The sequence below is a fragment of the Erpetoichthys calabaricus genome, chromosome 9, assembly GCF_900747795.2.
Source record: "Erpetoichthys calabaricus chromosome 9, fErpCal1.3, whole genome shotgun sequence".
Classification (NCBI taxonomy): Eukaryota; Metazoa; Chordata; class Cladistia; order Polypteriformes; family Polypteridae; genus Erpetoichthys; species Erpetoichthys calabaricus.
This window is the reverse complement of record NC_041402.2, coordinates 71,648,407-71,720,495: the sequence shown is the minus strand read 5'-3', so window position 1 is coordinate 71,720,495 and position 72,089 is coordinate 71,648,407. Positions and strand designations below refer to the sequence as shown.

Below are 72,089 nucleotides of genomic sequence, written 5' to 3'. Positions count from 1 at the left end.
GATGGCCAATTTGGAATGTTTTCCTTGAAGACACACTTTAAGTACTGTATTACATTATACAACTAGATAGATGGGTATAAAGCTCACAATGGTTGACCTCTGCATACATGATGGAATTAGTTCTGTCAATCCAGCCATTCATTATCAATGCAGTCTGGTGTCATAAAGAACGCTTGTATCTGAACAGATTTAGACTCAAGGTAAGAACCAGCTCTGAATAAGTCGGTCATCTATCGCAGAGGAATGAAATGTACGTTATTTGACAAATATGTTATGAAGGGTGAATAGCTTGGCAAGGACAGACTCACTGTGCCATAAAAAAGAGGACAGGAGAAAGCAAGAGGGAGAGACAGAGACCCACACTGGCAGGGCAATTTGCCATTTCATGTTATTAAATTTATAATTAATTTTGAAGAAATCAATAGAAATTTTAAAGTTATATCATTTTTAGCATTGACCTTTGGGAGATAACTCTCATTAAGCCTATTAAAATTCCAATTTTGCAATATAATAAGACAGATGGTACTTTATACAGGCACTTATGTGCATGTACTCTATTTAGACATGTTGTGTGTGTCTTCTGTCACAGAGTGATTGACCCCAAAGACATAACTATAAACCAACAAGGGCCTTTCCATTTTCCAACAAAATAATAAAAACTAACTGGCCTGAGTAGAGGTGTGACTCGTGTCAGTATAGGGAGATGTTAACGTAATCTGGATTAAAAGGGATTTTTTCGGGGTTGAACGTGATGAAAGTTTCTCACATCAATGGAGGGACCCTAACAGCTTATTGGGAGACAAGTGGGATTTTCCTCCCCAGTAGGTGGCAGTGATCTTATTATATAAGAGAGAACCTAAGAAGTGTGGACTAATGATTAAGGAGCCAGCCAATAAATTAAAAAGGTTTTGGTTCATTCTCTGGTGTGCATTCTGCCTGGGCTCTAATCATCTAAAATATGTAGTCAATTATACAAGAGCTCTGTGCTTGTAAAGCACCACCAAATGGTGTTCACTACAACAGGAAGCTATAAAAAGAAAGAGTACTTCTGTTCATTTGGATTCCTCAAGAAAGTATGGTGTTGAGTCAGTAGGAGCCACCAGAGGGTACTGTGGCTTCAAAAGTGGCATTTATATGATCTGGGATGGAAACCCCTGCTGGAGATTATAGCACCATATTTCCTGTTGGGGATTAAATGGTCACATCCAGCCTGAGGTAAATTAACTTTGAAGGTGGAAAGGAGAAGAATGCCCCTTAGGCAAGATGGTTAGCTTTACGAAAGAGCAAACTGGAGGGTGCATGTAGGTGAGATGTGGTGGAGTTTATGTGTGTAAAATTAGGCTGATTGCACATGTGTGCAAAGCACTGTGGTACAGCAATCAGTCGTGCTACCTCAGTTCCAATCCCAACATTGTCCCATGTGTGCAGAGTTTTTCTCAGAGGGCTGACTTTGCATCCTTTACATCCCAAGCACAGGCTTGTTTAGCTTAAGAACTCTCAGTGGTCCTTGAATAAGTAATTGTGAGTGTGTGCAGCAGTGTGCCCGATGATAGACTGGCGTTTAATCCAGAATTGGATCCTTGCTTGCAGGTTGCATGGTACTGGACATGGTTTAATAACTGAAGGATATGGATGCATGTCCAGGTGTCTCCTTCCCCACTTAACATTCTCCTTGCTTTTGTTCTCATATAAAGTAAAAAATTAGTGGATAGATGATTTTCCAGAAATGAGTTTAGAAATGTGGATCTACATTTACCCTTTGACCTTATGTTGGAATTAGCTGAAAGAGAAAAAATTAAATAAATATATGACCTACTTTTACCTATGCTTCCATATTAGATTTTTAAAGCCTCAATGTTTTTAACTTCTAGTGTTTTCTATGGTTAAATAAAACATGTTTGCAATCGCTTGAATATCCTTCCTGCACATAAACGCGGCCTTCCTGTTCAGAGCTCAGTGAAGCTGGCAGAGGCTTCAGGTCCCTGCAACCTTTCATTGAAACAAGTGGATTCAGAAAACTTGAGCCCACCCTACAACTTTTAAAGCTCTTGGACCACACACTTTATAACTCTGTTTAGTTTTCCTTTAGTTTTTCTCATCCTTCCCAAAATATTTTAGCTGATGGGAAATCTGGACAAGCACAATTGATTTAAAGTATCACCCATGCTGCTAGATCCCTTGAAGTTGACATTTTTTATCTGATCAGAGGCAAACTTTTATGCTATAACAAAGGCAGAGTTTTAATGAATTGGTCACGGAGTGCATAAAAAGAGCTGTTTTGTGCTCAAATTCCTGCAATGTTTGAGCCTCTATCTTCAGCCACTGAAGTGAACAGTAGACCTCAATGGAGTCCTCATTTACCATTCAAATAACGTGGCTGACCTCTTGAGAGGGTGGGAGGAAGGCAGAAGCTGAAAGGAAATGAATTCATACCATTTGAATTTACGTAGATACCCAGTCCATATGTATTCATTTTGATCAATCCCAAAGGTATAAGAGAAGAATACTCACAAACATGAGCGGTGTATTTTGGTCTGGCTCATCTTGACAGGTCTCCAATGTCCCGTACGTGTTCTCTAGTGCTTATTTTCGGTGCCTCTGATTTAGCAAGGCTTCTGATTCTTCCTAATCATTTTCTCCCAATTTTGGCCACTCATTCACCAGGTTGCAAACTGCTGTTCTGCAATTATCCAACTGTTCCTCTGATCGCAAGCTTCATTCCAAAGACCTATGCAAACAAACAACACTGATGACCTGTCTGTCCCCATATGTGTTGGATTGGGCCCTGGTACTTTCCATGTGAGTTTATGTGACGTGTGTTTGTGGGTAGGCCGGGTCCAAGTAAAGATCAAGTCCACTAAAGGCTTCCCTAAAAAATAATTAACAAAAATATGAATCCACCACTCCTATAACTGCAGGGCAGGCTCTGCAGCTGATACTTCCATTCCTGGAGACCTAACAGCAAGTAGAGGGCTAACATTCATTTCCAATATGAGATACAAAGTTTTGACCCATAATGACTCAACATGGACCGTACTATGTAATGTGGATCATCTGGACCTCTAACATCCATGATTTTCAGCCTTAATAAATGTACATGTTGTCGCAGTTGAGGCCCCTATCGACCTCTTGAACCCTCAGGTACCACTCCAAACACTGGGTAAAAATCCAATTATTATTTATTTTATAATAATGTGCACAAAGCACCCCCCACTCCACACTACTCATCCAATCAATAATCAATACACTATATAACCAATCCTTCTCTCCCAGACACGTTGCCACCCTTCCACCCAGCTCAGCTCGATGTCTGGGATTACCCATAGTCCTTTTATAGTCCTTGACCTGGAAGTGTTTCGCCCTCTCTGTCCACGTGACTAGGAACACTTCCAGGTCATATAAAAATTCCACTTCAAATTCTTCTTCACGTCGTTCCTTCCAGTCATGTGTTTATGACGCACTTCCGGGTTATAGGGAACGTAGCACCCTGTGAGCCTCCCTGCAGCGACTCCTGGCTGCCCCGACGTTATCCAGCAGGGCTGTGTATTAAAACTCCATAGTCCATGATGCCCTGCTGGAACTCGGGGCATCCCTGTGTTGCCGGTAGGGCTCCATCCGGCGGCTTGGAGGTGTTGGCCGGAATATATGGCCGGCAATCCCTCACAATGTATACAAATCAATTATTAAGCCTTTCAAAGGCAGTAAGTGATCATAATTTAATAGGCACTGTAGTTACTTTTAATACAATGCTGTGCATGTTTAATTCTGGGCATAGTTCTTCCTATTCACTGTTGAAGTATCTGTGGAGTAGAGAGGGGACAGAGAGATGCTGGACTTCCTGCACATGGATCTCTTCCTGCTTTGGCACATTAATAAGCTGTGTGCACATTTTGGAGTCGTTGCACGAGACATAAGTTAACTGTTCATGTAACATGATTGAAATATTTCTATGAAATTGTGTTATACAGTACTACCACCCCCGGTTTTGGTTAACTGGATATACTGTACAATTTAAAGAGATTGTCATTTTCATTTCATTCATTTTTTATTTCTTGATATTTGCCAGTAATAAAGCTGTAGTGATTGAGTTATTCCCCTTCCCCTCTCGTGTTGTGAAAAGGGGGGCTGAACGCGCACTAAGGAGATACAGTCGCTCCCCCGAAACCCTCTCTTAAATGGTGATTCAATGGGAAACAAATACATTTTTTTACCTCCTCTATGCTCAATCAACTGGCTTGCTGCTGCTGCTGCTTGTGCCGTACTGTGTGATCTGCATGTCACGTTGCGTGTTGATCATTTAAAAGCCTGTACAGCAGCTGTCCTTTTGTCTCACTTCCTTGTCATATGGGACGTTAAAGGATCTCCGAGAAAATCACGTCTCAACCCAAGATTTTTTATTATAATAGAGAGATGTATGCTGATGGCAGTAGCTGAGTATATTTGTATTCAAATTGCTCAGCTAACTAGATCATTCATCCTGGTCCTCAAAGTCAATGTCATATTACACTTATAGTCGTGAGGTGTGTCACACTTGACAAATGCCATTGCTGATCTCATTGCCAGGCCATGTCAGTTTAAATGACTGAAAATCACTGAACATTTTGAATCTAGCAATCGATCAGCCAGCACACTCATGCCTGCCCCTTTATCAGACATCCAATAAGATGCTGCCTGACAGAGCCCATTCTGTACAAAGGGTTAACATTTTAACAGGTATGGCAAGTTCAGACACAATCTTGTGCTTTTTTTTCCATTTTGTCATGGTACATAAAACAAGTGACATGAGACAGAGCAGACAAGCTCCTTTATTTGCAAGGTCCAAAACCCCCATGATCCTTATTCCTTGTTGCTGCATTATATGTATTTTACCTCCAAATGAGCATTCATTGGTTGTCAGCACTCATGCACACAGACCGTTACGACCAAAGACAAAGTAGATTGTTGACTAGCTGGAGTGAGTCACTGTGGACATATCACATTACATGACTGCCTTCACAGGAGCACGCCGCCAATTGTCTCCGACTCACTAAGATTATGTAAATGAAGGCTATAACTGAAAATCACTGCAAAAGTTGCATAAAGTGACATGGCTTTATACCACACTTGCACAACATAAAGCTGTGTTGTTTTCACATAAGCATGTAAGCCATCAAATACTAACCTTGAATCGGTTAGTGTACTGAGGATGTCTTCATTCATTAGTGTCTCCATTTGATGTGTGCTGGCTCAGGTTTAAGTATGGCCACCTGCAACCAGATTCAAGAGTAATATATCGTAAAATGATGTATTAAAAAGCTGTGGGAACGGAGAAAACCTTAGATAAGTATGTGTATTGTTAGCTCTTTGTAAGATAGGAGATTCATAATCATAGACACCAGGCTATCATCCTTTTGGGGTATTAAGAGTGTTTAGAAACCTTCAAAATATTCCCTAAGTGCACTTTAATATGGTGCAGTACTCATTGTCATGGTAATCTTGTTAATTATAGTAACATTTATTTGTTTTGTAGTTGTTGATCCCAAATGTGTTTTCTTCCCCAGCTTGGTCACATAGTGGACATTTTCTTAAAATCTTGAGGAGAGAGAGATAATTAATGTATTGTGGGTGAAGGACCCCATTAAGACGCATTTACTACCACATGAAATGAACCAAATGAAGTGCTTGTCTAGCTATCTGGTTATTAGGCAGAGCAAGTCATATCTCCTTGTGCTAAATGGAGCAGATAAATACCTTGGGGCCCGCAACTGACTAAGGGACTTTGTCTTGGGGGAAAAAAGTCCATCCATCCATCCATTTTCCAACCCGCTGAATCCGAACACAGGGTCACGGGGGTCTGCTGGAGCCAATCCCAGCCAACACAGGGCACAAGGCAGGGACCAATCCCGGGCAGGGTGCCAACCCACCGCAGGGGAAAAAAGTCGATAGATTAATTTCTTCAAATGCAATTCTGTAACTTCTTAGGAAAAACGAAACTATCGCTACTTTATGGATGAACCATATGTTATCTGCAGGGATGTAGTGGCCATTGGGAAAAACGCGAAAACACCAACCGCTCTCTCTCTCTGTCTGCGGTGTGCTCTCGAGCCTCAAGCTGGTATAACAGGGCAAGGGCAAAGGCAAAGAGAGGAGAGAGAGAGAGAGAGAGAGAGAGAGGAGACGTGACTGGTCCACGCTATATCCTTAGTGCACGTGTCCAATTACAAATCACGCGATAGTATTGACCCTCAGATTCCCTATACTGCGCATATGAGAAAAATCCGCGAGGGGAGAGTTGAGACGGAGAACATTTTTTAAATTAAATAAACAAATAAGCGATTTGTGTGACAGGGTCATCGTGTAGAAATGACCAGCACAATGACATTCGTTGTTGTTTGTCTCGTGGGAAGGACTGACATAAACACAGTAGCATTTTTTTTAGCGTATAGCGTATTAGCGTACTTTATCCCATGTGGTATCCGTCAATAAGGGCGCGCACATAAAGGCGACCTTCAAAAGGGCGACCTCAATTGGGCGTGGCGAATAAAACCGCACATAAATAAAAGCGATCTTCAAAAGGGCGACCTCAATTGAGCGCCGAATAAAGGCGCGCGTAAATAAAGGCGAGCTTCAAAAGGACGACCTCAACTGAGCGCCGAATAACTGCGCGCATAAATAAAGGAGTGCTTCAAAAGGGTGACGTTAGTTGGGCGCAGCGAATAAAGGCAAACGCAACAAAATTACAGAAAATTTATTAGATAAAGGCAATGATTGAACGTATAAAAAGGTGAAAGCAAGAATATTAAAACATCCAATTAATTAATGCATGAACTTCTAACGAACTATTTCTAAAGCTCTCTATATTTCCTTGTTTTCAAAATTACAGAAAATTAGATTAAGGCAATGACTGAATGTATAAAAAGGTGAAAGCAAGTTACACTTGAAGCTGTAGATTATGTGCAATGCCACGTAGATATTCGAGATGCGGTCTATTAGCATAATCAAGGACAATTAATTTAATTCGCTCCGAAGGTCATCCTTTTGAAGCGCTCCTTTATTTGCGCGCGCCTTTATTCGGCGCTCAATTTAGGTCGCCCCTGTGAAGATCGCTTTTATTTATGTGCGCTTTTGTTCTCCGCGCCCAATTGAGGTCGCCCTTTTGAAGGCCGCCTTTTTGTGCACGCCCTTATTGAATAGAACCCTTTAAAACACGTTTAGTGGAGTTTCGCTCTTTTTGATATTCTGTTTATTTAAGTTTCCACCTTGATAAAATGTTAAATGGGCGCCCGTCAATGTTTCAGTTCGGTTGCTATATCTGTGTTATTCCAAAAGATGTCAAAACAATTTTAGTAGCAAAATGCACTGCATTTGTCATTCCAATAGATGGCGGATCACAAACATTAACAAATTCTTTACCAAATGGTGTATAACAGACATATGCATTGCATTGCCTATGCTGATTATTTATGTTGCAATACTTCTTGCACAACTAGTTTATTAATAAACGCACACTGTACTTTGCCGTTCATTGTTGTTGGTCCTGGGATCTGCTGTGCTCATCACCAATTATCAGTGATTTGGATATAATTAAGAGTTCAAACCCACTGAGTTAAAAAGAAAATGACAAAAAAAGATACAGCAAATTACAGCTGTTTCTTAATTGTTCATACATATAACTATGACATCATTGCACTTTTCTTTATTCAAAACAAGAGAAGTAATACAGGTTATAAAAGATAACAATTAGATCACTTAAAGGAAAAAATGATTCAATGATAGTGAAAAAAGGTAAAGAATGATGCACATGTCTATATCTCATAATATATAGCATTATATATAAGCAATATGGTGTGCATTAAATACCACACAGTGATTTACATTTTATGCTGGCTATGAATGACTACCTGAAGTTAAGGCATGGAGAGGTGGGCCGCTTGTATTAACAGGAAGGTCATAGGAGGCCTAGCAGCACTCAGGTTAGTTAATTCATCCCTAGGTGGTGCTAGGTGAACATGGCCATGTTTTTGGAATGCCATTGGACTTCCCTCCAGCTCCACAATGCTAATGCTTACAAAACTAAATGCAGGAAAGCAATCCCTGAACCCAAAGCACAATGGGGCATTTTCCTCCAACAAAACTAGAGGAGTGTCTTCCCCTTATTCATTGGTCAAGAGTCCTTTCAACAATCCAAAATTTCATTCCCATGAGAACATGCTTCCTCTGCTTGTACTTCTCTGATTTTTATTTAATAACAGTTTATCAAAAATGCATGCATTTTGCCCATTGTGAGCATACAACTGAGTGACTAGATGTGTGGATCAGGCAACATAGGTAACTTGAGATTTTTGGATGGCCATAATTATATTACTTAAATTGTTTGCTGTGCTCCAGCATTAGTTTCCATTGATGCCATTCTAGCATAAAGTTTGTTGTCTCCTATCTCCGTAAAACATGAGATTATTTTTTTTTCTTCGCCATCACTACAAAGTACAGTAACATTAAAAAATATGTATTTGGGTGGAGTATTCCTTTAATGGTGGGCGTGGCACTGCCTACATCTCCCAGCAGATGGCAATTTTGTGTAAAAATTAAAATACCATATATACTTGCATATAAGTCAGGTCTTGAAACCCAAAAAATTGATCATAAAATCAGACCCCGACTTATATGCCTGTTCAAAAATGTGACACTTAGATTTTTTTTTTTTTTTACATCTTCTTGCTTCCTCCAGTCTCGCCCCAGTTTCTCAGACACATCAGATTTTGTTACAGCAGAGCAGTTACCAATTTCTTTCGCCACTTCAATGACTTTTAATTTAAAACCAGCTTCATATTTTCTTGTCATCGACCGCTCCATCGTAGATAAGGGATGCTCTTACGATAAAGGTGTATGAGGGTGTGAGATACAAAAAACACAAATCTGTGCAAATGTCACTTAGGAATAGTTTGGGTATTACTGTGTGGTCACATAGGCACAATACATGGAAAAAAAGGCAGTGTGCTCCGTGGTTACTCTCTGAGGTGGGCATTAGCATATCGTGAACTCTTTTACCAATAGCGTGAGTTTTCCACATTCGACTTATATGACCAACATTTTAAAATACCGGAAATTATACGGTAAAATCAAGCCCGGACTTATCCGTGGGAGAACTTAAATGCGAGTATATATGGTAAGTAATAAACTTTCTTTAAAATTTTCATTTATGTTTATAGCAAACTAAAAACAGTCATCATGATCATACTTTCAAATATTCCATGATATGCTAATTACAATTTCTTATCCAAAAAAAATATTTATTTTTGGTGTATGTGAAATTTTCTTTGTGGCTGGCACCTCTAGACTGTGCCTGGATAGTTTGGGCAGTGCTATGTACTGTATCAGTTTAAATGTATGTATAGTCATCCCTCACCTATTGTGGGGGTTACGTTGCAGAGCCCCCGGCGATAGGTGAAAATCCGCAAAGTAGCGACTTTATATTTATTTTATTATTTATATATATTTTAAGGCTTTATAAACCCTTCCCACACTCTTATAAACCTTACCACCTTATTAAGTCCACTTACAACTTATTTTGCACCCTGGTTAAAGGACACTGCTGCCGTAGATCTTATATTCTTTTCCTCCTTTTTAAATAAAAAGAATCGTGGACTCATTGATGCCACTGAAGCAGTAGCAGGAGCAGATTGTTTTGGAGCCATAACGAATGGCTTGACTATGCACAAAGATAAACACAAAAGAGCACAAAAGTTAATTCTTTACACAGTGAAACACGTTGCTGCTGAATGAGCGAGACGAGACTTCCTGGTTAACGCAGCGGAATCGAATTCGGCGCACCATCGCTGAGCCAATCAACACACAGGAACTTAACTGCGTGCTCTGATTGGGTAGCTTCTCAGCCATCCGCCAATAGCATCCCTTGTATGTAATCAACTGGGCAAACCAACTGAGGAAGCATGTAGCAGAAGTAAAAAGACCCATTGTCCGCAGAAACCAGCGAAGCAGCAAAAAATGTACGTTATATATTTAGATATGCTTACATATAAAATCTGCGATAGAGTGAAGCCGCGAAAGTCGAAGCACGATATAGCGAGGGATTACTGTATATTATTGTTGTTTTTGTTGTGTTTGATTCATTATTGTTCATAGTTTCATGTATTTTCTGTGATTTGTGTAAATATGTACTGTCTTTTTAAAAGTGCCTCCATTCTGTGTGCTGTGTGGTGTCACCAATCCAGAACCCCTCTCTGGCTATTTAGACCAGAGTTAAGTTAGCTCAAATCAGGATATTATTGTGTATGAAGGTGGGGTTTTTTTTGGTATTGTTTTTCTTGGGATTTTTATTGAATTATTGTTAATAAAAATTCTTATTCTGGCATCCCCTTTTGCCTTTTTTTGCTGTTTTGTCACTGGACACTTAATTAATTTGGAAAGATCCTCAGTTTGTCTGTCTCTCTGTACACAAGACAGTGGTTTAGGGTCACCCTCCCTTTGTGGGGATTTTGATATATTTTGTGTCTTTTCAAATTATTTGGCCAGCTCCCCATGTTTGGGACCTTCTCGGCTGAAAGCCAGCAGGTAGTAATCCTGAACAAGCTGGACTGCGTGAACATCTTCTGAGCTAGCCAGTGAAGTTTCTGGCACATGAGAAGCCTGAACATTTCAGCTCCACCTTTGGGCTTTTAGGTGGGAGCCCTTTTAATCAAACCATAAAATGGATTGATTTTTTTAATGATGAAATTTAAAAGATGTGTGAAGTTGCACATCTCGATATTTTGGAGCAGTCATCACCTTTGTCATGAATCGCCTTGATTACTAATATTGAGTGCAACACAATTTAGCACTTTGTCCACTGAACTGAAATTGAAAATATGTGATGATTAATTAGAATTTCTACTTTTCACATTTAGCATTTAATGTTCATGTTAATACTTTTCTTTGCTATATGATAGCACAATACTTTATGAAATGCAGTGCCTGTTCTTCATCCTCTCCTACAAGGTTTACTAGAGGCTGTCTCCTTCTTCAGCTGCCCTCCAGCACCGCTGTTTTTTCTGTGACACCTCAATTGCCTGCACAGGCACAGGCCAGCTCCACCTCACAGTGCTCAACTGGGGTCAAAGGCAACACCATCAATTTAAAGAAACTGGGTTATTGGTCCCCTCAGTAACCAGGTTAATGCACATAAATTTCTCTGCAGGTATCTCAGTTATTTAGCCATGTAAACCCTTAACAGGGTTACAGTTAGAGGATTTTATAGTATCTATTGCAGTCTGTTAGCCTGTGCACATGTTGTCATCACACATGCCTTCAGCAGCCACAGGTTCAAGCATCCACAACATAAAGATTCTAAGGCAAATGGTTGGGTGTTCGCATTATTCCTTCTCCTGGTTGAAATCATTTTTCTCAATATTTCAGAAATCTTTAAATTTATTCTGATGAACTGAATGTACAATGCTAAGCTCAGCAGTACAACCTCATGAGCAATGTTGGGGTAACAAGCTAAAAGTGTGCTATATTGTCTGATTACTTTTTAATGTAACAAGTAACCTAATGCAATACTTATTTTATACCAGCGTTATTATTATCTAAGAAACAGTAGATATAAGGCAAGAAGCACTCGTACAATATGTCTATCCTTTACAGGGCTCAATCGCAGAGCTAAGCAGAAAAGAGTGGGTTGCATACTATAAATAAAGAGTCACTTTAGTTTTCATCCAGCTGTCTACTACAGACATGATTAAACTGTGTGATCAGGAGACATGGTGCCCAGTGTTCATGCCGTGAATCATCAGTGGCTCAGGTGGAGGATGTAAAAAAGGCATGGATGTTATTTACTTCAAATTACATGAAGGACTAAACATATTTATAAAACAGAAGAAATTGGTTATAGGCTTCATGCTTTTTTCAGAATCACGGTGACAGGTAACTGCTGTGACAGACGACCGGGGACCTTGTCCCACTGGGACGCCCGGAGAAGGGAAGGACCGGGAGAGGGGCAATATCTTCCCTGGTGCGCAAGAGGGCAGCCCCCCTAGATTACCTCAGGGCCATGGATTGGCAGCTTGGAAGCTCAACCCTGTTGGGGTCCGTGGCCACCGCCAGAGGGCGCCAGGACGATCCCGGAGGCCTAGATGACAGCACTAAGTGCTGCTGGAAGAGGAACCGAATGCACCTGGAGTGCTTCCGAGGGCCTATGCAGCACTTCTGCCACACCAGGAAGTGCTGCAGGAAGTTCATCAGGGCGCACCTGGTGCACATCTGGGTGCAACATAAAAGGGGCCGCCTCACTCCATTCGGGAAGCCGAAGTCGGGAGGCAGAGGACAGAGCTTCCGAGTGGAGGAGTTAGGGCGGCAGTAAAGAGAAGAGAAAAAAAAGGAAGGACTGAGCATTGTGACTTTGAGCATTGTGACTTTGAGCATTGTGTGGTGCTGTAAAAGGAAAGAAGAAGATAAACGTGTGTGTGTTTTGGGCTTCTGGTTGTCTCAGTGTCTGGGCTTCTTTCCTACTATGTTTAATTATTTTTTGCCTAGTTTAATGATGTCAAAGTGTTTTGCAAAAGAAGAACTCCAGAAGCGTACTTGTGCATGTAAATGTAGGCTAAACCAGGTTTCTACCTTTTCCCAGGTTTGTGTGTGCATGTAAACTCATTTAGATTCTCTCTCTAACATCTCTGTGGCCCTGCCACAATTTTCATTCCAAAAACACTAATGGTCACACGACATGTACAGTAGAAAGTGTTGACACAGTAAAGCTTTACTACTAGACAAAGTAACAAATGGACAAGGTAAAACAGAAAATGGTCAAACCTTTGTTGAGCTTGTTTTGCACAGCAACTCCACAAAATATGCTTAACCCTTTAACTCCAGCGAACATGAAGTCAACATGAAATTAAATTATCCTACATGTCAACATAGCACAACATAATATCCATCATTCCACTTCTAACGCATCCTCAATTCAGGAGCCTATACTGGCAGCAGTGGGCACAATGCAAAAAACAACCCATATGATAGCATGTTTTTGCAGGCCACTCTTTCGTTTAGTCATACTGAGCTGATTAAGCGTCTTTGTTAGCTCAACATACATATCTTTAAATATATTTTCCATGTGAAGTTTTCAGGACATTTTCAGATTAACTATCATATTTCAAATTCCACACAGACAGAAACCAAACCCTGGTCCCATGAACTTTTAGGCATCAGCACTAACCAATGCGTCACAATGCTACCTTCAAAGTAATACTATGGAGAAATTTGTGGATGCCTTTGGTTAGAATGGGCTAGCTTCCATGTTAATTCACAATACACCTTGACCCTGCAGCCACAACTGGCCAACATTTTTGACCAAAGTGGATAGGTTGGAAAGAATTGGTATCATTAGAGAATTGTTTACAGGAGAAAAAATGTAACAGAAAAAGAGTCCAAAATTCCACACAACATTGTAGAGCTCCATCTGTATTCATGGAACGGAGATACCAGAAGGCGACATCATCATACATCATATAGAAATTAAATACTGCATACACAAGACAGAGATCACTAGAAAAGCAGCCACAATTGTTGTCTAACTGCCAACATTTATGATACACAGAAGCAAGTCGAGAGCTTAGGAGGAGAATGGATTGCTACAAAAGCAACTCATCCTACATACTGACTAAATTCATTAATCATTGTTGAGAACCTCTCACTGGAGAACAAAGAATTTGCCTACATCCTAGAAAGGTGAATAAGGCAATTAAAATGCCACACAACCTCCTTTACATTGAGGAGTGATGGTGATGCTCCAGCTGACAAGAGCCAATTTGTCCACATCATGAACAGCAAATCAGGCTACTAAACAATTAAAATATATAGAGAATCTGCCTACATTTAACACATTAACACATTGCATCAGTGTGTAATGAAATTCACAAAAGAAAAAAAAAAAGATCAGGGGAGCTAAGTGTTTTCTCTGAGTTAATAATGTGTGCTTTTTGAGACCAAAGCAAGATTCAAAAATGCTTTTATTTAAAAAAAAGTTCAAGTTCTTTTACTGTCATTGCACTTACAGTACAATGAGACTGCAGTAGCATGAGCAGTGCAAAGACAGTAGATAAAAGAAAGTACATATGTAAAATAAAATGATTATAAATCAGGAGTACAACACAATTTAACAGCAAACAATGGCAGATATTACAAAATACAATGAAGTACAAACAGGGCAAAACACACAGTAGCCAAAGAAAAGTGCAAACAATATAATGAAAAGTGACTTTAAATAAGAAGATGTGCAATGCCATTTAAATTGCAAACAATAGCAGATATTGTAAAATATAAAAGGGTAAAGGGGGAATGCATGTGGTTTAATGTGGTCACGTGTTACAGTCCTTCTGTGTCTGGTTCAACCTGATGACTGCATTTAGGTAGAAACTGTTTTTCAGTCTGGAGTTGCATGCTTTTTGATTGATTTGATCTTGTACCTTCTAAATGATATCAGAAGGTCACACAGATGGTGACTTTGGTAGCCTTGAGAATATTTGTTGCTTTGTGTTAACAGGAAGAGTTGTCTTACAGATGAGTAAGCTGAGTTGCCAATGCCCTCCATAATGTTTGGGACAAAGACACCTGATTTACCTGTCTGCTCCATAGTTTAAAATTACACATCAAACCATTCAGACGTGATTAAAGTGCACATTGCAGACATTGCAGGATTTTTTTTTTTTTTTTGCATATCAGCCCCCCAAAAAAACAATTTCAAGGCATCATAATATTTTGTAGTACTATATCATAGTACTTTGTTGCAATTCCCTTCCATGTAATTACTAATTGAAGTCTGAGATTCATAGACATCACCGGTTGCGTAGTATCTTCTCTACTGATGCTCAGACAAGCCTGTAATGCAGCCATCTTTAGCTCCTGCTTGTTTTGGACGCTTGTCACCTTAAGGTTTCTCTTCAGCTTATGGAATCGGGTGATTGGCATGGCCATTCAAGAATTTTACATTTTTTAGCTTTGAAAAGCTCCTGTGTTGTCTTAGCAGTTTTGAAGGCATTTACTGGAACTTGAGCACATAATGTATTTCTATACAACTGTAATTTTAAATTGTGGAGCAGAGGGGAAACCAAGAAAGACTATGTCTTTGTTCCAAACATTATGGAGGGCACCGACGGATGGGTTTTTCTGCAGGGCTGTCTGCTACAGGACAATTTCCATACCAGCTTATCAGATTGTGAGTGAGAATGCCCTAAAGAGAGCAATGATAAAGACACCACCAACCGTAATTCCAGTTTTTAAGTCTTTAAAAGTGAACAAGTAATAGAGTTGTGCTTTTTTGGTCAGCACTCTGGTATTGGTGGACCATGTAAGGTCTTCAGTGATGTGGGAACCTAGGAGTCTGAAGCTGGTCAATCTTCCTACTTTGGCACAATTTATGTGGATTGGGAGGGAGTCATTCCTTCATCTCCTGAAATAAATAATGAGCTCCTTGGTCTAGCCTGTATTCCGCGTTTCTTCAAGCGGGATGGCCTGCATCCAAATAGATTCGGCGCCCAGGTCCTCTCCGAAAACATCGCTAAGGTAATTCGTTTATCTTGACTATCTATTTCTACTCTTAACCCCTTCCGTAATGCTATTACTGTGCTAGGACATGATAATTGCTTAACAAAGTCTTCCGTAAAAGTGCACAACATTAATACTCTAGTAACCAATCTCAATGCACGTAGAAAATCTAGGCAATACGGCATAAACACCAGTAATTTAATTACAATTACTACTTTAGATGAACAATGTATTAAAACTATAAAATCAGACTATAGATTAAATAAAAATACATACAGAGCGGCGCTAACAAAAATAACTTAGTTCCTGTTCCAAATATCAATAACGCACATAGTATTCATCTCTGCCCCTCCAAAACATTAAACATGGCACTATTAAATGTTAGAGCTTTAACCAACAAGACGTTTTTTATCAACGATCTTATTAGTGATAGAAAAATTGATTTCATTGCACTAAGTGAAACGTGGCTTGGCTCTGATGGCGCGGCTGTTTTAATCGAATCTGCGCCTCCGGATTACAGTTTTACTCGTGCAGATTGCCAAGGAAAGAGATGCGGCGGACTAGCAAACATTTACTCAAGCCGGTTAAAGTGTAAAGATGTCACTTTTGGTAAATTCAAGTCCTTTGAGTATCTCGCCGTTGTTATTCATGGAGATTCTCACGTTCTAGTATTATCCGTGTATAGACCTCCTAAATTTAATGCGTCTTTCTTTGAGGAATTCTCTGACTTAATATCAATTTCAATTACGAACTATGACACTCTTAATAGTCGGCGACTTTAACTTTCATATAGATAATCAGTGTGACCAAAAAGTAAAAGAATTCATGAACCTCCTGGACACTTTTGATTTGAGACAGATCGTTAATCAGCCTACACATAAAGCAGGTCATACGTTAGACTTAGTAATTACTAAAGGACTAAAAGTTGATGTAAGGCAGGTCATTGATATTGGTCTATCAGACCATTTTCTTCTACAATTTAATATAGAAATATTTATAGAAAACCTTCATGAGAAGCATATTGTTAAAAAACGCTTCTTTGACTCGTCAGCAGCTTTAAAACTTACAAACATTCTAAGCAATCAGTCCGTTTATAGTGCCAACTATAATAGCGAGGATAATGTAAATAGTAAGGTGGAAAGATTTAATACTAAGGTGAGAGCTGCTGTTGACACAGTTGCACCTGAAAAGACAGTTAAAAAATCTTCTAGCATTGTTATACCATGGAAGACCCAAAGAGTGTCTGATTTAAAGAGAACATGCTGTAGAGCTGAGCGTAAATGGAGGAAAACTAAACTAACTATTAAAGGTTAAAATAACAGAATACAATAACACAGTCCGTCTTGAGAGGCGCTGCTATTTCTCTAAGATTATAAATAACAATGCTAGTAATCCCAGCGTCTTATTCTCTATGATTGATCGTCTGCTAAACCCAGGTAACTCAAAGGAATTCCTCCAAAGTACTTCCAGTAAAACCTGTGAGGCTATTGCTGTATTTTTCAATCAAAAAATTAATGATATTAGAAATAACATAGTATATGTCCCCAACACTGAGGATTCTCTTAAACCCCAGTACTCTGTTACAAACAAATTAAATTCTTTCACCAGGATAGATTTACCTGATTTACATAAAATAATTTCTGAACTGAAACCTTCCACCTGTGTCCTTGACCCAATACCAACAAGTTTTTTCAAAGAAGTATCAGGCGTGCTAATTGATAATATTCTTGACATAGTAAATTCATCATTAGATAAGGGGGTCTTCCCAGACTGTCTTAAGACTGCTGTAGTTAAACCCCTACTTAAGAAAAATAATGTTGACCCCACTGCTCTTGAAAATTTTAGACCCATCTCCAACCTGCCTTTCTTAAGTAAAATTCTAGAAAAGGCAGTCATTATGCAGTTAAATGAGCACCTCAATAAACATGCTATTCTTGATAAATTTCAGTCAGGTTTTAGAACAAATCACAGCACAGAAACTGCACTCGTTAAAGTAGTAAATGACTTGCGGGTAAATGCAGACAGAGGCCATTTATCTGTTGTCATCCTCCTAGATCTGAGTGCTGCATTTGACACCATTGATCATAATATTCTTAGAAATTGCCTTAGTCAATGGGTGGGCCTCTCTGGCAGTGTCTTAAATTGGTTTGAATCCTACCTGGTAGGGAGAAAATTCTTTGTTAGTTGTGGTAATTACAACTCAAAGACACATGATATCCTATATGGTGTTCCACAAGGCTCTATCCTGGGTCCGCTGCTCTTCTCAATCTACATGCTTCCGTTAGGTTAGATTATCTCAGGGCACAACGTGAGCTACCACAGCTATGCAGATGACACGCAGCTGTATTTATCAATAGCACCTGATGACCCCGACTCTGATTCACTAACACAATGTCTTACTTGTATTTCTGAATGGATGAATAGTAATTTTCTAAAGCTAAATAAAGAGAAAACTGAAATTTTAGTGATTGGCAATAATGGATATAATGAGGCTATTAGAAATAAACTGGATGCATTAGGATTAAAAGTCAAGACGGAGGTAAAAAGCTTAGGGGTAACTGTTGACTATAATCTGAATTTTAAATTGCATATTCATCAGACCACTAGGACAGCATTTTTTCACTTAAGAAACATAGCAAAAGTTAGACCTCTTATATCATTGAAAGAAGAAGATAGAAGATAGAATCCTAACTAGGAAAAGAAAATCCAAGCACATTTCTTCAGTTTTGATGTCACTACACTGGTCATCTGTGTCATTCAGGATTGACTTTAAAATTCTGCTTATGGTTTATAAAGCCTTAAATAATCTTGCCCCATCTTATATATCGGAATGTCTGACATCTTATATTCCAAATCATAACTTTAGATCCTCAACTGAGTGTCTCCTTAGAATTCCAAGAGCAAAACTTAAAAGAAGTGGTGAGGCGGCCTTCTGCTGTTATGCACCTAAAATCTGGAATAGCCTGCCAATAGGAATTCACCAGGCTAATACAGTGGAGCACTTCAAAAAACTGCTGAAAACACATTATTTTAACATGGCCTTCTCATAACTTCACTTTAATTTAATCCTGATACTCTGTATATTCAATTCATTATAATAACTATTCATGGTGGCTCTAAAATCCGTACTAACCCCTACTCTCTCTTCTGTTTCTTTTTCCGGTTTCTTTGTGGTGCCACCACCATCTACTTAAAGCACCGTGATGTTCCAACATTGATGGATTAAAAGCCAGAAGTCTGCATGACCATCATCATCAAATCCTTCCACGAGAACCCTAAATACAAAGAGGACTATTTCATTTATGTTAGATAGAATGCCCAGAGGGGACTGGGCGGTCTCGTGGCCTGGAACCCCTACAGAATTTATTTTTTTCTCCAGCCGTCTGGAGTTTTTTTTTTGTTTTTTTTCTGTCCTCCCTGGCCATCGGACCTTACTCTTATTCTATGTTAATTAATGTTGTCTTATTTTAAATTCTTACTTTGTCTTTTATTTTTCTTTTCTTCATTATGTAAAGCACTTTGAGCTACTTTTTTGTATGAAAATTTGCTATATAAATAAATGTTGTTGTTGTTTTTATTCAGGGTAACATTGTTCTCTATATGCCACACTGAGAGGCTGTGGACTTCCTCTCTGTAAATCACCAACTGAGTCATCTGCAAACTTTACTATGGTGTTTGAGGCATGGGCTGTGTTATGACCAGAAAATAATGATTTTTCAAAGGCAGGGACATGATCTTAATAATGGATGGCATTTTAATAAAGAGGAAAAATTTATTATACCAGGAACAGGTTTTGATTCCCAACCATATGTATTTTTCATACTTTCAATGTATAGATGTAATGTTTTTGACTGTCCTACCCATCCCGTCCAACTTATGTAGCTGGGTAGCTGGGAGAGAGTTAATAGAGTTAATGCTCGGGACTGTCCATTTGGAACTGCTGGCTAAAAATATTTGAAGACCATCAGTGGAACAATTTGTTCAGGGGTCAGCAACAACCAATGAGCATGCCTCTTTAATCAAACCAGCACCCTTGTGAGAGTTGGAAAACTACTAGGAACAAGAATCAAACTAGCCCTCAGAATGCTGGCATCCACAAATGACTGATAGCTCATGGCCTACCTGGAGAAATAATTAAACTTTCCACAACATATGGCTGAGACTATCTGAAGATCTGACATCTTCCTGATCCCTGACATTTGGAGGAGACCCATGAGTGGAACTTAGTTAAATATGAAGAACTGATCTGTGAGTATACCGTGTAGACTTGGAAGTCAAACTACATGCCCAAAGAGGTGTGCTTCAAGATTTTCAGTCATAACTTCTCAAAAAACAAATTGAGCATCACTGGCACAAGGAGATGAAAAGCTATCATGAACTCTACCAAGACAGCAAAGACAGCCTCAAGATGACTCAGGATGAGAAGCTCAAGTCCATGGGGATCTGCAGCAGATGCTTTTTGAACAATTCTTGGTTGATTAATCATAGCTGGGTCATCTGGATGAAGGTCTTATTGAATGACCTAAACCTGAAGAGCCTAGATCCCATTACTGATGATATGCTTTATTTGTATCATGATATGTGTTAGTGAAAGTACACACAGAAAAATAAGGAATGGAAAAGTGCAAGCAGAAGGCTAAAGATTGTATATTTTGGCCAGAGATCAAGATTTTACACAAAATTCCTCCATGCATATTATAGTCTTTAATCAAACAGGGAGAGCAGAAGGCAATAATCACACTGAAACTACAGGACATGCTATACTCACAAGACCCAGACTACCAGTTTGCATTAATGGCTCAAAATATACCATTCTACATCTTACTGACCACATGAAAATACATGGTCACTACTCACAAAATATGAACCAATAAAAAGAAAACAATGAAAAGCAATAAACTCATTTTAAACAAGGAGTAGGTAAAAAAGTGTCCCTTATACCAAGTTACAAGATCCCAGAAATCCACCAATTGATCATTTTAAACATCATCAGCACCACTGTTGATGAACTGAAGATCATGACCCTGTGTTCTTGCCCTGGAAGAATAGATACAAACAATGTCAAGTCAATCAGGATGATGAAAGGGAAAGAAAGACCAATCAAACAAAACAAGTACCACAATCAAATAGCTCTTTACAAGAATGGAGAAATAATTTATCATTACCAGAACAACAGAGTAGAAGAGCCAACCACTGCAATTCAATCAGCTAAAACTGAAAGGTCTCTTTGCATGTTGGTCACACATGCAAGATGAGACTCTCTCTGTACATGTAACAATAGGTTTGAAATTGAACTTGAACTCACTTGCACAACTGACGGGCTGAAATACTTCCACAAACATTTCCTTGTTACTAGCAATGAAGAAGAATAATGCAGATGAACTTGCCAACAGACTGTTCATCACATTTGCCAACAGATGTCAGAGAGCTAATGTCCAATCTGCTTGAGCAAACGGCAGTGTCCTCAGTTCAGTTTATTCTTATTAAGTATACTTCCACATAACAGCTGGCCGAATTGTACAATAATAAATACAGCATGGCTTAAAAATAGAGAAGCAAACCCATTTTTAATATTACACCTGTAGTGAAGATGCTACAGATTCTTACATTGTCTTCTCATAGAGAACCATAGGTGGTGATGTAGTGGATACCACAGCTGGATCACAACTTCAGAGATGCATGTTTAATGCCTGGACTGGCCAGTCACTGATGTTCTCATGCTTGTCACATTCAAGTGGCTCATGTAGGGATACTCGGACATCCTTCTGTGTACACATATTTGCAAGTTACTTTAATTGAGGACTGTAAATGAACCTAGTGTAGATGTTGCATACATAACATAAAATACATTACCAAAGCTGCTAAATCCAGTTCAGCACCATGGGGTGCCAGAGCCTGTCCTAGAAGGAACAACCAACTTAGATAGCATTCCAGTCCATTACAGGGCCCGCTCAGGCATACACCCATGTTCATGCTCAAAGAGGGTCAATTTAGAGTCACTAATCAACTTTAATTGGACATGCCCTGTGACGTATCTACATCCCATCCAGCTCCTGCCTTGCAATCAGCACAGCTGGCACAGGCTTCACCGTTCAGTGGCACTAGAATTTAATGAGTGTATGCAGAAAATGGATAGATGTTTAGTCTCCCTTTATGTTATTGGAAATAATTGTGACACCTCAGTTGGTTTATTCAGACCTGGGGTCAGTTTTTTCTCTTGAGCAATATGGAGGCAATGTGCTGAAAACATCCTGAGGATGCTTAAGGAAATACAGCTGACCACTTTCTCCACTATTAGCACCATTTGTTAGTTAGATTATGTTAAGTTAATAGAAGTATTTTCTTAGTTATGTTACAATGTTTGGCTATATAGTAGTGCATAGTAAATGAAAGATTCCACAGTATTATACCCCCAACAAGCTAAATTGTAAATGGAATATGCTAATTAAATCTTGTCATTCCGACTAGAGACTAGTTCAGTTTATGATCTGCCTTGCAGTTGGTAAGGCATGGAGGGCCTCAAATCGTATGGAATGTATTAAATGTACTGAGCATGGTAAATATACTGACATACTAAAATGATGCCTATGTAAGTGTGCCATAGAAAAGTAATAACTTTTAAGTATAGAAAGTAATTTACGTTTAACAGAAGAAAGCTAAGGTTGTAATGAAACAGAGAAGGAACATTTTTTGCATTTTTGCCTTTCATTCTCTGTGTGTAATAACTTTTTCTGAATTTTTGTGATTTGTTCCTTTTTTATTTCTCACTAAACCTTTTTAAAACAAACTTTATTGGACTGAGAAATTTCTTTTGTTATGTGTTTGACTCATGCTGTATCCAATCTAATCAGCTCAATAGGTGCTCGGCTTTGGGAACCAGGAAAAGATGCCACTCCATCCACATTTAATTGAAATGAACAAGCTCAAAATAAATTTTAAAAGGTACAACACCTTCTTCCTCTTCTCTTCTTCTTTCGGTTGCTCCCATTGCCTTACATTTATAAAATTTTAAATCCAACAACAAAGCACCTTAATGATATATCCACAGTTTTATAAATTCATTTTTTTATGATTCATGGAAACTCATTTCAGTAAGTGAGTTTGTGTTAAAAATAGCAGAAGTGGTAATAATTTTATTACTACAACCGAGCAGTTTTTAAAATGTTGGTATTTAGTTTAATGGTCACATTTTTCAAACTTAACCAGATGTATTGAAGGTAGGAGGTACAGTGGCAGTTTACCAAATTAGAAATGCAATTACTTAGGAAAAATAATCTAACTTGTGCACACCCAGTTGTAAAGATCTAGATTTAAACTTAATTGCTTCTTATAATAAAAGTAACTCAATACCACACCATACCTTTGAGATTATTCTGTATCTTGGGAAATGCCAAGAACATCTGAACTATTTTATCTGACACAGATCATCTTTCCTAGATGTGTCAGGATTACAAAGTAGATTTAAAGGTTTCTTACATAGTGGAGCAGAGGTGATCATTTTTTTGAAATGCAGATTTACAGGGCCTTTACCCAAACTGAACCACGGTGTCAAATCCATCAGGGTAATACTGCAGAACAGCCAGATAATGCAGAGTATAAAGAAACAAAATACTGTGCAATGCTGAAAACCCCAAACTCCCACACAAATGCCAAGATTAGAGGCATATTACTGTCTTCACCTACACACATCTCTCATGAAAGCTTATTTAATTAAATTAGGAGCAGCTACTGCCATTATGCCATCCTTGCACTCTGATTGCCTGGTGCTTTAAAGCTTAAAGTTGTCGTTAAGAACACTTGCCCTTCTCCATTTTTCACCTCAAGTATCTCCGAAATAAGCATCACTACCATACACCATCAGTGTTATACAATACAAAAATAAAGTTTATTAAATCTATTAACTAATTTGAAATTGTATTTTTTATATTTCTGTTATTTTCTACCTCTGCCACCTGAGGCTTGAATAAGGCCACCATCCCTTGTGAAAAGTAACTAAAAGAGGTTGTTTGTCAGGAAGGGCATCCAGCCTTAATATTTTCTTCTCCAAAACACAGCATGGGTGGGCACGCCCGCCTACCTATGTCAGAGTTTGGGAGCCCAGTCAAACCACAGATGGAGGAATCTGATTTATGATGGTACTACATGTGATGCACCATGACAAAGTTGGTTTAGTGGCAGGGGAGGTGAAGGCTGGACTGCATTGTAAAAGGATTGTGACTGTTTTTTCCGTTATGGAAGTGCTGAACAGAAGGTGAGTAGATGTGTGCCACATACAGGATACAAGGTGGAAAGGTAAAGATGTGAGAATGTTAACTGAGAATGGTGAAGGACATAACTTTTCTAGCTGGGAAAAAGCGATGGCAACAGTGGAGTTGGTGCACTTGCATCTGAAAAATGGGCAAAGTGTGGCAGCAAAATAAAAAGGATGAAGTAGAATATTGTAGTTATAATGATTGTAATCAGCTAAAGAACAGGATCTCAGTAAACGTGCCACAAGTTAGCAAAAACAATGAAGAGAAAGATGAATCTTGGGACAGGTTGGTGGAGGTGATGTACCTGGGGTGTCTCAGGGAAAGGTGATTTTAAATGGTTGGCAACTTGAATGGGCATGTTAGAGATAATGTTGGTGGTTAGGAGGGAGTCCACGGGGTGCTTTAGCTTCAATCCCAGGAATGTTGAGGATGAGAAGATTCTGAGGTTTGGTCATGTACCTGAAATAGCTATGTGCAACAGCTTTGTATGATATGCTGTGTTCCATTTACCTCAGAAATCGAATGTCAGAGCTGGGAATGACGTCACACCTGAGTTGACTGCACTCCATTAAAACATTTAGAAAATCAATATGGACACATCCACATTTGTGGTGCTTGCTAAATCAGAATAAATACCAGTTAATAACAATGCATTACATGGTATTTTGCATATCCAAAGACCACAGCAACATGTCCACTGACAGAAGTTAAACAGTATTGTGTGTACAACTGATTTAATCAGACACAAATAGATGGATGTGTTACTAAACAGTATTAATACTATAGCTTTCACTAAAGTTTACAGTCCACATTGCCATTTTGGACTGACGTCATGATCTGAAGTCGGACAAACTCAGATTTGACAGATCAGCCCCAAGTTTCCAAGTTGGAAATCCAATTTAAGGGGGGCATTCCAGTTGAAAATTCCGACAAGGAACTTGGACGTTTCCACTTCCCACTTCAAATGGAATGCAGCAATTGTCGATTTATTAGTGAGGAAAGTTGATTGGGACATGGTGAAAAATGTGTCAAGGTAATCCATGGATAAGACATAACATTGTTTTTTTAGGAAATCTCTTAATTAGAGGCATGAGAAAATGTTAGAGGAAGTGTGCACCAAAAGTTGAAGAAGGAGAGTGCGAGAAGTAAAATGCTGATAAATTGGTAACAAGAGCAAATGATATTTCAAATGTATCAGGTGTATTGAATAGAAAGTTGAAGGTAATAATGAGACCACACATAGGATTCTGAGAGTTAACTTTGGTTCTTACTCCAGTTGATGAAAAAAAATTGGGAGGGAGGTGAAACATAGCTAACCACAAGCTTGAAATTACAAGAAAAGGCTAAATAAACTGAAAATGTTCATCTTGGGGAGACTTCTTATAAAAAATGATCATATTCCTCAAGCTATAAAAAATATTTATCAACAGCACAAAAATGCTTACCTAAAAGGAAACTGTGAGACAATTCTGAATAAATCAGTTGACTGTGACAAAATGACAACCTGAGATAGAGACAGGAAAAAAACATCTCACCTCAAAGTATTAAACCCCCTCTGGGTGCAGACTGTAATGCACAAGTGGACACAAGTAACTTAAGATAATGTCAAACTTGCCTGATGGTGGCATTTGATGTTGCTCAAAGACTTTCAGGTAATTTTCTTAGTATCTTGCTCATTTTCGTATGGTGGCCACAGCACAATTATCCACCAAACTGAGAGGTGACTGGTCAGTACTGGAACCACCATACAAACTGAAAAGACCTGTCTCCTATAACACACCAGAGATGCAAGGTATGACTTTAGAAGGCATCTTAAGTACTACAGTTAGTATACAGTATAACAATTAGGTGAAACTGCTTGTTAAATATATTTTATTATGGTTATACTTTCAGAATTGCTTTTAAATACATCCAAAGTTTTTTTTTGCTCCTAATGAAAATAAAAAAAGCCGACAAAAATAAAAAAATAGACATTTGTTTTCTTACATTTCATGAAGATTTAAAAACTGCCAAAATAAAAATAAAAAATACCCAGAAACTATACTAAAATATGTAATGCCCAGAATACTCCTGTGAAATTTTCAGTTTTATCACTTTAACAAAGAAAAAACAAACAGCACAAAAAAAAAGAAATCAACCGGGAATAAATAGCTGCTCTGACTTATCTTAAAGCAGTCATCCACTTGCAAAATAAAAGAACAAATGCGAACATCAATTTCTATGAGTAAAAATAAAAAGTGTTTATGGTAGTGAGCTGTAGTAAACAATGTTATTACTTACATCAAAAAGACAGGAGCACATGTCGACTCTTGTGAAATTATCTGAGTTAGCTTTATTTTGTCTTTCATGACATATAATGCTAAAACTACAGGTAAAATTCCATTACAACGAAAATCTTTACAACGATGTATTTGTACGGTCCTGACAGCTTCCCCATATGACACTAGTCTATAGAAATCTCATTACTACGAAGTACGTTCAGTGAATACTTTCATTACAACGAAGTGCACAAAAGACCTTGAAATGCCTGAATGAATCATCCACAGAGCAGTTAGTTCTGTGGCCGCAGCTCAGTTGTGCACAACGATCCCCAAACAGAAACACTGTAATTTTTTTTTCTTTCTTTGAACTTTCTTTGTACTGTTTTTTTTTTTTTTTGCTATTTTTGTTTTCAGTGGTTTTCAGTGATACCTTTTGCTTATTGCTCGTCAACATTTGAAAAACATCCATTGGAATTTAACTCATTGTCACTCTCCTATAGAAACGGCAGACACGAAAAAATGATAACAGTTCATATTAGAAAAAAAACTAATTTTTTGCAGCTCTCGATTGCAGCAAAAAAAAAAAAGGACGTTGCCAGTGAATTCGTAATTTCGACACTGTCAACTTTCTTGAAAGACAGAGCAAAAAAAGAAGAAAAATCTCGGGTTGCAAACATATGTGTACTGCTGCATTTGAAGACATCGAAAAAGTCGTCTTTATGTGGTTCAGTGATGCTCGTTCAAGAAACATTCCTATTAATGCGGCACTCATTCAAGAAAATGTGAGGTTTGTAAACTCTCTTGGGACCTCCCACAACTAGACAGCAAGCCGAAGAGCATGCCGAAGTGCAATCTCCGTGAACAGAAAAGATCTCGATGGGTGATGCAAGGTTAGGAGCACGTAATTGTAAATGCAGATAACAGGATTACTTGATCACTGACCTGCACGACCCTGCCTGACTGCTGTGTCTGTGTATAGCAGAGTGGCAGATCCCGCTACAATAAATAACTGTGCCATTCATGTTTCAAGCTGAATAAAGCTGGTTTTGCTAAAGTACTGAGACTCAGCCTCGTGTTTTGGGGTGCAAGACAGGGACTTATAGCGCGACCCCGATCTTTTATGATTTGCTTCTGTGGTGCTTCACTGCAGCGCTGTGAGCCTCCTATTGACCTGTCCTAGCAACGGACAAACAATCTTCCACAGACGCTGCAATCGCGCTTCGGGATGCACTTCAGCGTGTCGTTCCTATTGGGTGGGGAGTGGGGTCTCAAAAGAGTTCAGAAACCTCACAATATGAAGAAAAAATAAAAGGATGATTCGGCTTCTGATTGATAACTGTGCTGCCCACAACATGCTTCCACATTTAGATAATGTTCGCGTTGAATTCCTCCCACCCAATTGCACGGCAGCGCTTCAGCCAGTGGGTTTGGGCATCATTCGCACCCTTAAAGTGCATCATCACAATGAAATGCTGATAAGAATTCTCATCAGCATAACTTGTAGGCAGGAGGAGATTAAAATTAATGTGAAAGAAGCTATTGAAATGATTGCAAATGCCTGGACGCAAGTTAAAGAAAGCACTATAGCAATAAATGCAGAATCTCATTACAACAAAATTTTCGTTACAACGAAATATTTTTTAGGTCCCTGGGAGTTCGTTGTAACGGTATTTTACCTGTACTTGAAATAAGGGCCAAGGTTTCAGTTTCTCAACTGGCACTGTCAAGACACTGTTATTATGGGTTCTTGAATTTGCATGTATGATTTATATAAATGTAATCAATTATTATAATTATTATTATTAAAGAAGCAGCATTATAGAACATCAAGATCTTCAAAAGAGAACAACATTGAAGGTGCTATGTAAAAAAAAACTACAGGCAAAAACCAGTTAAAGTAAATGGTTCACCAGTTTTCTTAATATAATTACGAAGATGGCTAACACATAGGCATTTAGAAAAATGTTTCGGTTTTTGGTAATGACTCTAATATCTCAGCAGAGCTCACAAATTGCAGATGACTCAAATAATTTAATGAGCTCTTTAAAACAACTATATAATTAAAAAGGAGCATTGTGGTCTTTGCGTATTCCATGATGCCTTAATTATGCTTAATTTTACACATTAGGACTATTGGCAAATCTTAACAGTAGACAGGGCACCTTTTTTACAATTTTGCTTTTACTATTAAAGGAACAGTAGGACTATTTATAAACATTTCTGAATGTGAATGTAGGCTGCAGTGATTTCCACCACACACCGGCAGAGTAGCAATAAGGGAACATGTTTTTCTACAAATCAGTTAGAGGATGTTTTATGTCAGACACACTTTTCTTCTTTACCCCATTACTAATCATCCTATTCTAATCAGAAATATATCGAGATCTAACACATTACTTTATAAAGTTTCTGATCCAAATGTTGCTGGAACATGTCTGTAATCTGTAAATCACCCCAAGGGTTAAGGCCCTGAAACTAAAGTTCACAGATTTACTTAGTAGTGAGCCATGTTTTTTTATCAGGCTGTGATTGTCAACAAATAAACTAGGAAACTGGAACTTGACTAATTCAGCTGCAGCAATGACACATTAACAAATGTTACAAAGCATACTACCCAGTGGTTAATTTTGTCATAATTAAACCTTCAACAATATTAGTACTTGACCACTCTACTGAGCATGCAGAATGCCAGTCCTAATAGTAATGTTTCCCATAGTGTGTAGTGCAAGAATTACTAAACAGAGGTATATTTGGTGGAACAAGCACTAGAAGAGTCCTTCTTATAGGCAAACAAACTGTATGTTCATAACACCACAAACTACAGTCCCCACCACAGTTCACCTAAGCAAAGTTTTTCATATTGGTCAACTGAAATCATTTAAATGTGGTATCAGAATGAATAGTCAATAGAGCAGCAAGAAATTATTTAAGTATATTAGCTGGATTTAAAATATACAGCACTAATGTACCAGATGAGGTGTAACACACAGATCCCTTTTTTGTATTTTGCCTTCAATTCACGGTCATTTCTGGTTCTGGTGTGTGCCCATGGCTTTAGCCTCACCAGTTAGCCACTTCTTTAAATAATAATCTCATCCATCAAGCATAAACAGTGGCTCATGTAGGGATCACTGTCACTGATTGATAATTATTGTGTATCACATTTCTTTTTCGCATCAGTCCTAGCAATTAAATGTAATCTTCATTTAGTTTTAGCATACGAAGAACAGTCATACATTATGGATTCTGTTAACATCAGTCAAATGAATGTATGCAACAGTAATTCCCCTTGAACTCATTTAAATAAGTTTGTCCACACTGACTCAATAATAAATATCAATAACTAGAAGTACAAAATACCACCTGTTCTGTCCTACTTTATGCTAATATGTATAACTGTTATTATCAAATAAATACTCACTAAACAACGAATGAGTTATTCGTTCTCAAGCCCCTTATGGAAATGATGTTCAGTTTTTAGCACCTTTCAACAGTGCAACAGGAAAAAAAATGAACACTCAGCTATTGCATATTAAACAGACCCACATAAACATTAGTGCACCCACACTGCTTAGAATCCCCATGTGAATCACTCTATTATGTATGCCTTTAAACATCCAGTAAACTACAGATAATAGCTTTGGGATGAATCTTCTGTACAGCAAATGTATTTCTTAAAACCAATAATTACCTAGGCTCTATCATTGTAACCCCCAAACACATTTTGTTCTTTCCATTTGTTTTTTTTTTTTACACATTTAATTAACAGTTCTATTTATAATGTATCATGCTAACAGCACTCACGAGATAAATTAATCTCAAGAAAATAATCTAAGAAAAGTAGTCCTGTCAAAGAGACCAGAGCTTGTTTTCTATGTGTTCTATAAAGATCCAAAATGGCTATTTTCAGCAGTGTTTCTCTTTCTGGCTCTAGTAAAGAAATCTATTCTGTTTGTCTTCCAGGAGTTTGAATTTAGCCTTCAGCTTCAGCATTCTGGGGAGATTTACTGTGGGCTATAAAAACAGAATACACTTGAATCACAGTCCTTCAGAATACACTTGACAAAGTCAGTGCCTGGGCTTGTCCTTATTCACAGAATGATGCTCGCACCTTCCTGCCTTTCAGTGGTTGTGGAGGCCGAAAGTTATCTATCATGGGAAGTCGATCCTCATCTTCATTGCTGAAAAGAAGCAGTCTAAACCTATGCATCTGTGCAAAAGAGAAAAAAATGTTTAGAATATCTATTAATAAAAGAAAAGAAAACACTCGTCAGAGTAATATTTCAGATTAAGGTCTGTAAGTCAGTCTAACAGAGAAAGTGTCACTGAAAATATTTATTGAACAAAAAACTAGTGCTGAAGATTCACAACAAAGCAAAATTAAAAATCAATGTTTGAAATAAAAATTAAGTTTCACAGAATAATCTGACTTCAAGCCCCCTATAAATCCTCAGCTAAATCAGATGGCAGTGCCCTATATCTACATTTCAGGCTGCTTCTCTAACTGACTGCAGTCTTAGAGTTTATAAAAATTCAGCCAAATATAATTTGGGCTGAGCCAAGGATTGGAGCCTATCCTGAGAGCTCTTGGTGTAAAGCAAGAAACAGTCCTGAAAAGAGTGACAGTCTATCACTGAGAACCTTTACACACACACACACACTCACCCAGGGCCAATGTGGAATCAGTAGACAGAAAGCCACACTACATTCAGGGCACAGAATTCAAACCCAGGGCACTGAATCTGTGATACAGCAGGACTACCATCATGGCCTCATGCCAGCATATTCAGGTGGAACAACATAGAGAATATTTTATACCAAAGTTTTTACAATCAGAAAACTTGATTACAAGAACAAAAAAGTATAATTGTTTAATAATTGTGTTATTAGTAGACACACACACATATATAAAAACTTTACTATACAAATTTAAACACCCAAAATCTCAAAGAAAAATGTGTTTCCAATTTACCATAACTAACAAGCAGATATTGAAGAAATATTGCACCTGATTACTATTTATGGTTTGTAGTGTTAGCCAAGAAAAAGAGTTGAGCTCAGGTTTTCAGCAGAACACAGATAGCAAAAATTCCTGATACAATATCAACTATTTCAAAAGGTGTGTTTTAAGCTGGTTTTGTCACTTATCAATCAATCTTTTATATACATTGTTGTAGTTTTTCAAAATCATTGCGTTTTTCCATGTGATTATTTCATAATTACCTTTATATTGATCTAATTTTGGCACAAATTGTGTTCCATGTGTTCCTGCCAAATGAGATTTCTAGCCTAATTTAATACACCTGACTCTTGTATTCCAGTGTTCTTTCTGAATCACAAGGGACACACAACCAAATTTTATCAACTGACCAAGTCACAACAGTAGTAATAAGCTCATGCTGAATAGCAAAATATTTGCAGATGTTACAGGATGCTTTCCTTGACTCTTTGCAATCCAGTGGAGCTGGCTAATTAGATAACATTTTAGGTACGGTAATAATGTACTGCAGAACATGACAAGTCCAGTTGAATACCTTACCTTGTGTACTTGATTTTTGGGATAGCTGTTCTATTCTGGGACAATTGTTTCTCTTTTCTCTTGCTCTTTACACCACGTTTTGAAAAACTACCAGTTGCTCCAAAGGTACTATCATGAATAAAGCATCTGATTCAAGCCAACTACATATTTTTTCAGCATGTATGTGTGGTGGTTTTAATTTACATACTGTATTTAATTTGCATATTTTGTATTCTAGTTAAAAAAAAAAAAAAGGATATTTTACAAACACTGTGCTCTTAATATGTTTTACTTTTTAGACTGCTAGCACTTAGGGGTAACCCCCTTATCTAGGCCCCTGATTAGTGAATAGTATTTATTTTGGATTGTTTAATATTTACTCCATATGTCAAAGTTAGTGTGTGCATTGAGAGGATGCAACACTCACCGGCACACATCACTTTCATAGCATAAGATTAGGGGGTTTGCTCATCAGTCTCACAAGGCACTGCTGTTCATTTCTCAGCACCACTGTATGTGCCTTAATCAACCCAAACACAAGTGAATTTACAACAGCTCTCTTATTGCATGCAAGAGGAGAACTTGGAGCCTGAGCAGGAGCTTGGCTTGCTCCGTTTGACTAGAAACTTTTATTTGTACCTTTTTTATTGTTGTTAATGTTCCATGTTAACCCTCAACTCATTAAGCTACCAATGAGATTCCCTATTAATGACATCAGATGCTTAGTTGACTATCACAGCATACACAATTTTATAATGCTCAGTATTTCATGTAGTTCAATCGGTTCCATGTCAAATCATTTTCATACCTCATGCAAACCACACCAGGATTCACTTGGTCCACAACAAGGTACAACTGGCATCCTCACATCTAACTAACTGAACCGGACTCTTCTGGAAATCAAATCAGAGTTCAAACAAATTGGTCCAAACAAATTAGTTGTGAAAACACCTATATTCACAGCAGGAGACATGTGAATTAAAGCCCTCCCATCCTGTGTAGACAATATATGTGGTTGTGTTTACAGCAGCTATTTGTTGTAACCCAGAAGCATCTTTCCAACCTCGGCCAACAAACAACCTCACCCCCAAAATATTATACATTATCAATGTTTTGAAATGATGATGTGAACTTTTAAGACATCGCACAGTCCTACCTGACACTTCATGCTCTCTTCAACTGCCATGCTTCATGCAAGTATGGGAAACTGCACTTGTAAATTGTTGAAGCATTGTTCTGATGTTTTGCTTTTAAAACTTTTTTCCAGGTATTCTGAATTAATCGTCTTGTGTATTTCTTTGCTGTAGGGAGTTATTTTTCATTATTTTGTGTGTTTGAAACACTATGAGGGGCTCAAACTATTTCTCATCATAACAAATAACCATTTTGGTTTTCCAGGGGTGCCACTATTTTGGACATTTTTTTGTGTATCATTAGTACAGTGGAACCTCAGTTCACGAACGTCTCGGTACTCGGTTTACGACCAAAACGTTTGCCAAACTTTTGCCTCGGTTCACGACCACACACTCGGTATACGAACAAGCCAGTTTCCCTTTCAGTTTGTGCACGTCGATGATTTCCGCACCTGTTGCATTGTTCTCGGTCAGACGTGTGTGCTTGCGTGCTTTCGCTGTGAACTCTATGTGCTCTATTTCATTTCCCTTCCGGTTCGTGCGTGCCGATTACTGTATTTAAGCACGTGTTCAGCCTCTCCTTGTTCATTGTTCTCAGTCAGACGTGCGTGCTTTACCTGTGAACTCTTTGTGCTCTACAGTATTTCATGTGCTTTTGCAGTTAACCATGGCTTCTAAGCAAGTGAAGAGTGGTGAGAAGAAAGTGTTGCAATGTTACTTTTCTCTTTTTTTCAAATGTTTATTTTTTTCCATGTGCTTAAAACTCATTTAAAAAGAGTGTTTACAGCGATCGGGTTGTAATGCGTGAATGCGTGAACTCCTGCAATGTTACTGTCTTGGTTGACTTTTAAATAAAGTTCGGATTTGTTCAAATGTTCCTTTTTTTCCCCCTGTGCTTAAAACTTATACAATGATCGGATTGTAAAGCTATAGCGCGAACTGCTTCTGAGAGACAGAGGGGGAGGGGGCTTGCGTGCTGCTGAGAGAGAGAGAGAGAGAGCCTGCACGCACAGCTGAGCAGGGAGCCTGGGTGTTTGTGCCAGTTTTATTCAATGTTTTTACATTAGTTTACTATTACACTGTGCATTCTATGGTGTAATTAACTATATTTGTGCTTAAAAATCTTTAAAAAAATATATTTACATACGGTTCGTATGGTCTGGAACTGATTAATTGTATTTACATACAATCCTATGGGAGAAATTGCTTCGGTTCACGACTGTAATTCGTTCCAAACCACTGGTCGTAAACCGAGGTTCCACTGTATGTGGTTGCTAGCCTGGGACAACTGGAGATTGCAATGCATGGCATCATCTTTTGCAACAATATTAAGGTCAGTGTTGTACACTTCCTAGTTGTCCGACATGAGATTAAAACATGTTCTCGGACATTACTACAAAAACTTAGTGACAGATTTAAAGTTATTCTTTTGGGCGAAGAATTCATTTAAACAACTGCTATTCTACATCCTTCAAACTCATCCTATGACCATGCATAAGGAATTAATATTTTTTCCTAAATACCTCATTGCTGTTATTGTTTTTGATCCAGAAACAGAGATGTTTGCAAAAAATGACATAGTCAAATAATAAAAAAATTGTCTAAAAGAATGAATATATAAGATATCTTAAAGCTGAAACAATAACTAAATACATTCTGCAGACAAAATGTGAGTTACAGTTAAGAACATAGACAAACAATATAGGACGCAAGTATTAACTGTATTAACTAATGACATAATGATTATAAAAAGGATGAGAGAGGCTGATAAAAAGTCTAGCTTCTTGTATTATTATTCACAGTAGCATCCAGAAGACTCCAGTAGTGCAATTTACACCAACACATAAATATGATTTCTATGAGCATCATTTTTTTTCAAGCAGAACCGCTGTATTTCAGCAGGGGTAGCATTGTTTTGCAGTAATTTGTTCTGCCACTCACTATCAGAGACTCCTACATTTAAATCCCAGGACTAGCATTGTCTGTGGAATCCTTAACTTTCCACCTGTGTCCACATTGATTTCTCAGTGCAGTCCAGTTTTCACCTTCATCACAAAAACATGTTAGTGAATGGACCCTGTGATGGAATTACAGGACATCCATGCCTCTTAATGTGCATGATACGGCCAGGATAGGCTAAGCTGTGGCTCTCCTGCTACCAGTCTTGCGTTCAAAATTCTCCATGCTCCAAATCATTTTTCCTACCTGCTTTTGTGAAATTTTGATTGGTTCTTTGAGGACAATCCATATGACATTCTCATACAGAGGAGGTGTAGTAAGGGAACCAGGATAAGTCCAGTAATGAAGGCTCTTTGGAAGGAGGCTTTTAGGATTAAAGCCAGGAAAGACTGCTTTTGAGCCCTAAACAAGACAGGAAAAATATACTGTATAACTAGTGTCCTAAAATCTTTCTATAAACATACTGATACAGTATGTACTGATTCAATTACATATTAAATTTCATTCTATATATGGCAGATTTTACATTAGGTATTGAAAACATAATTACAGGATTTCAGGAAAACACTAATTTCTCTTTCGTTATCTACTCTTTATTCTCTTTCAAGTATTTGTGGAATTTCTACTATGCACAGAAATACTATGCTCCCTTACATACACTGCTTGCCCTTTGATTGACTTGCTCAGCTAAAGAATTAACTCTGTAGCCTGAGTGGATAACATTAGTTTTATCAGCAGAGTGCACCATAACAAACTTGCATACAAAGTACCCTTTCTTATTTCAAAGATGATGCTACCTTAAATAATTCAGATGCTCATTGTTAAAAATACATAAATTAGAATTTTCTTTTAAAAAAAGTTCAATTTTATTCAAAAAAATAGTTAACTTGAAATTAATAAAACAATTTTACTTAAATATTATACATTATACCTTAAACTTCACCATGTAAAATGCATCTGTTAGTTGATGTAAACCTGGATGATCATCACCAGTCTGCAAAACAGAGGAAACCAAGTTATTTAAGGCAGAATAGAGAGTCCCTCTCATCAATTTGCAAATTTCCAAATCTGCAATGATGGCTATATGTACAGTATATAACAGAAGACATCCAAATCTTTTTGTACATTGAAATCAAATAAGACTGTATCTTTAGGTGTTTATTAGTTAAATCAAAATGAGTTGCAAAATGTATCTGTGCAATGCACAATTGATTTTTCCATAAAATGAAACAGACTATTAATTTGTTGGCAAATGGTGTACCAGACCAATGAAATTTAATGTAAAAGTAGTTAATAAATCTAAAATCATTTTACCCAAATACTTTCTTTTCGTACCTCAAATCAGAGTATGCATAGATAAAACGTCTTTACTTAAAGGGTACAGTTCATACTTCATATGATGTGAAAGGAGAATAAAAAAAACATTAAACAGTAAACCATGTAAAGTGATGATAGGAGGAGTTTGGAGTTATGAAAATGTAAACTAATCGCACATTACATTATACTCACCGGCCACTTTACACCTTGCTAGTATGAGGTGCCTTCAGAACTGTCATAATTCTTTGTGGCATAGAATCAACACAGTGTTGAAAACAATCCTCAGTGATTTTGGTCCATATTGACATGATAGCATCACAAAGGTGCTGCAGATTTGTTGGCTACACATCCATGATGTGAATCTCCCATTCTACCACATCCTAAAAGTGCTCTATTGGATTGAGGTCTGGTGACTATGGAGGCCATTTGACTACAGTGAACTCATTTCATTTTCAAGAAACCAGTTTGAGATGATTTGAGCTTTGTGACATGGGCAATATCCTGCTGGAAGTAGCCATCAGAAGATGGGTATACTGCTGACATAAAGGTATGGATATGGTCAGCAACAATGCACAGATAAGCTGTGGCATTTAAACAATGCTCAGTTGGTACTAAGAGGCCCAAAGTGTACCAAGAAAATATCGTCCACACCATTACACCAACACCACCACCATGCTTTCAACTTGTTGACACAAATTTTGACCCTATCATCCAAACGTTGCAGCAGAAATCGAGACTCATTACATCAGGCAACATTTTTCCAGTCTTTTATTGCCTAATTTTGGTTAGCCTGTGCAAATTGTATCCTCAGTTGCCTGTTTTTAGTTGACAAGAGTGGAACCTGATGTGGTATTCTGCTGCTGTAGTCCTTCCGCTTCAAGGTTCAATGTGTTGTGAATGAGATGCTCTTTTGCATACCTTGGGCGTAACGAGTGGTTCAGTTACCTTTCTATCAGCTCAAACCAGTCCGGCCATTCTCCTCTAGCTTCTAGTATTAACAAGGCATTTTTGCCCAGAGAACGGCCACTCACTGGATATTTCCCTTTTTCTGACCATTCTCTGTAAACCCTGGAGATGGTTGTGTGTGAAAATCCCAGTAGATTAGTAGCTTCTGAAATACTCAGAACAGCCCATCTGGTACCAACAACCATGCTACATTCAAAGTCACTTAAATCACTTTTCTTACCCATTCTTATGCTAGTTTTGAATTTCAGCAGGTTGTCTTGACAATGTCTATATGCCTACATGCATTGAATTGGTGCCGTGTTATTGGCTGAATAAATATTTGCGTTCAGTTGTACCTAATAAAGTGGCCGGTGAGTGTGTATTCTAAGATTAAAATGTTGAAAAGAAATATGAATCAATAATAAAAGTGAAACTCGGACTGGAGTAAATAGAATGACCAGGCATTATGGATTTGTTTGCTTTAATTCTCACCTCAATGAAGATGCCAATCACAGCCAGTCCATCTGGAGCAACAGCTGCCTCAGCAAAAGTTTTATATTTTACAGCATTCCAATGAACCAAATGCAGCTAATAAGAAAGATTAAAAAATAATAAATAAGGAAACAAACCAAACTGCTCTCACTTTCATCAAAGCCAATTTATAAAACACAGTAATGCAAACAATACTTTATTTCAAATATTTCACAGAAATGAAAACTACTTCTTCCTGCCAATTTAGCCATTTAAGTTTCCACTGCAGCAGTCATTCAATTAAGTATGCTATAGACTAAGTTGTGTTTCCCTGTTTTATACACATTTCAATAGGACAGCATTTTTTAATCAGACAGAAATGGCTACATCACATACCGGTATACAAAATGTTACTTCATATATTGTCCTAGAAAACTGATAAATAAACAACCCATATGGGGGTGCCGTAAAGGGGGAGAGACTTGGGATGATTCCAAGGCCCTTATGACTGACATGGCCCTCAAAAATATTGGAATATATTTTTATTGGTGTTTATTGGCATGTTAATGAAAATACATCTAAAAGAATATATTTTCTTACAATTTAGAAACAAACGTTTTTTGTCAAAAGTAGCAATTGATAAACAATCTACATTGTATTCCCACCCCACACCCTTTGAGACAGAATGGTTCAGCCCAACCTGCACAACCTTGTATTCGAGCCACAATCCAAACACTTGTTTGCCAACATTCGATGCATTTTCATTTATTTTTCTCAGTGAATGATGCAAATGAACTGGTTTATAGGATTGTTCAATCTAACCCAACAACCCAAATATCAAATAAAGAACTAATTGGAAACCAGTTCTAACAAGCAGTGCGGGCATATGCATATGCCTATTATTAAGTAATCCACGAGGAATAAAATATCACAGTAAATAAGAAACTATGTGTTTCTGTTAATGATTTTAATGCTAAACCACTTTTTTTTTAGAAGAGTACCTATGTACTCTTAAAAAAGGATTTAAAAGCAAAAGAAGCACTTCATTGTAATAGAATAGTTCCTTGTTTTACGTTACACTAATTTTGGTATCATGTTATTCCAAAAAGGTATGCAAAGCTGCTGTATTATGCAGATTTGGTTTTGCATATTAATTGCATGATCAGCCTTGTTGTAATTTTGAATGGTCAGTTTCTTATTTTCATTAGAAAAACCTATAGCCATACTGCTTAACAACGATAAGGAATGTTTTGTTTCCATTACTATTTTCCCTCTTTTTGACATACAAGATTTTTTATGGGCGGCACGGTGGCGCAGTGGGTAGCGCTGCTGCCTCGCAGTTGGGAGATCTGGGGACCTGGGTTCGATTCCCGGGTCCTCCCTGCGTGGAGTTTGCATGTTCTCCCTGTGTCTGCGTGGGTTTCCTCCGGGCGCTCCGGTTTCCTCCCACTTTCCAAAGACATGCAGGTTAGGTGGATTGGCAATTCTAAATTGGCCCTAGCGTGTGCTTGGTGTGTGGGTGTGTTTGTGTGTGTCCTGTGGTGGGTTGGCACCCTGCCCAGGATTGCTTCCTGCCTTGTGCCCTGTGTTGGCTGGGATTGGCTCCAGCAGACCCCCGTGACCCTGTGTTCGGATTCAGCGGGTTGGAAAATGGATGGATGGATGAAGATTTTTTATAAGCATTTCTCCTGTACCCTAAAATGAATCAGTCTGCATCCGATCCGTTTCAAGTCACTCATAAATATGAGATTCTGGACTGTTGTTTCATAGTATGACATTCTCATTAATGTAAATGGAAAATAACTGTCATAATTCTGATGTTCCTTATATTATTTTCAGGCTTTAAAATCCCTGCTGTTCCACACTGTCTACAGTATAAAGCACTTTATATAGTATCTTTCTAACCTACTCAATTGTAAGTTATTAACTAACTAAAGAGCCTTTTCATTGTCAGTAATCTATATTTAGATACTTAAAGCAACACATAATGTCACAGAATTAGTCTTTGTCTTACGTGGCTGGTGGCTTCACACATAATAACTAGAACGATAAGGCATAATTAAAAATATTCAGGCCACCTTTATTATAGATTCGCTGTATCCACAAAGGAGAAAAAAGACATTTAGTTTAATCCTGTCTGTACTTCATTGACTCCAAGTTTATCACTCAGCTGCAGGCTGAGTACATTACTCAGCCTGCATCCTACAGTAAAACATTAGTTGGGGTCAGCAAAATCTGTTTATTTTACAAATAAAATGTTATTTTTTGGATAACTTGACAGCACTAGTAAGTACGAGACTTATACCAGCCTTTATAGATGAAGTTATCAATAGCTTTGAAATAGAGGTTGGTTTGGGGAGTACACAAGGTACAGGGGATAGTTTGGACTGGGTGACAGTCCAATAGAATATCTTTTCATGGGGTCCAAAATCTCTAGTGGTGCCCCAGACCCCACATTACTATTTCCTACTCTTTTAATTCTATTTCAGTTCAATGTAGAACTGAACCATTGAGTGCAAGTCAAAAGCCAAACTTAGGAGAGACATCACCTCACCTAAGGGCACAATTACACAGAGTCAATTTAGCATAATGCTTTGACTAGTACTAATATCTTTAAGATATCTGAGTAAACCAGTGCACCCAGAGAAAATCCATGCAAACTTGACAAGAACACATATAGATGGTGACCAAGCTTGAAAAAGTTCACAGTACAATGGACCTATAAGGCATCAACACTAGCCATTGTGTCACTGGTAAATAAATCAATTGAACAGAATTAAATAAATCTTATACATCCCTCCTCTGGGATCACAATGTTGTCATGGAGGAAGCCGCATGAATGAGCAGAGCTATGCTATCAAGATCTGTACACTCATGACATTATATTACCTATGGCTAATTGGTCTAAAGAGAGGGTTCAGATAATGAGGATAAGAAGGCACCTGGTGAACAGATAATCCTGGAGGCACATGTTGGCTTACTATTAAAGAGGTGACGAGTAAAATCAACTGTGAAAACATTTAGATGACATAGACAAGACTTTGGCACTCAGCTCACTAGAAGGGATGGAGTAGTACTGTAGCATGTAAGGAGTATGGCTGAACTTGAAACTCAGGTAGACTTTTGATTCACTTGTTGTCTTGTCCTAAGGGGAGTACTGATAAACAGATGGCTACAAGACATGACATTTCAGTTTGTGCCTGTAAACTTAAGAATTTCCCAAATGCATTAAAGAGAGGGTAACTCTGCTATCTTTGTGTATGTGTGAAATAGTAAAGTATATGACCGATTCAGATCAGGTAAAAATTAATGTTCAAAAAGATACCACTGTTTGGATTTGGGCCTCAAGGGAACCAGTTATTAAGTTATCCTTCTCTCTTTCAGTCAGCATAAATGAAAAACATCTACAAGAAAATTGACCTCACAACACTTAAGGAGCAAAAACTTTACACATACATAGATCTGTACACATATTATACATTAACAAATGAAAGTTTAAAAGGCCCTCAAAAATTACAACAAAGTAAAAACAGTCATAGGGCAGTAACTGTCAATGGTAATTGATGAGTGAAAAAATTAGCTGCTATTTATTTGCTGTGATATGTTAAATTTTAACATGCAGTAAGTCGCAAGTAAGCTACAAGACTTGTGTGGCATGGTAAAAAATTAAACTGATAAGCTGATATTAACAATTAACAACAAAATGACAGGTAAATTAAGAATATATATACAAAAAAATTAATGAATTTTATTTGTCAGGATATTTGACTATATGATAACTGTTTCTGACATAGAATTTTAATGAATTTACACAGCATTTGACATTTATATGCACATATCTAGGCTGAAATACCACGAGTTCTGGACAATCCACCTTAATACTTTGTGATGCAAGATGTAAATTTAGTGCTGGGGATGGAACATAAGTGTTTAAGTTGGCAGGATGAAAGTTTTACAACAGAAGTGGAAGACGTTTAAAAAAAACAACAATAATAATAACAATAAACAAAAAAAGAAATAAGTCCCAGGCAGCAAGTTAGAAAAAAAACTTACTTAAGAAAATGACCCACTGAAAAATTATCATGAATGAGAAGTTTAAAATATTCAACAATTACTATTGTATCATTGTGCAGCCCTACTAGTAAATCATCTAACCAATCTGGAAGATCAGGCACACCGGCAAAGCCATTTTGCTGTAAAAATGAGGAAAGTTTTAGACTTATTAGGCATATTGTTGAGAGGTGGAAGGAGCTTTTTGATTAAAAGTGGTGGTGGTTGTAGTGGTGCCAGCACCACAAAAATCGGGTGGAAATGGTCGTTGACTGAAATTCATTAGACAAACAAGACATTGTTGTGGTGTCTCGGTTAGCATTAGTCTTCAGTGTTGTGTAGAAACCAAGGAGAATACACTGCACTGGAAGACTATGGTGGTTGTCTCCATTTTCAAAAATGAGGACAAGAGGATGTCTTTCAGTTATCAAGAGATGATAATTACAATTTTTCCCAGGGTGCAGATGACTTTATCATTGAACATTGGACCAAATTTGTCTCTTTACGTGGATGTAGAAGGAGTTCTGGACTTTTACAAGTAATGTGTACGTATTTTCTGGACCTCCAGAAGGCACATGATCAAAATACACTCTAGTATTTTGTGGGCAATATTATAAGATTATGGTGGTCAGAATGCAATTTGCCAGGCAGATTTAGTGTAAAGTGACATTTTTTTAAGACTGGTAAAACAACTCTGCCAAGGAGTTGCATATGCTCTTCTCTCCTACCATTTCGGTTTTTATACTCCAGCACACTCTTTGGGTTGTTTTTTGTTTTCCTATTTTAAAAATGGAGCTGCAAAGCAGAGCTATGTTTTTGCTTTGTTCACATGAGACAGAAACAGCATATAGCAAGTAGCTTTCTTACTTTGCCTCACTGACAGGACTTATAAAAATATGTGTCAATAGCAGATCAGGGGAAGATGATGACAACCAGTAGATGACATGGTCAGTGGAGTAGCCGTCTTTTGTTTTGGATAATCATTAGGTCTCACGGTCTGATGAGGGAGCTACTTCTGCTTTAGCAACAATGAAACACTGTGTTTTCTGAAAGAAGAATTATAGAATTATATTAATAGAAGAGAGCTGCTTTTCCTTTTTCACTTATTTCAGTCCTTTTAAACTGCTCAACTTTCTCGATATTTTATAAGCTATTAACTAATTGCATTTTTTCAGAAGATTCATAGAAGCACATACAGTTGTAGCCAAAAGATTTGAGAATGACACAAATAGTAATTTTCACAAAGTCTGCTGCCTCAGTTTTTATGATGACAATATGCATATACTCCAGAAATTTATGAAGAGTGATCAGATGCCATGAAAATGAACTTAATCCCCAAAAAACCCATTTCTACTGGTATTGTGAAGAAGGCTTCAGGGTGCCCAAGAAAGTCAAGCAAGCGCCAGGATCATCTCCTAAAGTTGATTCAGCTGCGGGATCGGGGCACCACCAGTGCAGAGCTTGCTCAGGAATCGCAGCAGGCATGTGTGAGTGCATCTACACGCACAGTGAGGCAAAGACTTTTGGAGGATGGCCTGGTGTCAAGAAGGGTAGCAAAGAAGCCACTTCTCTCCAAGAAAAACATCAGGGACAGACTGATATTCTGCAAAAGGTACAGGGAACGGACTGATGAGGACAGGAGTAAAGTCATTTTCTCTGATGAATCCCCTTTCCGATTGTTTGGGGCATCCGGAAAAAAGATTGTCTGGAGAAGAAAAGGTAAGCGCTGCCATCAGTCCTGTGTCATGCCAACAGTAAAGCATCCTGAGACCATTCATGTGTGGGGTTACTTCTCAAGCATGGGAGTGGGCTCACTCACAATTTTGCCTTAGAACACAGCCATGAATAAAGAATGCTACCAAAACATCCTCTGAGAACAACTTCTCCCAACCATCCAAGAACAGTTTGATGACGAACAATGCCTTTTCCAGCATGATGGAGCACCGTGCCATAAGGCAAAAGTGAGAACTAAGTGTCTCGGAGGAAAAAAACATCAAAATTTTGGGTCAGTGGCCAGGAAAACTCCCCTGACCTTAACCCCACTGAGAAGTTGTGGTCAGTCATCAAGAGGCGGGAGAACAAACAAAAACACACAAATTCTGACAAACACCAAGCATTGATTATGCAAGAATGGGCTGCCATCAGTAAGGATTTGACCCAGAAGTTGATTGACAGCATACCAGGGCGAATTACAGAGGTCTTGAAAAAGAAGGGCCAACACTTTCCATAAACCTAATGTAATTGTCAATAAAAGCCTTTGAAACTTATGAAATGCTTGTAATTATACTTCAGTATACTACAGAAACATCTGAAAAAAGATCTAAAAACACTGAAGCAGCAAACTTTGTGAAAACCAATACTTGGGTCATTCTCAAAACTTTTGGCCACGACTGTACACTGTACATGGGGACTGAAGCTCCTGGACAAATGGAAGATGTGCAAAAGACACAGAGGGACTGGGTGCTATGGTCTTCAATGGAGGAAAGAAGTGGGAAGTACTCTTCATCAGATGCCTATGGTGGGGATTGTCCATGCTGGGGAGATAATAATGGCAGAAACTTAGGATATATATTGTTGATCCTCTATTTGTCTGATTACAGGGACTAAATATCAGTTTATACCTCATAAAACATTATTATTTTTTGTACTTGGACTCAGTTTTCCCAAGAAAAATGATTGATTCTGATTTAAATGATGTTAAACATGACATATGTACTTATGTTAATGTAATATTTTCAAATGTGTAAAAAACCTCAAAGGTTACAAAGATAAGCTACTTGTTTGCCCCTTCTTCAATATTTTAACTGTAAGATTACTTCTTTGTTTTTCACGTACATTTTTTATATATTTTGTTTATAATATTATAGATCATAGAGGAGTTAAACAGACATGCCAATATAATGTACATTTCTTACATTAAAAACTTACTACCACATTTATAACCTGCATTAGTATCTAGTTTATTGTACACAATATAGGGTTCATCCTGTAGTTACTTTACAAAGCACCCTCCCATAACACCTGTAGCATCTAATGCCAAGCTCTTACCTCTGAGGCATAGGATTTGCCATTCACAGTGTGCTCCGAGCCATGTGTATTCTTCCCACCCCAATGGAAATGGCATTGTTTTAGTCTATATGGTACTTGCAGGGGACCTGACTGGATCACTGTCAACACAGACAGACAAAGAATAGTGTTAAAAAGACTACACCAGGGATGAAATAACAAGGCACCCAATTAAATCTAACATAGGAAAGTAAACAAGCAATAGATAATACAACACTTTATTTCAAATTAATATTCAATCAGTTTGTATCTTATGAAGGCATTCAATGAAGCAGTTCACAACAGAGTGAAAGACAAGTCTAGCAGACATCGTTATCTCTTCTGCAACTTTAAAATGCTTGACCTAAAGTGACATATAATGTACACTATTAACAGGAATTACTACAAATCCTCATGTTAACTAGCTGACAAAAATAGCACCCAATGGTTTATATACAGTGAAAAATGAATATGTTACGATATGTGGAATAAACACAAGATTCTCTTAATGAAGAGTTAAAAAGCTAGATATGTCACTAATGATGTACAGTAGTATCAAAAGTACACCAGTGATTAAATAACCAAAATCCTACATAAATTTGACATAGGCACAAAAAACACCACATATAAACAAGCACTAAAGAACCATAAGAATATATGCCCAGAGCTGTGATTAATAGGCAAGTCTCAAGTTGACTTCACCAAATCTATACATAAAACTACAGGAAAAACATACAATCTTAAATTAGGAACCTGGTGTCCAAATGTCTCATTACCTAATGTGAATAACTGAAATGAACAGAGGTACCACTGTTAACTCACAGCACCTGGAAACCTAGATCTATTGCTGGCTAGGGTGCAGCAGGCATTGTTAATTCTGAATGTGTGGCTGTGCTTGTGTGTGAACTGATTGCTTCATCGAGGGCTGAACCATGCCTTGCCCTTCGTACTTCTGGATAGATCCAGCCTCCCATGTAAGCAGGTTTAAAAGTGAATACATGATTTACTACTAGCAGAATACAGTTATTGCAAAAAAATAAATTTAGGCAAAAGACAGTGGTAATGATATTTGTTTTATGTCCATTAATTAATCACAAACTTAAAAATAATATTTTATAGTGAAAAGCAAAGTAAAAAATATCTCTTTGTATTAGTGAGGGTTGAAGAGAGATGGATCTGTGTGTAAAAACAGCTCATAAGACCAGCTATTAAACTGCTCACAGGTATTTGGGGGAAGGGTAACTCACCACCTGGCTGCCGAGTTGATGTCTGACGTTTAAACAGGCCTGACAAATACTTGCGACAGCACGGAAGGGCTTTAAAAAAATGCATCCACAGAAACTGGAAGCGTGGCGTCAGTTCTGCAAAGGAGGATATATGACGGATTGCAACAAAGATGCACCACTAATTAACAAAGCTATAGCATGATAAAGAAATACACTCAACCTGCTGAAGCATCATACACAAATGATTTTTTTTCTTAACATCTTAAAAAGAGTGCCATTTAATCTTGGATTCAAATAGGTTAATGCTAAACTGTAAAGCGAAATGCCTAAAAGCACTCCGTTGATGGGTTAAATTCCCAGGTTACTGGAAACTATTAAAATTCTGGGTTTAATTTCCACTGAAACTAATGACTTATTATCAGTTAACATTACCACAGGGATTAGAGTCAAAGGCACATTCAAGCAACATAGATTAAATTAGTCCTTTTACTCCAGGATCTGATGCTTATTTAAATTGAATGGTAAAAGCAACATCTCTGCATTGTAAAAATGACTTTCACACACAATCTTCTGTCTTAACAGCATTAGGCATAAAACATTAGCTCACATATCATTTAAGCACCCACATATGATATTATATAGTATTTGCTGTGGATAATTACTTCTGTAACATGTGCTTATATCAAGTATCCCAGAGTTTACTCAAGATAATTGAGTGCTTTGATCAACAGCAGTTGCACTTAAGACATTTGATAAAGGAGACACCATTCAGTCCATCAAGTTTATTTGGATAACTAATAATTAAGTTGACCCAGTATCTCATCCAACCTTTTAATCTTGCCTGTAACTGATTAAGACAATGTCAATATGAGGATAACAAACTGTAGCTACCTCTGGTTCTGTCTGTTAAAACACCTACCTGATCCTGTGAAGTTATTGTCATTATAAAGTGAACTGACTGGATACATTTATGAGTGTTTCATTTCCATATTCAATGTATATAATGGCTTAAAAATAAAATAACAAGAAAGCTACCCTGATTAAGGCTAATTAGGTTTGCTAATACTGTATTCTGAAGTTAGTCTGAATTTGGTGCTTACCCTAGCTACTATAGGTGGATCATTTTACTGTTAAGCTGAGGACCATAGTGGACACTGCAGCTCCTGAAAAAACTTCCACCATCAAAATATCATTGGAGACTTGAGAAATGTGTAAACATAGGGCCGATTTGAATGTCCCTAAAGTCCTTCTCTCTACAACACTGCTTTGTAATTTATTCCATCTATCTATGGCTTTTTGCTTAAAGAAAAACTTTCAAATATTTGTACAGAATCTGCTTTTAACCAGTTTCCAACAATGTCCCCATGTTCCTGTTGCTGAAGTTAGTTTAAAGTAACAGGCATCTACTGTACTAATTCCTTTCATAATTTTAAACATTTCAATCATGTTCCCTCTTAATTTCAGTTTTCTTAAACTGAAAAGGAAAACTCCTTCAATCTCTCCCTGCTCATACCTCTTAGTCCCTGGATCAGCCTAGTTGCTTTTCTCTGGACGTTTTCTAGCAATACTATATCTTTTTTGTAATATGTAGACCAAAACTGAACATGATACTCCAGGTGAGACCTCACTACTGTGTTATATAACTTAAGCATAACTTGTACTCTTGACTTGTACACACAATATATGGCCACACATCACAATATATAACCTGACATACTATTAGCTTTCTTGATTGTTTCTGTGCACATTCTGGGTATGGATAGTGATGAGTCCACTCTGACTCTAAGGTCCTTCTCATTAGCTGTACTTTCAGTCTTCAGACCTACCATTGCCTTATCAAATCTAAGTCTTTTCCTTCCTACATGTAATATTTTACTTTTAATTACTTTAAATTTTATATACCAAAAATCTGTCCAAGCCTGTATGGTGTCCAAGACCCTCTTTGACAACTTAGTTGATTCCACATTATCTGCCCTTCCATCCAGTTTGGTATCATCTGCAAATGTAACCAGCTAATTGGTTATGTTCTTGTCCAGATTGTTTCTGTATACTAAAAAGAGCAGTGGCCCCATCACCTAATTCTGAAAAAATTCACCTAACCCTAACCCTTTGCTGCCTGTGTTGTGTATGAGCAAATTTGTACCCACCCACAGACTTTGCCCCGAATTTCCATTTTTTCTAATTTTAACACTTTTCATTTGGTACTTTATTAAAACTCTTTTGAAAAATCAAGATAAATAATCTTTTATACACCTCTCTCATCATATTCTTCTGTTGCTTCCTCATAGACCTCTAGCATATTAGTGAAACATAACCTTCCTTGTCTGAACCCATGTAGATATGTGCTCCTCAATTTTTTCCTTATTAATTCGTTCCATTAATTTACCGGTGATACATGTTAAGCGTACTGGTCTATAGTTACTTGGATCAGCTCACTCACCCTTTTTTGTGCAACAGGATAATATTTGCTAGCCCCCAGTCTATAAGAATTTCTCCAGTGTGCAGAGATTTTCGAAAAATATGAGCCAATGGTTTCTGTATGTACTCAATAACTTCTTTAAGCACTCAAGGATAAATGCTCATATCCTGGTGATGTATTATATTTTAGTTAAACTTCTCCCCCTATAATTTCCAAGTCACTTATTAGTCCTTAGTAGTCCCTTTAACTTTTGGGAGGTTATTGAGTTCACATGTATAAACTTCAATAAAATGGAAGTTCAAAGCATTTCTATTTCACTGTCTGTATGTTCTGGCCTGATTTTGCCTTTCCTAATATTTTTCACCTCTTCCTTGATGGTTCTTTTACTACTTAAACACTCAAAGAATCTCTTTCTGAAATATTTCTCTTCAGCTGTTTCTTCTTTTAGCCTTCCTAGTATCCTTAATAAATATTGCTTCATATGCCTTACAGTTTGCACTGGAGTTACTAGTCTTGTAAGCCTAATACAGCTGTTTTCTCATTTGTAATTTCCTCTTTAGCTCCCTATTTATTAACATTGAAGTTTTTGTAATTTGTTGCTGCCTCTAAATTTTAGGATAGACTTGTCCTACATTAAATGTAAAATACATTAAAACCTTCCCCACATCTCCTCAACTATCTCTACATTTAAAAGCTTTATCCCAATTTATGTTACTGAAGCTTTGATGCACCTGGTTAAAGTTTGCCCTACTGAAATTAAATTTAACTGTCTTTGTTTTAGAATATGTACACTGCCAAATCTATATGATATCTATTATATTGTGCTCACTAAATACTAAAAGTTCAATTGCCTTTACCTCTTCAATATATCCTGTTTATTATAGAATAGTAAATCTACACAGGCCTCCCCACTCGTTGGTGCTTTAACATGCCGTGTTAAAAAACAGTCATTGAACATGTCTTAAACTCCTGTCCTTATGCTCCACTATGTGTAAAGGTAACCCAGTTAATACTTTGGTAATTAAAGCCTCCATGACTATAATGTCCCCCTCCAAACTTGCCTTTTTAATATTATTAAAACTTAAACTATTGTCTGCATTAACAGGTCTTAAACACATTCCAAATATGAGGTCTCAATTCCTAATGATTGATTTGCCTTGGCAAACATCTTCACTAAGATGTGGTTCACCATATAACTAAAGAAGCCTTGCATTTAAATTCTGGATTACACAAATGGAAACTTCCCCACCTTTTTGGTTTTGCCTGTTTTTCCTAAATAATGTGCACCCATCTGTTATACTCCTGCCCATCTCTACTATTAAGCCAAATTTCTGTTATTCCTATTATATCAAAGTTATGTTCACCTACATATCCTGTAATTCCAAATCATTTTATTCTTAATACTATTAGCATTTAGGATTTTTAACATATTACATATTCTATTATGGAAGTTTAACTTTGGGCTAAAAATTAAGTTACTAGGTGTATTTGATATACTACTGTTCATCCCTTAATATGAAGTTCTAAACCTGGCCTGTCCTAAACTCCCTTGCCTTCCATTCCCTAGTTTAAACAATCTTCGACAAACCTACTAATACTCCTCCCCAAAACATTAGTACCTCTTCTGGTACCTCTTCAAATATAACTCATCATGGCAGAACGTCTCATCTGTGTCAAGAGGAGTGACAATGTCCAAATGTTTTAAATTCTTTGAACTTTAAGAACATTGCTTTGTTTTTACCTTTTCAAGCTAGAATTTGCCAGTCATTCTCACCCGTCAACGGATTTTTGTGCATGTAAAGATTCTTTTTTTTTTTTTTTAATTTAAAAAACCTGAACCCTATTGTGGGCCTGTGAAGGCCTTGCAGTCTTCCTTTTGAGTTTTAGGGCAGGGTGCCTGGGATGTGGCTTGTTTAAAGGGCAGAACCAATGAGATTCTGGTATGATTTTTTTTATCCTGTTCACTCAGTTTTACCATTTTGTGTTGTGATTTGTAATAGCAGGAAATCTTCAAGTGTTACTTTGAACTATTGATTGGCTATCAAACCTAGCTCCATCAATGGAATGAACCCTGAAAACTTCAAGAGATCAACATGAGTTTTTTCAACATTTTTAAAATGATAAAATAAGCACTAATACATACATACAGCCCTCAAAAATAAACCTTACTGAACATCAGAGTGCACAAAACAGTTAATTACAAAAATAGGATTACCTCACTCAACTTAAAATGTCCATTTGTGTCCTTGTATCCAGTCTCTGATGCATGTACAATTGACAGTGTACAAGAAACAGTTAATTGCCATTTTTCCAGTTTTCTTTAAATACTGTAGTAATTAAAATACCACTTAAGACTCATCTTTAAGCTTTTAAGTATTCTAGTTGTTTTCTAGAATGTTAATGTGTGTAGACATGGAAATTCCCCAAGTCGAGCTACAAATGAGGTTAGAATTTTGGGAGGGTTTATAAGGAATGATATCCATCCATCCATCCATTTTCCAACCCGCTGAATCCGAACACAGGGTCACGGGGGTCTGCTGGAGCCAATCCCAGCCAACACAGGGCGCAAGGCAGGGAACCAGGAATGATATCATCATGGTTTATGTGTTTTATCTTACCATGTGCACATACTACATTTATTCTCTGATATTTTCTCTCCAATAACTTTTCAGTTCACTAATTCACTAATTCAACAATACTGATATAATAATGTTTGGATTTTTAAGCATTATTATATTGGTATTGTTGAATTAGTGAATTTCAAAGTAATTCAGGATGTTTTCATTTAAAGAAAACTCTTTAAAGCTGTTTTCCTAACATGCTTTAAATATCTGTTTTGTCGGATTGTTGGATAAATTGTCAACTTAATTAAAATTTCAAAGTAATATACTCTTGGTATTTGAATTGCCTAAATCTGTCCCTTCTTTTTTTACATATGTCCAAATTTTACACCTTTCTGTGTGAAATCAGTCTTGTCAGTTTTAAATTGCTCTTTATTTCATAACTTTTGTAACACAGTCATTGTTGTGCTGTTTTCACATCACTGCACTCTGAAAGCATGCACAAATCTGTCTCTGAACTGCATCATGAGACAAAAGTGGCAATAATGAAAGCCTGTGTATGTATTTGTGTGTGTCTGTGTGTGTGTTAGCTTTTATTATTCCGTAAGTACAATTCTCTTGCCTAAAACACAAAGCATTTCCAGACATGGCTTCTGTTGTCAGACCTAAAAGGACACATTCCTTGTGTGGCCATGCAGAGGGGGCAAGATACCTGGAGTAGCCCACTAAAGCCCATTGGCCTGAAAGAGAAACTGACAGAGAGCCTTGAATGCGGACCCATGGCATTGGGTGAGCTCACAGAATTGGGAAGCATGTTGGATGAAATGGGACAAAGCAGCTGGGTGTGTGGCACATAAGAGCACAGCGGTGTTATCAGAGCAGCCGTTGAAGAAGCCAACAGTCCTTTTTAGGGCAACTCACCACCAGTCTGGCATAAAGTACAGATTATATTCCTCTTGTCTCTTCACAAAGTACCCCCACCGGGTCATTAAAATATAGGTACTTTTTAGTCGTTTTTTTCTCATGTACTGTATTATTATGCCTTCAGAAGTATTTCATGTACTTGCAGTCACACATGAGTATGGTACCGAACTTCACTCAGTTACAGAAACAAAAGCTGCAAAAAGGAAAACCTAAAAAAGACATACACTTGCTGCAACTAGTTCAAAATGCAACAGCAAAAATCTTAACCAGTAAATTAAAAACTAAGCACATCACATCAGTCTTCATATCATTACATTGATTACCTGTGTACGTTAGAACTGATTTTAAAATACTTGTAATCAAGCCTAAACATAAGAACAATTTTGCTCTTTCTTATATTTTGGAGTGCCTGGCCTCTTATATTACCAGAAGTAATCAATGATCTTTAACCACGGGTTTACTTATTATTAAAAGTGGCATGTATAAAAGAAGTGATGCGGTAGTCTACTGCCACTATGCACCAAAAATCTAATATACTTTACTGATAGAGATGTGCCAGGCTAATACCCAGGGATATTTTTAAACACTCATTAAAACCCACTTATTTAATTTGGCCTTTTCAGAATTGCTTTTTTGTGACACTTCTAAGAGATTATAATATGCGTTGCAATAGCATAAACTTTAAAGACTTGAAATCATTATTAACCTATTCTATTTTCTGATTTCTTTTTGTGTTTTCTCCAGTGGAGTCTTGCACAACTGCCATCCAACCAAAGCACTCTGAAGCTGCCTGTGATGTTGGATGGAATGTGGATGCTCCAACGTTTGACAAAATCCACAGCATCTAATCATCTAGGATGGTGCATCATAACTGCAATGAAATACATTTCTGATTATTTTATTAATAAAAGTAAATTTTATTTGCACAGTACAAAATAAAATACACAAAGCAACTTTTTCTTATTAAAAGCTCACACCAATTACATTTTAATTCACAAATAAATTACAATTCCTATTACAGCATATTAATGTTAATATTACTTTCATTATTTTCATTATTCTTCGTTTTGATTTTGTCTCCCAGCCTTTGTTATATGCTATGTGTTTTGCGGGTGGTTCCCCAAGAGGCAGGACAACCTGCCCATTCACTGTCAAGGACTGCTCTCAGCACGTTAAAGATGAAGGGTTTTCCCACAGTTCCTGGCGGTTCATTCAAATGTGCTAAGGAGTCGTTAAGTATTTACTGTGACTATTGTGATTTCTGGATTTTTTTTGACCTGTGCTGTTTTTTGACTTCATTTGCCAGATTTCCTGCTGTGCCTCTTGTGCCCTTTGGGACTTCAGCACATAACAGATCCTTTTTTGAAAATACCTCGGGGCTTGCCCACCCCCGGGTTTGGTTTCCCGGATAAATAATTTAAAGAGATTGTTATTTTCATGGGAATTGTTACATATGCATTATTTTCACTTTTACTTTAAAACTTTTGTAAAAAACAATATTTGTCCTTTATTTCCTGCCCCGGGCGTGGTTAAATCTCTTTCTTGCGGGATGTATAACGCTGCTCGCGTTGTGAAGGGGGGGCTAATAGCACGCTAAGGAGATGCGGACGGATCAGCTGCTGGCTCTGTTCTCCTGCTGCCGAGGTGCCTGTTCTGCTTGTCGCGCTGCGCGTTGATCATTTAAAAGCCTGTACAGCAGCTGTCCTTCTGTCTCTCTGCCTTGTCTCGCGTGACGTTAAAGTGTCTCCTTTTCCCTGGTCTCTCTGCCAATATTTTTTTTATAATAGAGAGAAATATTTTATTTACAAAGACTGTACATTGTCCTATGTGATATTAGTCATGGTTTTGGATGGGATTTCCCCCAGTTGTGGGTGTTTTTGAAATGTTTGGGATTTACATGCTTTGGGACTTTCAAGTTTCATAACAGAATTGAGTGGGAGACTGACAGGTGCATTGCAGCAGCATCAGCAGTTATGCGGATGTTATATTGGGCAGTCATGGTAAAGAAAGAGCCGAGAAAAAAGACATAGCTTCCTTCAAAGGCTGTTTGAGCTCAGTTTTAGACATAAGGATAGGAGCATAGGCTTTTGGATGGGGACACAAAATAGAGCTGCTGCTCCTCCAAATCGAAAGGAGTTAGTTGAGAAGGTTCAAGCATCTAATTAGGATGCCTTACTGAGGGGGTGTTTCGGGCATGTTCAACTGGGAGATGGCCTTGTGCAGACCCTGGACATGCTGGGTAGATTATATCACTTGGCTTGCCTGGGAATGTCTCGGTAATGCCCCCCCAAGGCAAGTTGGAGGAGGAGGCAGGGAAAAGGGACATCTGGGCATATTTGCTTAGACTGCTGCTTCTGCGACCTGAACCCTGATAAGCATCAGAAAGTGGATGGATGGATGGATGAATGGTTTTTGCCAAAATGCTCAGTGGGTGTTAGGTTGTCTGTTGGAATGGAGGTTTGTTTTCCTTAGCATCTCACTGACTGGAGTTTTTATATTCCTCTCCTCACTTGCCATCTGACCATAGCACCATACTTACCACTATAACCATTACACGCTTAAACAATAAGTTTAAATAACTCTAATTTAAGCCTTTCCTCTGGGTGCTCCGGTTTCCTCCCACAGGCTAAAGACATGCAGGTTAGGTTCATTGGCGATCCTAATATTGTCCCTAGTGTGTAATTGGTGTGTGTGTGTGTGTGTGTGTGCGTGCCCTGCGGTGGGCTGGCGCCTTGCCTGGGGTTTGTTTCCTGCCTTGCGCCCTGTGTTGGCTGGGATTGGCTCCAGCAGACCCCCGTGACCCTGTAGTTAGGATATAGCGGGTTGGGTAATGGATGGATAATTTAAGCAATGCATAAGTACTCTTCCATTTGTTATATATTTGTCTATGTGTATTTTATTATTTTTACTTATTTATAATAGATTAATGTATATATTTTATTTGATTGTTTTAGTTCTTGTAAAGCACTTTAAGCTGCATGTTTTATATGAAAATATGCTATATAAATAAATGTTGTTCTTGTTGTTGAGCTGAGCCATTATTACTATCTTTTGCTCTTCTTCCTAGCAAATTATTACAATAACTTTATTTCTTCTGCCAAACAATGAGTAAAACTAGTTTCTTCCATAATGCCATATCCCATAATGTGTGGGTCCTGCTACACATGGAGTTCAGCAACCTATAATCAATCTACCATTAAACTACGTTCACTGTTCCATTTAGTAGAAGAATAAAACAGTGAAAAACAGAAACCACTAATATCAACCTGAATAAGCATTGACAATATACAGTTTATTTAACGCACATCTCATTTTTCAATTGAGACAGTCAAGTAAGGAAATTCAGCTGCAATGTTCAGAGTTACTTGCTGCTCCTTTAAACCTGAAAGCAGCTAAATATAATGTGATTATCTGTCAAAGAAATTTCTGGCACAATTTTTGTGATTTTTAACCTGCAGGGTCCACTGAACATTGAAACTAGTGATGTGTTCTCTAAGCATCAATGGTGCCCCTCTGGAGAAAAGTTTCACATTAAATATTGATATACAGTTTCCGTGAGTTTTGAACTTACATTCTTAATTTCCCAACTACACTGTAGTAAAGTCAGAAAACAACTTTTGCTTAAGTATTTGATCTCTTATCCAATTTCATCCAAACACCCATTTACTAAACCCACTCAGAGCTGATGTAATAACAGGATATGTATGAAAATTATTTATTCACATTTTGAACCAATTTATTCCAATATAATGCCATAGTGGGGCAGAGGATAGAACCAGGCAGGAGGCAGGAATTAACCCTTAACAGGATACACGTCCACTGCAGAACACTGTATCTGGATACAAATATCTTAATTAAAAAAGATAAAATATTCCATTGCTGCTACCCAAAATCTCAGTCCTCCTATACAAATGATACAGTTGCAGCTGCACCTGTGTAACTTTAATATTCTCCCAGTGTCTGTGTGGGTATACTCAAAGTACGCAAGTTTCTTCCCATCTCCCAAAGATGTGAAGATTTGGTGGACTGGCATTTCCACATTTGTCTAATAAAAAAAAGTGTGTGTGTGTGCATACATTTGCCCTTTACTTTCTATGAATTATTCATCATTATATTGTTTGAAATTCTTTTGGGCAAATGGAGGTATGACTTTTACAAGCAATCCTATTTAAAATTCCCAATCCAGACATATTTGTATCATGTTCTTTTAAAAAACACTGGTATAAAAATATTACATCTAAAATTTAATCTAATATATCCTAAGTCTGTGTGTCTGTGTTGTGTCAAGAAATGCTACTGGTACTCCATTATACCAACCTACATAATACCTCACTGAGACTGTGACAACCAAATCAGAGGGTTTTTTTCCTTGTTAAGTAGTCTTCCTTTTTATTCATTCTGATGTGTGTTCAGACTATAGAGTGTGTGTAATTGTATTTATTGATTTATCTATTTATTTATTGAAAGAGCTTCTTTAAAAATCCAAATTACCCCCTGGGGACAAATAAATAATATGCAAAGAAGTTATAAGATTGTGGCGCAGTGGTAGCACTGCTGCCTCGCAGTTAGGAGACCCAGGTTCGCTTCCCAGGTCCTCGCTGCGTGTAGTTTGCATGTTCTCCCCGTGTCTGAGTGGGTTTCCTCTGGGTGCTCCGGTTTCCTCCCACAGTCCAAAGACATGCAGGTTAGGTGCATTGGCGATCCTAAATTGTCCCTAGTGTGTGCTTGGTGTGTGGGTGGGGGTGTGTGTGCGCCCTGCGGTGGGCTGGCGCCCTGCCCGGGGTTTGTTTCCTGCCTTGCGCCCTGTGTTAGCTGGGATTGGCTCCAGCAGACCCCCATGACCCTGTAGTTAGGATATTGCGGGTTGGATAATGGATGGATGGTTATAAGGTGAGCTATCCTTGGGAATTGAGTAATCAGAAAATTGTGCTTTTATAGTATAAAATGAAGATTTAAATTCCTAGGTGATTTAAGATAAAAAGGACAAAATTAGTCTTACTGGATTTCAAGATTTTTCTGATCAACAGATTCTCCTGAAACTCTTAGCAACAATCACGTGCTAATGCAAAGTCTTTTCAGGTTAATATTTCTGAAAAGTGTCTCCATAGTTTTACTTACATATGCAGCAATTGTTGATGCTTTTCATGTAATTAGAGTCATAAGAAAATACTAACATCAGAGCCGAGCAAAAAAAGACTTACAATGCTAACTGAATGCTCATTTACATCAGAATCAGAATCACTTTTTGGCAAGGTACACTAACATGTACTAGAAATTTGTCTTGATAGTATTGATGCAACATACAAGGACAACACAAAATATAAAAAGATAAAACATGATGCAGTATACAAGAGTAACACATATATGTACACCTCTTAGTCTGTGTAACGGCCTACTAATATTAGCCCACAAAGGCTTATCAGAGACCATGATCAGTTTGCTCCTGAAAGCACACTTTCATCTTTCAAGTTCAAATGAGCTATAGTCATGTTTTATTTATTTTCAAAAACATACTGTGGCTCCCCTCCGCTATGCTGTCTTACATTGCTTGCAACTTACAATATTTACTCCCATATTTGCTCCCAGTATTTCTTTCTCTGTGATCTACTGCTTTAAACTGTTAAACTTTACTATGTACCAAGTGAGGGGTGTTATGTAGAATACAAACTGACAAAGAATGAATTGTGCTAGTGAGAGATACTAGAATGGGGTGTTAGATTTTGAGTGAGCACATATGTGGCTTATCAGGCACTATCCAAGCTGCATAACTCACTTTTTGAGATTTTTAGGATTTGTCTCATTGATTTGAAATAATTTTGCATCATTTTTAGGAACTGTCCAATCAATTCTTGGTAAAAAGTTGAAGAATAGGAGAATTCCTACTGATCACCTGAAAGGTACAATGGGTCATCAGAAACAAGTAAGCTAGTTGACTTGGCTGTCTCTTTGCTTCATGTCATTAGTTGAGTCAAACCGTGCCCACTCAGAAACACTCCCCAAATATGCTGCCAGAAAGAGACTACAATATATGAATTACATCAAGAAAATCTTGGGTGAGTTCCAGAGAACACCTTGAGCATTGTTGGAAGACAGATCCTAATATCAACTTTAGTGTATTTCATTGATACACATCCACTACAGATTCTAAATCAGCTCAACTAATTTCCAGTGTACTTTACATAAAGTAGCTTCAAGTCACATACACTAACTCATTCATTTATCTCTTCTATTCATTTTCAGACCCTTTTAATCAGTCAAGGGTCATAACGGCTAGATTTTATACCAACAGCACTGGGCGCAAGGCAGGAGTGAAATTTTCAACTTATATGTAATCGGTTTATGTACTTTTAGGACACCATGATAGAGGAATTAAACCATCACTTTAATATATTTAGCATATACCAGAACATAGGCATACCAAGGAGTCATATTTTAACAAGCCACACCAACAATCGTGACATCCTTCTTCAAAACTGTACAACTTGAAAATGTACACTTCAATAAAAAAATATATTTAATCCTGAAATTGGACATCAAAAAACACAAAGCTTTCAATTAACTGTACTATTATGTTTGTGAAAAAATAATCTACAATGCGATGAGAGTGGTTCATCCAAAAACACATTCAATCCAAAAGCTAAGATTCAAATCCAACTTCTGCTGTGATACATAGGTGCTACCTTTCACAATTTGGAGACACAGCCTTATCTTCTACAAAAGGCTTATGTGCATGCTACCCTAAAATTTAGGGTACTGTATACTTATTAAGAAAAGGCTAAGAAACTAAGGAGTGATCCAGGTGTTTACTAGTAAACACAAGCGCAAAAACTAGAATTTTAATAATGGCTTACTTAGCACAAGGATCCATATTAAGAACACTGCTATTTAATCTTTGCATTCACAACCATCCAGGCCAGTTTTAAAAAAATTCATGATTACTTGATTAAAGAGACAGAAATGATGCTGAAAACCCATTCTTTTTCACTTTCCCATATTTCTTTGAATTGACATTTAAAGTTAACATGACTATATCTGATTTTTTTTATTTCTCTTTGAACAAGTAGTGGTCTCTTAAAATGTACTTAATGGATACGAAGAAGAAACTGAGTATCCAAAACCAGAAAAATAAGCATTTTTTTTCATTTTTATTGATTTTAAAAACTGCATTAAAATGAGTAACTTGCAAGTGAATCTTATTTACAATATTGCAGCAAAATAAGATAAGATGAGATACAAGCCCCTAAATAAGGTCTGTGGTACTACATTAAGAACCTCAGATATTATCTTATACAATGCTGTTGATGATGTGGACATCTGAACTGACAGACTTTCAGTGCCAGAAGGGTAAAACAATGCACAGGTGGGAAAACTTGAATTTTTAACACAATGCCCCAGTTCACTATGTACCAGTACTCTCTCGTATCCAACCACTCGGTCCCTGTTCCATTACTGCCTGACTTTATGTATATAGCAAAATATCTGCTAAGGCATAATGACAATTTATACTTAAGCATAAAAAGACTGCTGTCTGAAAACCCTATAAAAGCTAAAATACAGTACGTGATCAAGAAAGAGTCCACTTTTATGAACAAATAAACCGAGCCCAACAGTTAAATTTCTTTGCCAAGCCTTGAGGCTAAAGATGGGTAAAACAGAGCAAACATGCATTTGACTACCTTACTACACAAAAATGATCTGGAAATAGATTTTGAAATATCATATCATTTCTCCCAAGGTGTTGAAAGAAAATAATAACTGTAATGCCACAATCAATATTATGGGTAAATAAGTTGAATCTGTGATTATCATTTTTCTTCATCATACTTAAAATTATATAATCTTTACAATGTTTTATCCTGGGGCAGCATAGTTTCACAGAGGCCAATGCTGCAGCCTGCTGCTTCATAGATCCATCATCTTAGGTTTAAACCCCATGCATGACCAGTCATTTTATGTGAGGATTTTGCAGTTCTACCTGTGTCAAAATGAGTTTTCTTGCAGGGACACCTGGATACATGCATCTCAGGTTAAATGGTAATTGTAAATTTTGTTTGTAGAGGAAATAATTAAGTGTCTGATTTGCTTATCAACATGTGCCAATTTAGTAGGTAGGTGCTTTAAAAACAACTGAACTGTAAGTACCATAACAAATGGTCAGCCAAAAATCATCTCACAAGACTGTGCAAGGAAAGCGTTAAGTCTGCCTGGGATTAGATTCCCAACCGCAGCATTTGCAAACACATTTGCACAGTATGCATTACTTGTTAAACAAAACTTAAAAGTGAAGTTTTTTCTCTGTATTAGCTGCATAGGTTTAGCATATCCAATTTGCGTTCCTTGCTGCAAAACAAGGACATTTGTATTAACATTTTAATATACTTCCATTTCAGATAACAAAACCATGGAAGCGCTTTGCTTATACAAATTAAAATGATGTGCTTCATCCGAGTGTTAAGTTTGCTTAAAGCAAAACATTTTTCTCTAGCGGTATGTATAGACATTAATGTCAATGATGTTTGAGCATAATGGTTACTGTAAATAAAGCATCACCAGTTATACAGTACATTTTCACCTGACATTTCTAAAGAAAACAAATTATAAATTGAGATGTATATCTAAATCTCACTGATCAGTCAACAAACACCAAATGTAAATTTTGTAGGGTAGTGTGGCACAGTGGTTAAAGCTTTGGACTTCAAACCATGAGGCTATAGGTTCAGACCCCATCATTGACACTGTGTCACTTCACCCACCTTTGCTCCAATTGAAAAAAAACAACTAATTTTATCTCAAATGTTGTAAGTCCTTTGGATAAAAGCGTCAGCCAAATAAATAAATGTAGATGTAATTTAATGCAAAATTTACCTTAGAATGGTAATATAAAAAACACACTGAGAACTATTGACTAATGAATAAATTAATATCCTTGAAAGCAACATGTAATAACTCAAATAAAAAACCATCACATACACATAAAAAATAAAACCTGCACGCACCACAGAAACATTTTCTGAATAATATAAGGTTTAACATGCTATAATTGTAAAAGTCAATAGTATTATTTTAGGAAACAATTATTCCAGTAAAATTAGCCAATGTTACACAAATAATTGTAGGTAAAATAGACTATACTATGACAATATTTGTTCAACAAATTTAGAAAGACACTTAAAGGTAATGTCTGTCATTAGTAAAGATTAGCATTATTTTAGCCAAAAATAAGACTTCAAAAATATATTCAAACACCATTTGAATTATAATATGAAAAGGTACAGGAAAGATTAATTATTTAATAAAAGCAAATATAATAAAAGCAAATTATGAGAGGATATAAATTCAAAGGGGGAACTAAAAGAGCACATCAGGTCCAACGTCAGACTGCAGTATTACCACATGACTGCCCCATACTTTAATGCTTATTGACTTACTGTAAATGCATGATGTAACAATAATGCATGGTAAATGTACAGGCCAAAGTCCGTACTTACCACTGAACTTCAGCATAAAATACTAAAGACTGGTGTTCAGGAGAACCAGCTGTCAAAACACAGCTTGCAAGACTGCTAGAACTGGGCAAATGAAGACACATGACTGGCATATGGCATTGAGAAATTAACAAGGAAGCAACCTAAGGCAAGTGTACTGTATATTTATTAATGGTGATCATGACACGGATGTGATTTCTGCTTTATCTGAAGGACAGTGGCAAAGATTTTCATTTCTTAAAAAAGTTCTGTCTAAATTTGAGAAACTCATTGAGAAACTTATACTCCCATACTGGGTAGGCTTTAGTGCTAGTCCATTGCACTCTGACTAATACTTATAAATAAACCCAAAATCACTTATACTGCACCAGTTTGTGTAACCAATTAACTTAAAATATACAGTACATCTTTGGGATAAGGACCTAGGGAAAGATTACACAAAGCCTTAAGACAGTCCACTAACCAAAACACACAAGTTGCAAAACACTGTATTGATTTTAACAAAATGTTTCCATGAGCACATGTTGCAAATTTTCCTGTATATTCAGCAAGCATACTATTAAAATGTACCTATCATTTGCAATAAATTATTTTTTAGATGGCTTATATATTGAATATACAAGACAACAGAACAACATGTATTTTCTCCCTTTGGTAAACTGCAGACAAGAAGTAAATAATAGGAGTATTATTTAAAAAAGGCACTGGTAAGTGAAGTTTTCCCAATCTAGCTGTCTAGTGTGTTAGATCTTACAGCTTCTCATAAACACTCTAAAGCTGCAATTTCATTTGGCTCAAAACACTTATGTGGTTGAGATACCATCTGATCCACCAAAAACATGGTCACAAAGTGGTTGATTATCACAATGGGTTTCAAACCTCAAGAGTCTGAATACACAAGTTATGAGGTGAAAATTATGCAAATTCCTCTTCCTTTCCTAAACCACTAGAAATGAGAACAATGACAAGCCTACAATTTCATGGAGAAAACACCTGTGATTTTCAGACAACCCATTGAAAGCTACAGTTCAGTTGAGTCAAAAAAATCCTTGACAATTCTGCAAATATTTTAATATTATTTATTATATATTGAGACAGGCAGTAACGTGTTTTAATACTTACTGTAGGTGATAAACAGAATCTTTATGACATAAGAATGAATAAAAAAAAAAACACTATAGCCACTCCAACACTCGCTAACAAATAATGATCTGGGGGAGTCATGTGTAACAACCTTTGAAAGCAGGTGCAAATGAGTCTGAGTCTGGATTGAGTCATACATACATTTGCAGACATCACTGTCATCTAAAATTAACTAAAACTTGACTAACTTCTGAAACTTTAAAGACTCAATCCTATATACAGTATCTATTGCATACTGTATATAACTACACTAGACTCTATTATATTTCCAATTTATTTTCAAAAACCTTTTTCTTAAATAGTATATATTGTTTCCACTAAATATTTTATTATAACATAAAAATAGTTTTGATTACTAAATGTAAACTCAGTCTGAAATAAACCACTGATTATCTCTTGGAACAGCAATGCTAATTAGCCCTCTCTGATGAGATGTAACAGGAACCAATTCTCTGGAAGCATGCTTAGCACTTTAAGTACATCCAGTAAAAACTTTGTAAAGAAAACTGGTTCCCAATTTGTCCTTAGAGCAGCCTGAATTTATTGAGGTAACAAAAATGTAGCCCAGGAATATTGCCAACTGCAATGAGTTCAGTTAGTTGTGGGAGATTACCTAGCGACAAAGCTCTACTCTAAATGGTTTGTTCCATCCTATCTTAATCCGTATCAGCATCTGTGGGATATGGACACTGGGGAGGCCACAGCATTCTCATTTTCTTGGAACCATTCCAGGACTTTCCTATCCTAGAGGAATGGAGCAGTATCCTCCTGAAAAAGACTAGTTACAGTGGAGCACATTGTAGCTATGAAGGGATGCACCAAATTAGCAACAATTTAAAGATGATCTACTGGTAGCTGTCCACCTACTTTTAATCGCATTTTCTAACTGTATGATGTTGTCACTGATTCAGCAGTCATGTATGTGAGAAGGGTGAAATAGGTTACAAACAGATAAAATTGGCTATACAAAAATTCAGTTTCTAATGTATAAGTGTCCTTGGCTGGAAATCAAGGGTCCTTTAAGGTGTAAAACAGCACTGCTATTAAATTTATCATTATGTCTTCAGCAAGATACCATTAAAATACACTATTTCTACTACCATATGGGGACATCAAAACTAAAAGCTTTTTCAAAAACAAGACTTAAGTACACAAAAAATACATTTACATACAGCAGTTACTAATATAATGTTTCATTATACTTAACAAAAGATGAAGTGACTTAATTATTGAGCTTGACTTGCAAAGAAATAATTCTCTAAAAGGTGCAATATAAGTATGATTTTTAAAAACTTGTAAGCATGACCCAGAGGAGTTAAGTGGTGCCTATAAATAACATTCTTGGTCTATTTTAAAGTCAGTGTTGTAAGGACACTGTACCATGCAATTACCTTAAATGAGATTCCAAATTATTTCTGTTTAAGTAGTTCAATTATATGCTATTCTTCCGCTTCCTTGCACTCAGAGCTGGTCATACTGCCTACAAGCACTGAAGGTTACTTCTTGGTTACACTTTAAAAACGCATTTTAGAGTGTAAAGAAGGAATTTAAATGATCAATCACTATCAAATAGTTGTTTCCCCAAAAAAATCAATGGCAAGTCAGATTAAGTTTATGTGTTACCCTTTCATCCATTTAAAAAAATTTCAAGGAAATTATCTTTCAGTGCATGTACATTTCTGCCACAAAATGGTCAATTCTTCTGAGAAAAGACATTTTCTTATATACACCAGTCAGTGAACAAACTAACCTACACAGAAATATACTGGGGTATGTGGATAGCACTTTAAATAGCTTAACCCCCAAGGGTTTCTTACATTAGGACTATTTGGAGATACTGTGTGTCTATAGATATTATTCATTGCTTTTATATTATTTCAGAAATCTCTAATTAACATTAGATTTAGCTACCCTACTGTATAATAATTTTATTGCTGGGGCCGCATGATAGTGTACTTGATAATACTGCTGTCTCATACTGTAGAACCAGCATTCTAGATTTGAATCATGTACATGCACAGTGTCCCTTTGTCTTTTTGGGGTTTTTTTCAGGTACATCACCAACATTCTAAAGACATTCATGTTAGAGTGGGTATGGTAAAGAACTGGCACACTAAACAGGGTAGGCAACTGCATTCCTACTAGGATTAATCTGGTTTGCATAACTTTGAACTGGGTTAAGTAGGTCTACAATGCTATATTATTGATAAACATTATTAATTCCAAGTTATAGAACAGTGTGGACAAGTGTCTCTATATCAGGTTTACAAAACAGAAAATCATCATCTTCAAATTCTGAAAGACTTCTAAAAACATATCTTTCCATTGAACCTACTGCAAATCATCTTACAAATTTTACTAGTAACTGTGTAATGGTAAAATATTTTAAGTAACAGTATTTGCTTACTATAAAACTATTCAAAGAAAAAAATGTTTCTGTATGAAGGACTATAGGAAAGCTTGGCTTGCAACAGAAACATGACTCAGCAAATTACTAAAGTGAAGAGGGGGAGACAGAGACAGAAGGGGGTGCAACTAGGAAGGCAATATGCGATGCAGGATTGTCATCAAATGCCCCCATTTTGTAACCCATTTTGTAATAAGTTGCTATGACACTGTACATTTCTAAAGGATGTGTCTGATACAAATTATGGCAGCTATCTCTCTATTACAGTATAATAAAAAAATCCTGGGACGAGACGAGACGTGACGTGACTTTTTCAGAGAGATACTTTCACTTCCCACGAGATGAAACTTTGTGCCAAGAGATTTAACCAAGCCTGGGGCCAGAAATAAAAGACAAAGAGCAGATGACAAAGTAGAACGTCATAAAGAATTCAAAAACGTTGGTGTGATACACATGCAGAGCAGGTTAGAGATAATGAAAGTACAAAAATTTGAAAGTTTCAAAAAAATGATAGTAAAGATCGCATTAGCGCAAATAAACAGAAATTATTACTCAGTGAAATAACGGAACAGCAAAAAGACATTGAATAAATTGTTTGGATTTAAACTTTAAGTCACAGCCTTGTAGATTGTCTATTTTGTGTTGCCATCAGGGAAAAGTTGTGTTTCTTCCCAGTGAAGAGGTGTATCTGTGAGAATTAAAAGATTTGTTGTTTGGTGAAAGTGAAATCTACATACGCGAGCGGCAGAGATGCGAAGTGGCTGGCATGTAGCGCAGGCCTGGAGGTTGGCAAGCAAAGCGAGCAGGGGGCAAAGCCACCTAGTCTTTATAATAATGAACCGTTATGAAAGAAATTGTCTGTACTTTTTTATTCAAAGAAAACAAAAACTATTATGAAGAAGGTAGTTTCTCAATAATGTCTTTTCAATTTTTTTTTTTTACTTTTGGCTAGGACTTTTTTGTCCCCAACATTGAGCTCTGTCAAACTGTTTTGTTTTGATATTGGTTACAGTCCCCAACTATTCATTCTCTTTGCCCTTTAGTAGTTTTCCCTGCCTACTTCAATCTAAGCACACACCTAATCTGATGGTTACTTTATGGAACAAATAAAATTCAATGCTTAATATTCATTTTACCTGAAATACATAACTAAACAGTGAATGGGGTCTCATATTTGGGCCAAGTATGAAACTCCATTCACAGTTTAGTTATGCATTTCAGGTAAAAATAATGTTGAACAAAGTTACTTTAAAGCAAAGGAATCTGCAGCATACATTGAGGATTGGTTTAGAATCAAGCAAAATGATCACAACACACTGTGGTTGGGTAAACCCAAGAATTTATAAACCCATGCTGTTCAATGAAGAATTCTAGGACCAGATGGAACATATCTGTGAAGAGGTTCCCTAAATCAAGATGCCCTATAAATTTAGAATTGGGAGGCAAGCTGGAGCAAAGGCTTACTTGTAGAAGGAAAGCATGCCAGAAGAGAGAGAGAGAAAGAGAAAAAAAGGGAGATTGGAAGTGAAGGCAGACCTTTGTAGTATTTTGAGCTTTGTTTGTTCTTTTGCATTCTCGCTTTGATTATCATTGTCCTGTGTGCTTTACTTTTTAGAAATGTACCACTGTTTGTACATTTGACCTCCATGGTGTCATTCGGAATTAGGAGAACCACTACTAAAAAAAAATCAAAAAAAAAATCACCCCCTTCAGTTACAAATGGTAAACACAAAACTCATGCAAACTGGAGTTTTTATTTCTCTGTCCTTTCTGACCATAGCATCGGACTTATTGTTACAATCTATAGAGACTTGCAAGATTAATTTAATCCATGATTAACTCACTGTATTTGTTTCTTGTTTATCTGTATTATGTATGTATTGATTTATTCGTATTTATTATTTTTAGTGTTTATTTATTTATTCATTCATGTACTTATTTATTTTGATTTATTTTCCTTGAACTGCACGTTGAGCTCAATGTTTTTGTATGAAAATGTGCTATAGAAATAAATGTTGCTGTTGTTGTTAATAGTGAGAACTTTCACAAGCATTTAAGAACACAAGTAATAAGATTAAAACATTAATACACCTAACAAACATCATCAAGATGTAATGTATTTACAAATAGTATGTCAATTAATTGTTCTGAATTTATTTTTTAGAATAAACAATATCTACCTGGCAAATAATGTACTGTATATGCATGTAATGTAAATTTCAATTTGCTTCCCATCCTCCCAGTTTAATTATTACTAGATGCTGCCATTCAGTTAGGCACAGTAATGTCACTTTAACTAGTGACAGCAACTGTCTGAAGCATGACTGTCCGATCTATTACTGTTTGAGTAGTTGAACAAGCTTTTGACATTCCTTGTTCAGTTTGAGATAGAATTGAAAGTAGAAGAAGACTTGTGACTCAATTTAACATTCACATTTCATTTTTGCATTATCTTTGTTATGTAGACAATGTTATCATACAGACAATTGATATTAGTGGGAATTTTACACAAAACATCCACTTCTGTATTATATTTCTATAAACAAAAAGAAAGTATCCCCCTCTGGTTTGTAGAAACAATTAAACAGAAAGGTTTCAAAGGAAACCTTTTATTTATGGAAAAAGGTCATACACCTTAGGAGTTGATTATCACAAAGAATACTACTCTAGAATTTCTGAATGCAAAAAATAAAACAGTCACCTAAGGAACAATTCTTACTTTTGTCACAATAAACTGTAGTGGCTGAATATTAATATTAGAAATATTCAGATATATCAGGTTAAATAAATATAATTTTACAGCTGTAAATTCTACATTTTAACTACAATTAACACAATCACCAATAAATTAAAATTAAATTTCAGAAAAGCACAACAACAAACTAATATAAGAATAATAAGAGTACAGTGACACTCATGCATGGCTGTAAGTTGTATTAATGTAGTTAATCTGAAACAGACGTCTTCAATTGCAAGGTTTCACATGACTAAACTTCAAGATTGGTATTACACATAGGTAATAAAATTTTCTCCTAATTTCCAATTTCTACATTTCGGGGGCTTGACCTCTCACCTTGCTTGCCTTTTATCATGCAACTTAACATAATAATTTTAAGCATAACTGTACTCCCTATTTCATTTATTTTTTCAATTCACATTCATAAAGTGTGGCAGTTCTAATAAAGTAGCTTTATGCTCACTGAAATAAGTAAAATATAAGAACACAGTGGTTAGCACTGGATTTGATTACACAACTCCCATGTGTGTGTAGTATACATGTTCACCTTTGTCTTTATGTGTTTTTTCTCCATTACCTACACACAAGAATTTTATTTGGTGTATTATGGGAGTCTGCATGAGTGTAACTTGTGGTGGACTGGCACCCAGTGTTGAGCTGTTCCTTGCACAGTTCCAACTGCTGTCAGTATAGAATCCAAGCACCGGTGCCCATAAAATTGGATTAATCAGGTTTAGAATATTCAGGAAAAAAAAAATTACCTCCAATTCTGTTGTAAATTCTTATCAAAATGCTTGTATACTGAAGAAAAGTAGCAATTTTTAGCAATATCAAAAGTGGCAAATACTGAGTTTCAATGAGCAAATAAACCTAAGAAACTTCTGCACTGCTTCCTCTTGATAAGACCAAAGAAACGATGGAGACAGATTATGCAAATAAATAAATAAATAACTAATACACTTAACCATTTCTCAACTGGCTCTTACTCATCCATGTCCTCAAAAAGACCGAACATTACTTTGTATTTATAATCTGTATCATCTAGTGATAAATTCATCAGAAATAAAAGCAGTGACTTTAAATAATGTAGAGAAGCAGTGGTGAGGCCAATAGGATGGCTGACTGGTTATAGGAATATCAGATTTTGCATTACAAAAATGCACCTATTCTGGCATGGTTTAAGCAACTGTTGCTACTTTCAAAAATAAAAATGAAAGGACTTGTTTGTCTTAAATCCATTAATCATCATGCTACATGCATATGTGTGGATTGACATACATTTAGAATGAAGTATATTAAGGACTCTTCTTAAAATGCTACTTTCAAAAATAAAAATGAAAGGACTTGTTTGTCTTAAATCCATTAATCATCATGCTACATGCATATGTGTGGATTGACATACATTTAGAATGAAGTATATTAAGGACTCTTCTTAAAATCTCCACCACATTTTGGAACTACAACAAAAGAAATTTGCCATGAATTCAAATCACTTGTAGGCAAAGAAAAACTTAAATGTTATAGTTAAATATAACCTCCACATCATTTTAGTTTACATAAAATAATATATTAATTGAAGCATGCAGTACCTGTTTTGCTGTCAACATCATCAAATTCAACAATAACTGAATGCCCATCATTGAAAATGCTTAGGGTGGTGCAGCTATCATAGCAAATGGATAAAGGCAAGAGGTCAGGATCATACACAGCATCAGAGGTGACAATGTTTATGGGAGACTGCCGACTGCCTTGGGCAATTGGAAAATCAATGTGCCACTCTGATGGACCTTCAGATTAAAAAAAAAAAAGTTTACTCATGTTCAGTAAAATGTTACTAACTAAAATATTTCTGAAATACATTTAGTTAGGCAGAAGTAAATTAAACTTTTTTCAGTTTCTGAGATGTTATAGTAATATGAAAGTAAGTGATGTTTTTTAAACAGTTTATAAGAACTGACTGATGCTAAATGATAAATATACATATATATATAAATATACATATATATATAAATATACATATATATATAAATATATATATATATATATATACATATATATATATATATATATATATATATATATATATTTTTTTTTTTTTCAAATCATTCTGAACTAAAACAAGAATTTAAAAATAAACAGAAACAAATGGCACATCAATAAAACATTACCTATACTGAAAAAAGAAATTATGATGGAGAAAAAGATCGAAACACAATGCAAATGACGTCTTAAAACTATATAAAAGATCAAAGTAAAAATTGTAGACGGTACAGATATTTTATATGATTGTTGAAAACGTCAGCGTCTGTTTCAATAGTAAAATTTAAGCTACGAATTGTACTGAGGTCAGAAAAAAATCTAGGCTAATCTAGAATTAAGTACGATTTTAATTTTAGCAAAGCATTAGAGAGAATGGAGAGACACTGTTGCCACTGGAAGCGTTAAATTGTGGGATCTAAACGGCTGCACATACTGTACACTGCAAAGGAATTTCGACACCAATGCAGGTAATACCCTTAGTTTCCAGCGAAATGAAATCTAAAACCGCTTTCTTGGTAAGATCTTGGTGAGCATAATGAGCTTTTAATGTTAGACTATAGAAAAAAAGCTTACATGTGGCTAAAGTTTCACAAACTAGTGACGGATAAAGCATCGCGATTGTACCTGACAGGGTTTCAGTTAAATGCGTTTTCCAATAAAGCACAAGATGGAAGAGTTAGCGTTTTAATTCAAAATGTACTTACCATTGTCTTCTCCGTAACCCCACTGCAGGCCCGTCATTGCGATTACCCCCTTATTTTTCGAAGGTCTCTTCTCTGTGGGACAAACAGAGGTACTGTCAACGCGCAAGTCACAATGAAGTCTACAGCAGGTAAAGCAAATCTCTTCAGTCTCATCTAGTCATCTGCCCGAAAGGTGCGGCGAAGTTTTAAAAAGTATGGGTGTAGAAAAAAAGAAAAGCTTCCGTCTAGCCCAGACGAATTAGAGAAAGTTATAGGTTTAAGCTCCACCTTCTTCGCCTATTTCAGGAGCTACAGCCCAGTGGCGCTCTAGTCATTAATTTTTTAGATTTTTGCAGGGGGCTAACGCATCCTGGCCCGGTTGTACTTAAACATTTCACCCATCCCTTTTAGTTGATAGCGAAAAATGAGATGAATGTATTCGTCGGTAAACCAGTGTTTAACGTACGATTGTTAATCCAATCGTTATACTTACACAGCATCCCTCTATAAAAAGACAAAATCCCTTTAAAAATAGATAGAAGAAATCCATTGAAGATGATGATGGTGTACTGTCCGAATGATACTGTTATAAAATGGGAAAATCCACTGAGGGCAAGAATGTCAGAGAGAATCTACAGATGGGCTATAAAATCGCCCACTGTCACAGTCCAATCCTGATACTGCAAACTTAACTACGTGTAGATGAAGCCAAGATTCCGGAACCGTTGACTGAGATGGCGGAGACTCTGCACCGGTGTGCCCGTCCTTCTTTAAGCTGGCCAGATACGAACAGCGTCAGAAGCTGCACCAACAACTGTAGACATTTATAGCCAATTGCTGCCTTCTTTATTTTAACAATATGTGCACGTCGAAATGCGTTTATCGGTTTGTTTCCCGCATGCACGCAAGTGACTGGAGGTCGGTCAATCAGATTGATACGTGGCTCTACGACAGGGGGTGGGAGCGATCTTGGAACCGCTATTGCAGTTACTACATGGGAGACAAATTTGTAGTTTTACATTAGATGCTTATTTTTCTTTTCTCAAAGAGCTTCGGAGAGAAATGATTCATCACCTACCTTGAGGAACATTTCAAGAACAGTTCAAGGCACAAATCATCCGGCTCAATGAGGTGATGTGTCTCATTTTCCGCAATTTTTATCCGCGGCAGTCGCTGCATTTCAGTGTAGCTCACAGACAGGATTGCTAATACACGTAACATTTTTTAAATGACAAAAAAGCGGAATAATACAGGAGACCGATTATGTGAAATCGCTTTTTCTATTCTTAGTATTGTCTATTGCATTGCACTGTTGTATGACTAAAGAAAATATTTAAAGTGCGAAATATTAATACTTAGAAAGCACATCATGTACCGCAAATTACCTGTCAGTCTGCTAAAAAGACGTAATTCAATTGCTGCACAGTGCAAAAAAATAAAATAGAAATAAAGAATAAAATAAAAAATAAAATTCAACGTCCCATTTCAAAGTATAGATTATTTACGTGTCAGACTACGCGCTGGATTCATCCATAATATTTCGCTCCAAATAAAAATCAATAAGCAATTCGGAATTCAGCAGAAAAAAGCAATTCAATACATAGATGATCGATTTTTAAAGTTGTTCCAACTACACAGTGGTATGGGAGGATGGGGTGAGGTTAACAGGGCTTTAGCCCCTAATCTCAGGGGTCCATCTTCTGACCTTCGAGTGCCAAGTCCCCCTAGAACTCCCGTTCTGCGTTTTGACATACAGTACATTCTTCGAGTGCGAGAAACTCCAAGGAGGACAACTCCAACCCGGTTGTCCATCTGACATACTTGTGTGACTAACGGCATTGTCGTAGGGAGTTGGGGGTGGAGGGGCGAGCCCCTAAAAAGTGTTAAAAGCTAGCGACAACCCCTGTTTTTACAACGCTATTTTACCAAATTTATCCGTTGCTCACAAGTGTTATAATTAAATGAGGTTGCATACTTTACTATAATATTCAGGTTTATAA

General features: G+C 37.0%; 1 protein-coding gene across 3 annotated transcripts; it reads right to left on the bottom strand.

Moving 5' to 3' along the window:
• Nucleotides 1–25,620: 25,620 nt before the first annotated feature.
• Nucleotides 25,621–71,335, bottom strand: ca7 (carbonic anhydrase VII). Of its 3 annotated transcripts, XM_028809726.2 has the most exons (9): nt 71,168–71,335; nt 70,111–70,182; nt 68,956–69,153; nt 45,712–45,825; nt 44,468–44,586; nt 37,391–37,486; nt 35,568–35,630; nt 34,883–35,038; nt 25,621–30,236 (listed from the first exon to the last, which is right to left on the bottom strand). In XM_028809726.2, exons 2-9 carry the CDS (start codon nt 70,145–70,147, stop codon nt 30,114–30,116), a joined length of 906 nt encoding a protein of 301 aa, XP_028665559.1. In that variant the 5' UTR covers nt 70,148–70,182; nt 71,168–71,335; the 3' UTR covers nt 25,621–30,113. The 3 variants fall into 3 exon arrangements, with proteins under 3 accessions (XP_028665559.1, XP_051788017.1, XP_028665561.1); XM_051932057.1 differs by lacking the exons at nt 34,883–35,038; nt 71,168–71,335 and having other exon boundaries at nt 70,111–71,132; XM_028809728.2 differs by lacking the exons at nt 45,712–45,825; nt 71,168–71,335 and having other exon boundaries at nt 70,111–71,025.
• Nucleotides 71,336–72,089: the final 754 nt, after the last annotated feature.

What these genes read in the sequence shown, in the direction of transcription:
- ca7 (XM_028809726.2), bottom strand. Translation starts at nt 70,147, where the DNA reads ATGACGGGCCTGCAGTGGGGTTACGGAGAAGACAATG. An exon ending in GGGTTACGGAGAAGACAATG is followed by an intron (nt 69,154 to 70,110) that starts GTAAGTACATTT and finishes TTTAATCTGAAG; the next exon opens with GTCCATCAGAGTGGCACATT. An exon ending in ATCAACTCGGCAGCCAGGTG is followed by an intron (nt 44,587 to 45,711) that starts GTGAGTTACCCT and finishes CTGTGTTGACAG; the next exon opens with TGATCCAGTCAGGTCCCCTG.